The sequence below is a fragment of the Medicago sativa genome, chromosome 3 (assembly GCF_051527215.1).
Source record: "Medicago sativa cultivar Bolivia chromosome 3, Bolivia_mono, whole genome shotgun sequence".
Classification (NCBI taxonomy): Eukaryota; Viridiplantae; Streptophyta; class Magnoliopsida; order Fabales; family Fabaceae; genus Medicago; species Medicago sativa.
Window position 1 is genome coordinate 13,407,592 of NC_140751.1, and position 72,089 is coordinate 13,479,680.

The 72,089-nt window shown below is 34.6% G+C and overlaps 3 protein-coding genes, 1 non-coding gene and 1 pseudogene across 5 annotated transcripts; 2 read left to right on the forward strand and 3 right to left on the reverse strand.

Annotated features, from left to right (window-relative positions):
• The first annotated feature begins 8,978 nt into the window (after positions 1-8,978).
• On the forward strand, positions 8,979-13,140 carry LOC146935892 (G-type lectin S-receptor-like serine/threonine-protein kinase At4g27290). 2 transcript variants are annotated; one of them, XR_015030392.1, is made up of 7 exons: positions 8,979-10,436; positions 10,537-10,653; positions 10,869-11,023; positions 11,109-11,319; positions 11,416-11,656; positions 12,071-12,314; positions 12,434-13,140. XR_015030392.1 is itself a non-coding variant. In XM_085750943.1 (7 exons), exons 1-7 carry the CDS (start codon positions 9,149-9,151, stop codon positions 12,719-12,721), a joined length of 2,451 nt encoding a protein of 816 aa, XP_085607069.1. In that variant the 5' UTR covers positions 8,979-9,148; the 3' UTR covers positions 12,722-13,140. The 2 variants fall into 2 exon arrangements, 1 of the variants encoding a protein (XP_085607069.1); XM_085750943.1 differs by having other exon boundaries at positions 12,071-12,221.
• A 6,587-nt stretch (positions 13,141-19,727) lies between these two features.
• LOC146935893 (small nucleolar RNA R71) lies at positions 19,728-19,833 on the reverse strand. Its single transcript, XR_015033830.1, has one exon. It is a non-coding gene; the product is annotated as a small nucleolar RNA R71 (small nucleolar RNA).
• A 13,711-nt stretch (positions 19,834-33,544) lies between these two features.
• LOC146935894 (uncharacterized) lies at positions 33,545-37,144 on the reverse strand. The gene is made up of 8 exons (XM_085749113.1): positions 36,222-37,144; positions 36,095-36,132; positions 35,809-35,978; positions 35,522-35,725; positions 35,353-35,445; positions 35,167-35,274; positions 34,124-34,465; positions 33,545-33,803 (listed from the first exon to the last, which is right to left on the reverse strand). The coding sequence occupies exons 1-8, from the start codon at positions 37,142-37,144 to the stop codon at positions 33,729-33,731; spliced, it is 1,953 nt and encodes a 650-aa protein (XP_085605239.1). The 3' UTR covers positions 33,545-33,728.
• Positions 37,145-37,201: 57 nt separating this feature from the next.
• On the reverse strand, positions 37,202-40,474 carry LOC146935895 (uncharacterized; annotated as a pseudogene).
• A 3,795-nt stretch (positions 40,475-44,269) lies between these two features.
• LOC146935896 (G-type lectin S-receptor-like serine/threonine-protein kinase At4g27290) lies at positions 44,270-48,433 on the forward strand. The gene is made up of 7 exons (XM_085750944.1): positions 44,270-45,633; positions 45,978-46,094; positions 46,268-46,422; positions 46,505-46,715; positions 46,811-47,048; positions 47,286-47,436; positions 47,697-48,433. Exons 1-7 carry the CDS (start codon positions 44,346-44,348, stop codon positions 47,979-47,981), a joined length of 2,445 nt encoding a protein of 814 aa, XP_085607070.1. The 5' UTR covers positions 44,270-44,345; the 3' UTR covers positions 47,982-48,433.
• Positions 48,434-72,089: the final 23,656 nt, after the last annotated feature.

Consider the following 72,089-nt stretch of genomic DNA (forward strand, 5'->3'; position numbering starts at 1 on the left):
TTCATAATTATTCACCATAAACAACTTCATAATCATTCATCATAAACAACTTCATAATCATTCAGCTAAAGTCACTTCGTAAAACATCACAACTTAACATCTTGACTCGACAACGCATCTAAACTCGACTATGCAACTCTTAACGTCTTAAACCATCTCGAATCATCATGAAATGCAAATGCATGCTGTACCATTCTAGGGCATAAGCCCTCATAGTCATTGAGCATAATTATACTCCTAGGGCATAAGCCCTCATCGCCGTGGGTTGAGCAAAAGCTCCTAGGGCATAAGCCCTCATCGTCGTGGGTTGAGCAAAAGCTCTAGGGCATGAGCCCTCATCTATAAATGAGTATGCATGGACTCAACATCTTACGTCTTAGAAACTTCATGAACATCTATGACATCTTAACAACTTGACGACTTCATAACGAGTCGACGACTTAAAAACTTCATATCATTTTAACGTCTTAACATCTTAACATCTTACCATCTTAAAACATCATATATAATTCACATTAATACTCATATAACAATATCACATTGATAATATTAATAGCAACATGACAGCACACAATTAATTAATCATATATCATCGTATTCAAGTATCAACAATTCATCATGCATCTTTGTAAGAACATAAATAATCATGCACAACATATCTTCATGTCAAACCAAGGCTACTGGAAAGATATCACAATTATCAACAACTTTATTGTTTACAACAAAGATCAATTCAAAACAGAAACATATGAACAAAACGCAAAAACATGAAACAGAGAATACTGTCACCGTACAATTTCGATAAGACCTCCTTGGAGTATTTTCATCATAAATCAAAAACTAAAAATCATATTCACGTCAAGCCAAAGCCACTGGAAAGCTAACAAAATTATCTTAAACTTTTGTGTTCACTCCTAAGACCAATTCTGTACTGATCAATACCAGTTTTCATTTTAAATTCGGAAAAGTTATGCTGAAAGTCCATAAAAATTCACTATGACCTACGTGCAGTAATTTGATAATAACTCAAGTTCTATAAATCATTTTGAAGTCAAACCAATGGCATTAGAAAGCTAACATCCATACCTACAACTTTCGTGTTTACACCTAAAGCCAATTCAAAACTGAAATGTGTGAAAAAGATGCAAAAACATGAAACAGAGAATGCGGTCAGAGATAGCTCTCGGGAAAACATCATTTTTCATCCCAAAATCCCAATTTTGAATCCCCTAAGCCCAAATTTGGTCCCAAAGTTTGTTTAAACGTTTCTAAACATGAAAAGACACCCAAATCCATATAAAACTTGAACTAAAACACCCTTTCAACAAAAATCACCATTTGACCCATTTTTCATGAAAACCTTCAAGAACAACATAAATTCACTTCAAGTTCTATGATTATGATTACCCATTGCATCAATCATTAACAAAAACATATCATAACAATAACAGCAACAAGCAGCCATGAATTCATCAACAACAACATTATATTTCATCAATTTTGAGTGGAACCTAATATCTCTAATCATCAAAATCAAACAACAACAACCATTAATTCTCAATTCTTCACTTAAACCCTAATTCTCGATCTCTCAAAAACTCTTCCTACAACTCGTTAAATCTAATCGTTAGAATCATACACATAATAAGATTGAATGCTAGTCTCACCCTTACCTTAGAATTATCGATGCAGCCTCTTCTCTCTTCTCTTTGTCTTCTCTTCTCTTCTCTTCTCTCTAAACATTGTTTTCTCCAAAAACTGATCGTACATTCTATGTCTTTCTAAACCTAACTTCTCTTATTTATAACAACTCATCTAATTTCTCTTAGACCTCAAAATTACTCTTTTTCTCATAATCTTATTTATTTCTAAATGAAATATATATCTCTCCCACTTAATAATATTAAATACACCTTAAATATATATCTCTCCCAATTAATAATATTAAATACACCAAATAACACATAATAACATATTTCATCAAACTATATATGTATATAATATTTTAACAGTAAATAACAAATATACCTCTTCACTGAATAACAAATATATTTTATATATGTATATAATATTTTAACAGTAAATAACAAATATACCTCTTCACTGAATAACAAATATATTTCTACACCAGATAACATATATATTTCCACACAAAATAACAAATATATCTCTACACTAAATAATATATATATTTCTACACAAAATAACAAATATATTTCTACACCAAATAACATATATATTTCTACACAAAATAACAAATATATCTCTACATCAAATAACAAATATATTTCTACACAAAATAACCCCACAATTTAATATTTATTTTATTTTTGAATCTTATTTTAACAATAAAATAAGTCACAACGTCTCATAAATTTTTCTAAAATCATATAAAACACATAAATCTTATAAATCAAATTAATCATATAAATATATTCTAAAACTCATTAAAATAATTAAATAATCGAAACGGACGTTACAAACAAGCCAAAAGCATGTTGGCTGGGACAGAGGATTTCGCTATTAGCGACCTGCAGTCCTAGGGAATTTCGTTATTAGTGAAATATTTCGCTAATAGCGAGTTTCTTCGGGTTTGTGGTGCAAATTTTGAAATTTTGACCCAAAACTCTTCCAATTCGATCTTGTAATGCACCATAAACATCCAACAACTTATAGAGACATCAATAAATATATTTCATGGCAATTTTAACATATAATCAACAAGATTTGGAAGAAGGGGCATTAGGGTTCTTTATCCCTACATAACATAATTCATAAATTCTCACAAGAATTTACACAACCCAAGGGTGGGAAACTATCTAAAGAACTCACCTAAACATGTTTCTTGCAATTCCTTCAAGCTCCAAGCTCAAACCCTAGCTTTTGCTTCATCCATGATTCTTAACTTTTCAACCAATCCATGCTTTAATCCCTTCCTCCATTTGTTTCTTGCTTGCTAAGCCACCAATTGTATAAAACTTGGAAAGATTAGTGGATTAGAGGGAGAGATTGGGGGCGGTTCTAGAGAGAAGGAGGATAATTCTTTCTCTCAAACCTAGAGAGAGAAAGAACAAGAAATTATGAAGATTTTGGCCCAAAAATCACTTATATATCCCATTGCGTGAAAGTACCAGAATGCCCTTCGTCTTAAACGTGTTTAACCTGACACTGATACTTAAACCCTTGCTTGACTGATATTACATAATAATATCTTCCGTCGTACTTAACTTTCTTCATCACTTAAACTCTAATACATCCGATGGGTAAAATTCTTATTATTGAAGCACGGGATGTTACACATGCTTTGGGTGTGTGGTTAATTATCTTGTTGTGATTCAAGTTGCTGTTGTTTGATGAATTTTTGGTGAAATGGGTTAAGAATGAAGAAGTTGATTTTGATGAAATTGTATGAGTTGATAAAGTTGTTAGAAAAAACTAGGATGATAGAATTTCAGTTTTTGATCACTTTGTTTTAGAGAGAAATTGTTTGGGAGAAAAATCAGGTTTTTGAGTAAAAGTTGTTTTTAAGCACTTTTGCATAATAAGTCATTTTGAGACTTTTGAAATAATTTGTTTTGGGTTAGAAAATCATATTTTGGTCCTCGTGAGCTTAGCTCAGCTGGTTGGGACAATGCATAAAATATGCAAGGTCTGGGGTTCAAACCCTGTGGCCACTACCAAAAAAAGAAAACCATATTTTAGGGGTGAGGATTTACTGTTTAAGTGTTTGGAATGAACTCGGTGAAATCGAAATCAAAAACGGATCAAAAATCAGAATTTTCCTTCGCGAGAACGACACGAAAACGTGTTGTTTTCCTGTCAGAGCAAAACACACGGTCTGCTTCAGGAAGCACACGGACCGTGTGTTCTTCAGGTGATCCGGAACGACGTTTTTCGCACTTTTAAGGTTCCAAAAGTATCCCTTTGAGTTTCTAACACCAAAACCTACTTGAATAGATTTTATTAGACTTATTTGAGTGGATTTACATGGCTTGTTCTTGAGGAAAAGAAGTGATTTCAAAACATGTTAAAATGAGACGAACTTTGAGTTTTTGTGAAATTAAATGAATTTTGTGAAAACCGGATTGCTTTGATGGATGAACTAAGTAATTAGATAGTATGTAGGAATGTTTTTAATGAAAAGAAAGATCATGGAACTCTATTTTGCGAATAAAACTTGAAAATCGGTGTCTTGTAGAAAATAGATGAATTTTTATCGAAATTGGGTTTTATGGTTTCCAAAACATGTAAATGGATTGTATTCATGTTTATATGATGGAATGATGATGAATCAATGATAATTAGGTGTTTAATATGATGGATATCATGATGATGTTGTTTGTCTGTCTTTTGTGCAAATGTGAAATTCAAACGGTATTGTTTCTTTAAGTTGATAATGGTTGATGTTGATGTATGATGATGTTTATGATGATAACTCCTTGAATGTTCATTACTTATTGATTGTGTGGATGTAAATTCTTGATAATTAAATGGCGGGTTTTGGTGGGAATATTATATGACGGAGGGATGATATAATATGATGATGTTATTGTCGCATTGTCGGGTCTTTACTTGTATGTCCATGCATTCATTGTCGTGTCGAGTCTTCGATGGGAAACATAATCGGAGGGAGTTATGTAATACATAGTTAAAGGGGATTAAGTATGGAGTTTTGGTAATATTACCTCCGAATCCAAATCTTGCTACCACATGCATCTAAAAGTGTCTAGAACATTCCATGCACTTCATAATCGGTGAGTTGTGTCATACATTATTACGTGAATCGGTGATTGAAGGAAAATTGAATTACAAAATAAAGCGGAATAAACTTTTTGATTTTCTTTGCTTGGATCATTACGAATTTGACATGAATCGGTGATTCGATTGTTACCTCGAAGTGTAGAATCTAGAATCACGATCACAGCTATGAAAGCAGCAGAATTCAAGGAATCAGAAGTTTAAGAGAACGAGGGTTTTCTCAAAAATGTGTAACATAGACTTCAGCACAAGGGTTCTATTTATATAATTCCTAGTGTGCTCTGCAAGTTAGAAGTCACTATTGGGCTTCCGTAAGCCCAATAACGAGTTTAGTATTTTGCTAACTAATTAGCGCTATTTACTAAATGCACCCATCATATAAGTCTTACTTATATTTCTATTTTGACTGTTCTTTTGTGTGTGACCCCATAGGTTCTAGTCACGTTGGCAATAATATTAAATCTAATATTTAATACTATAAACAATGAGCAGTATTTAGCAACACATCATTGCTACCCAAGTGATAAAAATGTCAAGTGATTTGACGAAACCTTTTTCCATGATAATATTCATGTGAACAATTACTTCTGTCCTAATATCTATATTGATCACAAGGCATATATTTTGTCATCCTTTTATAGATCAATATTTTTATTTCTTGATTCCGAAATATACTGAATAACGAATAAGTCCAATATCTCATATTGACTTAGTTCGGCATGGCCATGCAACTTTACAGTTATATTTTATCAAGAAGCCTAAAGATATATCTCCTGTTATGAGGAGGGACAAATCCCATCTAGGACACTCATGTCCCTCAGCATGATTCACCAAGTACCCATTAGCCAACGTTATATTTATCCTTTTACAGACAACGTTAGAATGACAACAAAGCAGTTGAGTCCACATCTAGGGATCATAGTGGTTTCAGGTCTATGAGTGATATACACTATTATCATTGTGAGAATACCTTATGACATTTTCATAACATACTATGTAGTATTCTCACGGTGGGTCAATCCAGTATAAATATTAATCCTAATATTTATACCTATGTATAGACTTAATATCTCATATCTATGACCCATGAGATATGTTCATCAGTCTACATACATTATAGTCTCGACGCTTTATTATTATCTCAATTCATATTAAATCTTGACTACGGATACATTTAAGAATAGCGTTCTTTATGTTAATGTAATCTCATGATTAAGTCACACTTAATATATCATTACATGAACTATCTATTCTAGGGACTTTATTAACATTACTACAAATATAATAAAGAGTGCCATATATTATGTAATAATAAAAGTCATGATACATAACATAAGTTTAATATAAACTATTGGCCTCTAGGGCTTACACCAACAGTGATTATGTGCATTGGTGAAACTTGGTGATTTATGTACTTGGTGAAATTTGGTGAATATGTGAAGATGTGCAAGCGTACTTGTTGTGATGTTATACTTGTATACTTGAGGGTTGAATATGTTGTGGGGTTGATGTGTTGTTAATCATGTGAAATTAATTATGCTATTTTACTTTCATTTGGTTATACCTTATTGTGGAATGTTATCTAACCCCCTAGTGGTCGTTTGTTTGACCGCCTACCTTATTCGTATGAATGGGTAGAAGACGTGCATGATTAGTTGTTTGATTGCTATGAGTATGCTTGGGGCTAGCTTTGGAGCTACCTTGTCTTTTGCTTTGGAGTCGTAGCTTAGGGCTCTGATTAGGGTGTCTGTTTTATTTCATATTTTGGATATTTTGATTACTCTGTATATGGGGACTTGAGAGTTACATTTGTTGATGTATTATGATGATATGACATGGCTACTTTGGAGACTTTCATTATCTGTTGATGGATACTATGTTATTATTCCGCTGCGATGTTTTGAAAAATTAAGTATGCATGTTTTGAATTTATTGAAGAAGTAACATCTAAATTCTTTATATGATTGTATCATTTGCGTGTTTTATCACTTTTAGAGTTTAAGGTGTTACACTTACCACCTCCATGTAAGCGGAACATGCTTAGAGAAGATACACTTACTTTCAACCACATACAATTCTAAGATACACATATGTATCACCTAAAGCTAATGGGGCTGGTCAATGTATTTGTCATACTACAATCGTCTTGTGATTGTACCTTACAATGAGATTGAAGCAATTCTAAACATACATCATTAACTTAATTGTACGTCGAGGTTTTACTCAATGATGAAAAAGTAAACAAACTGTTGTTTGATAGGTTGTCTAAGTCTAAGCTATCCATGTGTGTACGACTTTTAGCTGGCAATGTACCTGAAAAAGGTGTGGAGTACTTCATGAAAAGGATGATGAATTCGACTCCTGTAAAACAAATTACCATTAAGTTATTATGAATCTAAGAAGTTGGTGTCAAAGTTGGGATTGGAAGTTAAAAAGATTGATTGATTGATTGTTATGTTAAAAGGTTCGTGATTACTTAGGACAATGAATTTGGTACAAATGATGGTGCATCGAAGGAATGTAAATTTTGCAATGCACTAAGGTATGAAGTCAGCAGCGATGATGTTGATCGTAAGAAGAAACGAGTTGCAATCAAGTTAATGTTTTATCTGCAAATAATACCAAGACCAAAGAGATTGTTTGCATCAACGCACACGGCCGATCATATGACATGGCATTATCATTTTAAGCGCTTTAATGATGTTTAATAGAACTATTTTATCATTTTAAGTGTTTAACTCATGTTTAATGTAACTATTTTATCATTTTAAGTGTTTAATATTTAATGAAACTATTTTACTTATGTTTAATTTTTATTTCATTGTATTCTTATGTTTAATTTTTATATCATTGTATTATGACAGTCATGTCTAGGCGAGAAGATAAGGGCAAGGAGGCTGCTGAAAAAAGTAAAAGTAAATTAAGGTGTTTGACTACAGTCGAAGTGGATCCATAATCGGGAAGACAGTTTGTTCATCGGTATCGTGTCAACACTGGACAGAGACCTTCAATCTCGGTCCTACAGTGTTGTTTTATACACCACAAACAAACCAATTCAATCATCGGTCTATTACTTAATACTAATCGTTGATGTTTCAATTGGAATGAATGTCTTCACTGGTCCCCCTACCACCCTTAAAGTTGAATAAGCTTTAATCTGTATATAATTGGTTTCTTGTTGTTCTTTGGACCTTAGTACATCATTTTCAAGTGGACTAGTGGTAGCAAATTGGAAAGACTTTGTCTTAATTCAATTTGAAACAGTCGACTGTATATTTTGATTTAATTGGAATTGAAGTACGTGTAAAAAAAATTACACTACATAGAAAGAAATGCTAACTAGTGCTCCTAGACACTAATTAAAAAAAATCAAATATAATAGTATTACGCTAGAACTTGTGCAATCAATTCTTTAAAAGTGTAAAAAATATTATTTTCAATTTAAAATTTGTTTTATTTTACTTCCTTAACCAGTATATCGGAACATCGGTTAGCATGACTCATATATATATATATATATATATATATATATATATATATATATATATATATATATATATATATATATATATATATATATATATATATATATATATATATATATATATATATATATATATATATATATATATAAGATTTGCTAGAATACACCCACTAGTTTTTATGTAGGAGTGTTTTAGCAAGCTACACCTTAAGGTGTATTTAACTACTTTTTAGTTATAACTTGCTAAAACACACATTCTAAAAAATAAGTGGGTGTATCCTAGCAAATGTCTATAGGAGTTGCTAACATACACCCACTTATTTTTTAGAAGGTGTGTTTTAGCAACATTCACCTTAAGGTGTATTTAACAACTTTTTAGTTATATTTTTGCTAAAACACACCTTAATAAAATCTAGTGGGTGTATCCTAGCAAACTCATATATATATATATATATATATATATATATATATATATATATATATATATATATATATATATATATATATATATATATATATATATATATATATATGAGGATGTATGCTATGAGAATGAATATCTTATATGAGAATGGTGAGAATGATCATTAACCATTAGATTTAGAATAGATGGCTAAGATTAAAAATGTACCAAATGTACATGCATAATATGTATTAATGGTTCCAAGTCATTGACCAAGGGAGGGGCCCAAACCCTTGCACCCTATGTGAATCAGTCACTGTTTACACTCATGCTAGGTGTAATCCAAGACATTAATGTTTCTACTTGTAACCAAGAAAACATTAATGGTTGTACTTTGCATCAATTAGCACGCACATGGGAAGACTTGGACTAAATCATCTCAGTTGAATTTGGAATTTGATAAAATGAAAATGATGATATGAAAATAAACACTAACAAACAGAATGAAGAAGCATAATAAGGTGCTAATGCTAGTGGTGTGTACTTTCTTACTTTGCTCTGTGCCCACTTTATCTGAACAGAACACTCTTACTTCAAATCAGTTTATCCAATATAATGAAACCCTTGTTTCTTCAGCTGGAATGTATGAAGCAGGTTTTTTCAATTTTGGTGATCCGCAACGTCAATACTTCGGTATATGGTACAAGAACATATCACCAAGGACTATTGTGTGGGTTGCCAATAGAAATACTCCTGTAAATAACTCAACAGCAATGCTGAAACTCAATGATCAAGGAAGTCTTGTTATTCTTGATGGCTCCAAAGGTGTCATCTGGAACTCCAATTCATCAAGAACTGCGACGGTGAAATCAGTTATTGTGCAGCTTTTGGATTCGGGAAACCTTGTTGTGAAAGATGCAAGCAGAAGTTTTAAGAATGAGGATTTGTTATGGGAAAGTTTTAATTATCCTGGTGACACTTTCCTAGCTGGAATGAAGCTGAGAAGTAACTTAGTTACTGGTCCATATAGTTATCTGACTTCTTGGAGATCCTCTGAAGATCCTGCTGACGGTGAGTTTTCGTATAGGATAGATACTCATGGTTTTCCTCAACAGGTTATTGCAAAGGGAAAAACAATTCTCTATAGAGGTGGGTCATGGAATGGATATCATTTCAATGGAGTTTCTTGGCAAATAATTCATAGAGTCTTGAATTACTCATTTGTGTTAACTGATAAAGAAGTTACTTATCAATATGCAACGTTTAAAAGTTCAATGATTACTAGATTTGTGCTAGATCCATATGGAATTCCAAACCGTTTTATATGGTCAGATCAGAAACAAAATTGGGTGGCTATATCTAGTCGTGCTGTAGACCAGTGTGAAGATTATGCCTTTTGTAGTATTAACTCAAATTGCAATATTAATGATTTTCCGGTATGTGAATGCTTGGAAGGTTTCATACCAAAATTTGAAACCAAATGGAAGTCGTCGAATTGGTCTGGTGGGTGTCGGAGGAGAACAAAATTGAATTGCCTCAATGGTGATGGCTTTTTGAAGTACACAAGCATGAAGTTACCAGATACTTCATCATCGTGGTTTAACAAGAGCTTGAGCCTCGAGGAATGTAAGACAATGTGTTTGAAAAACTGTACTTGCACGGCATATGCAAATTCAGATATCAGAGATGGTGGGAGTGGCTGCTTACTTTGGTTCAACAACATTGTGGACATGAGAAAACATCCTGACGTAGGACAAGACATTTACATACGACTCGCATCTTCAGAACTTGGTATTTTCATTTCCAAAGACATATTTTATGTTAGACAGATAGCAAAAATTTATATATCCATCTTTTTAATAAGCTTATATACATTTACTTCAACCATCAGATCATAAAAAGAATAAGAGGAACTCGAAGCTTGCCGGGATTCTTGTAGGAGTTATTGCATTCATTATTGGACTAATCGTTCTTGTATTGATCACATCAGCATATAGAAAGAAGCTTGGTAAGCCAAGTTAAAGAGTTATGATAAGTAAATATCAAATATTTTTGATTTATAGTCCTCAAATAGTGTTCCAAACATAACTAGTTACAATGAATTGAAAATAAGTTTTCTTCAATTATGAAGTTTGATAGCTGTGTCTCTGTTGCTGTACTTCGTTACATTAAACCACTTCAATTAGTACTTATAAGCAATCTATATCTCTTGCAATATATCAGGGTATATAAAAATGTTATTTCACTGGAAGCACAAAAAGGAGAAAGAAGATGTTGACTTGGCAACAATATTTGATTTTTCAACCATCACTAGCGCAACAAATCACTTTTCTAACAAAAACAAAATAGGAGAAGGCGGATTTGGACCGGTATACAAGGTAAAGCCAGCGTTATTACCAATTTAATTTATCACCTTAATTCACAAAGAATTTTATGTACTAATGTTCCAAAAACTATTAACAGGGCATATTGGCAGATGGACAAGAGATTGCTGTTAAGAGGCTATCTAAAACATCAGGACAAGGAACTGAGGAGTTCAAAAATGAAGTGAAGTTGATGGCAACACTTCAGCACCGTAATCTTGTAAAACTTCTTGGTTGCTCTATTCAACAAGATGAAAAGTTGTTGATCTACGAATTCATGCCAAATAGAAGCTTGGATTACTTTATTTTTGGTTTGAACTTTCGCACCACTCAAATTTATTGCTCTCGATTTTTCTGTTGACAAAATGTAGTACTCATGCTAACTTAAGAATGCGAAAATCTGTTAGGTACTACTATGCAAAGCAAATTACTAGATTGGACTAAGCGCTTGGAAATTATTGATGGTATTGCTCGTGGGCTGCTGTATCTCCATCAAGATTCAACACTGAGGATCATACATAGAGATCTCAAGACAAGCAATATACTTCTTGATATTGATATGATCCCAAAGATATCCGATTTTGGTTTAGCCAGATCATTTATGGGAGACCAAGCTGAGGCTAATACAAATAGAGTGATGGGAACATAGTAATCTTCACTTATTCATTTCAACTAAAGGCTTACATAGCTCTTCAGTATCTAATATACATCGTTTTTGGTTTTAGTTTCAGTCAAACATTTTTGTCAGCTTGAATTCCTAAAATATCGGAAAGATTGTTTTTTAGTCTTTGTTAATATTTGTCCATGTTGGAATATTTAGACCATATTTATTTTAGTCCTTAGAATAGGGACTATAAATTGACTAAGTTCAATATGGACAAATATTACAAGGATTGTTTTCTATGTTTTACGCATTATTGCTAATAAGAATTTTTATGCACTAAATACTAGAAACTAGTGTTACTAGTATTGTGTGTTACAGGTACTGAAAACCTTCATTTCTGCTATGTCACAACCCCTTTTAATATTATATTTTTCCAACTTCAATGTTCTTTCTTGCAGTGGATATATGCCTCCAGAATATGCAGTGCATGGATCTTTCTCAATAAAATCTGATGTTTTTAGCTTTGGAGTCGTTGTACTTGAGATCATTAGCGGCACAAAGAATCGTGGATTTTGTGATCCTCAACATAATCTAAACCTTCTTGGCCATGTATGTTTTGAAGTTTATATATGTTTGTGACACACTATATTCATAGTTGCATTCCTTATGTATCCTTTTTTGTCTCAATATATCTCATGGAAGGTAAAAAATTCAAAATGAACGCTAATTCATATCATGACGATTTATCAATTATCATAACATTCAATGAAAATTGAGTAAAGATTGAGGTTTACTCTTTTGTAACCTTGATGTTTTTTTAGGCATGGCGACTATGGATTGAAGAAAGGCCACTGGAGTTCATAGCTGACATATCGTATGATGATGGCATATCTTCAAAAATAATAAGATTTATTCATGTTGGTCTATTGTGTGTACAACAGAAACCAGAAAATAGGCCTAACATGTCATCTGTGGTTTTTATGTTAAAGGGTGAAAATTTACTCCCCAAACCAAGTAAACCTGGGTTCTACGCAGGAAGAGATACTACAAATAGCATAGGATCTTCATCAATAAATGATGCTTCAATCTCAATGTTAGAGGCGCGGTAGAAAGCCACTGTGCTTGACACTGAACCGCTAACTATTTTACCGACATGAATAACTTGTATTATTTCTGAAGATGTGGATGCATCATATAGTGTTCTGTGACCACAACAAGCTGTCAAGTGAAGATTAAATCAAGTGATGTTTTGTTTCGATACCGCAATATTTGTGTGAATGTGTATCGGAATTTACCACTTGCAAATTGATTGACCTACAATGTAGCGCATTTTGTCATTTGTAGAGGGTCTAATCTTTGGTGTCGTGGGTTGTTTTTATAGATTCTGATGTAATTGTGCAGTTAGATTTACATGTAACATGGCGAGGCCAAGGGTTTTTCAGTGCTATGAATTCAGTATAGATTTACATTGTAGCTTATATGAATCTTAGTGCTTTTGCAAGGAAATCAACATATTAATACTTCATTATATCAATTGTTAAGCATAAGCATAATCATATAAAATTTACACAATCAAGTACTAAACTATTATTTGACATTGTAGTAAAAAATGAAGAAATTGTTCCAAAGAAAAAATATTAATTGCGAGAAAATAACAAATAAAGCGTCTTATACTACTTACCCATTGTTCAGAAGAAATGCAGTGACACACTTTTTAACCTTTGGCATTGCAACTTCAAATGATGTTAGCCATCAGTTTCCATGTATATGTTCTTGGATGCATGCCATTAATTATATTTGAAAACATGTTCTTCAAAATTTTGCTACTAAACAGACATTTAGTGTTGAAGACATTGTTGCACCAACATGTCTATAGGCATCCTTCCTTGTAGGGGTTATCTTCAAATTGTGTCAGAAACTTTTGAAATAGGTACCACTATCTACTATTTTGCTACCAAAATAATTGTTTTTGGTCCATGCAAAATTTTTTGTTTTTTAAAATAGTCTTTGGAGGGACTATTTTTAAAAACAAAATATTTTGCAGGGACCTTTTTAAAAAACAAAATATTTTGCAGGGACCAAAAACTACAAAATAGGTTCAGTCATCATGTGTCACGTATGCAAATCATCACAAAAATGGGGTCAGGGACTATTTTAAAAAACAAAAAATTTTGCAAGGACCAAAAACAATTTTTTTTTTACAGGGACTAAAACCAAAACGAGGCATATTTGTAGAGACTAAAACCATATTTTAGCCTAGCAGATATAAGAGTACCACGCCATTCTAAGTATCACAAATTAGTTGCAAGCAAATAGAGTAATCACTCCCGTTTTTCCTTAACACATTTCCGTAGAATTGCAACCGCACATTCATTCACCGTTGGATCGGAATAACTTTTGGACAACATATTCCTAAACATGTCGGTATTCATTTTCAACAGTTGGATTGTGAAACAAAGTTTAGAGTGAGAGAAATCGTGCATGCACTGAATTTGCGAATTTAGAGGGCTTATAATCGTTTGCTAAGGAATACAAAGGTCTAAGTAAGGACTCTTGCCTTGACCATTATGATGTTGAATTTGATATCCCTCTCGATTTCAATGTATGAGTGTGAAAATGTTTATTAGGTCTTTTTAGTTGTCATGATTGAAAAATATAAGAATCAATGACTGCAATTTTGGACTAGTATGTGATTTGATGAATGTGTAAATTTTGATGATTGCTTATTTGTGATATGGAAAATGTTGTTGAGTTAAAATGATTCTTTGTTGTGTATGTGATTTAGAGGTTGTGTCCAAGTTTATTAATTTTATGTGGTTAAAGTGTCAAAAAATAAATAAAGAAAGAGTGCATAGCATGCATATCATTGCATACGATGGATTATTAAGTGTTAAATGGGGTGATTCAAAGAATTTTTAACTGCCGATGGGGTGATTATTATTATATGTCAAATGTGGCGATTCAATAGAATTTTAAGTGCTAAAACGGGTGTTCTGGACCACTCACACGACTATAGGTGTGCAATATTACGTCGCCTCAAGGCTTCGCACTCAAAGGAGCACACATCCCTGCCGAGATCACGCCTCCCTGCCGAGATCTTGCTACACGTGTCCACTCATGTTCCTGATCATACGTCGCATAACCCGGACACGGTTATGCCAAGAGCGCACCTATATAAGGGGTGAACTTGCTTCACCCTCAAGGTACACAACACTTTTCATAACTTTCCTAACACTTTTCTCTCAGTTCCATTACTGACTTGATCGTCGAAGTGCTAACGTGCATGTAGGCACCTTTCGTTCCACCGCATAAGACGCTTCATTGCCCCACCGGAAGCCGTTACCAATCATCAGAGCATTCTCCACAACTGTTGTGACTCAACCGTTCTCACCGACAGATCATTTGGCGCTAGAAGGAGGGGATCGTTTGCTAAACCGCCTCGGTCCAATTATCCTCCACCATATCCGTTTTCTGTTACACGCATCTCCGTCGTAACCGTTTTCGGATTACACGTTCCTCCACCGCAACGGTAGACAGTTACTGCTCTTATTCTCAAAGTAGTGGCTGGAACTCGGAGGAGAACCGCCGTGGGTCGTTCCGCCACCTCTCAAGCACCGCGTTCGACGATCCAGATTCTATAGAGTCGAACAATTCCGATACTTGAACCGGTGAATCCTAAAGGAAGCGATGCTATCCTAGACACCCAACCGGAGTTCGCGCTGCAACCACCTTGAAAGCAACGACGTTGCCTCCACTACTCTCACAATCGGATGATGCTCCTCTTCCGTCTCCTCAAGCTCCACCGCCTCCAAAAATAGACGAAGTCCTCACGGACATAGTAAACCTACTCCGCCAGCAGAATGATAGACTGCAACGCGTCGAGAAGAATCAGGAAAAGATTCCGACGGTGATCCCTACCCATATCGAGGAATCTCAACAAAACAAAAACTAAACCACGCCTGTGGTGGTGGTGGTGGACTTTGCCACCTCCATACCGTGGACAGCCACAGGAAAAGCAAGAAGACTTCTGAAGATTCAGACGAAGGAAGTGGCGGAACGCTCCAGCACCGTTCAGAACGCTACAAACCTTTGAAATTTCGCGAAGGAAGAGATTCTCCCTCGCATCACGGATGCCACAAAGGAGCTTTTACCAGAAGAGTGGTAGAATACCCAATTCTCCACGCTTTCGCTAAACGACTAAAGCTGGAGACTTACGATGGCACGACAGATCCGGATCAGCACATAGATCACCTGGATACCGTACTCGACTATCACCATGCGAAAGGCGCGGTGAAATGCAAGTTATTCACCCTCACACTGAAGGGCGCCGCCATGGGTTGGTTCAAGGGTTTACGAGACAGCTCCATTGATAATGGGAAGAACTGTGCTGTGAATTCGCATCCCACTTCACTACAAGGCGGAGGCGCCCGAAAACCATGGCAGCCTTGAACGCAAATTGTCTAGGATAAGAAGGAATCTCAAAGGGATTATGTAGAACGATTCACCCGGGCGGGCATAGAAATTTCGGGCGCCCATGATGGACTGAAATGTTTTATATTCGAAAGCAACCTCCGTGATGACTGTATGTTCAAAAAATAGCTAGGGCTTCGTGTGGCAAAGAATATGAATGACCTCCTAACGCGCCCCCGGCCATATATTAATTACGTGGGGAAAAAGTTGGCGGTGGAAGCACTCAAGAGCAGACAATCATACAAAATAGGCAATGACGACCGCCATAACGATAGCGAGAAAACTAAAGGCTCTCACCCTCACCACAGAGACTACACTCTCCTCAACACTACGCGCGAAGATATCCTATTGGAATGATACACCACAAACTTCAGATCAGTAGGCATCAAGGCACCACAGTCCCTGAAGGAATCAGCAAGAACAGACAAAGCGAAGTACTGCCGCTACCATCGAAGTCGGGGCCACGACACGGAAGAGTGCTTCCAACTGCGATAGGCAATTTAACATTTGATAAAGAAAGGAAAACTAGACCGTTTCGTCGAAAAGGAACGCCGGAAAAGTTCACCAAGGAAGTTTCCGAAAAAGAAACGATCATCAGAAGGAGGCAAATCACCACCAAGAAAGACACGGAGTACTACAGAAAAAGAACAAGCAGACATCGACAACGATAGCGGAGCTGAAAAAGAGACAAACAGAATATTCCTCATGGCAATAATGGGCGGACTCTCAGCAACAAATAACACACCAAGAGGGACAACAAAAAAAATAGTCGAGGTAATGGAAACGCATTGAACACCCCCGAAAACAGCCAAGAAAAGACTATTGTTGGGATTCACCGACAACGAAAAGGTGAATGGAGTATCCAACGAAGATCTACCACTTGTTATCGTCGTGGCCATTCGAGATCACAACATCGCGAGATGTTTGGTGGACGAAGGTAGTTCCATTGACATCATGTATCAAGATGCCTTTGAGAAATTACGCCTGAAGAGAAGAGATTTAAAACCTTATGTTCGCACCAACCTTCATGGTTTCAATGAGGTGAGCACGCGTTCATGGGGATACATCACATTCAACGTGACTTTTGGAGAGGAAATGGACGAACGAACGGTCGAAACACCATTTTTGGTTATTACGGTCATATCCATCTACAACTGCATTCATGTACGCCCCACCTTAGCGGCGCTCGATGCAGTCACGTCGATGGTTCACCTAAAGATGAAATATCACAACAATGACGGAGACATAACTACAATTTATGCAGACTTGAAGGCGGCATAAATATGCCACCAGACATGGGGAAAACTGCATGCACCACAATCAACATCAATCGTGGAAGGAGCAAGGGAAAACGTTCGGCGCCCCATACCAAGTTGCAGAACACCGACCTTGATGCCCGCCGAGAACATAAGTACCCCAAAGGAGAAAAAAGGCAAGAGATGCCTTTCCCTTTTGAAGAAAAGTTACCCTTCCAGCTCCCCACACCCCGACGGGGAGTCCAAATCTGTCCAGTTACGACAACCCGACCAGGAAGGTCAAGATCGGGGACAACCTGTCGCCAACAGTAGAGGACAACATCATTGAATGTTTGCGAGCCAACGCCGACCTATTCGCGTGCTCCCCAAAGGAAATATTGGGAATAGACCAAGTGTCGCTTGCCACATGTTAAATGTCAACCCAGAAGCCAAACCCGTGAGTCAAAAGAGGCGCCACCAATCTCCTGAAAATGCACAGGCCGCCAAGGAAATTGATGACATCTTGTCATTACGTAATTTCATATGTATTTTAGCACAAAAATGGAGTTCACAAGGAGACTTATGCAGCAAAAGAGCAGAAAAACTGAAGGAAAAACAAAGAAAGAAAACGTGTCACGATTTATCAGAAACGTGACACGATTTAAGAAGCTTCAGAAAGGTTTGGTTCGACATTATGAAAACGTGTCACGATTGGTAAAACGTGACACGATTTGGTGAAACCCTAATTCAGTTTCTTGCTCCAGAAGGTAAAAACGTGTCACGATTCACTTAAAACGTGACACGATTTGGGCGATTTTCTGTGCCTATTTATGCTGAAATCTATTCCAAAAACAAGGGTTACGAATTTTAGAGAGCCAAGTGCGATTTTGCAACTGCAAGGAAGACCAGGAGGACGATTTCTTCATCTTCCAACCACTTTGTGTATGTTTTATTACCTCTAATGATTATGTTATTTGTAAACACTATTATGAGTAGCTAAATCCATTAGAGGTTAGGTCTGAGATGATTCGTTGTAACCCTAATTGAGATATTATGTTGTGAAACTCTATTTATTGTGAATGATATTCTAGTCTTTATTCAATTCAATTGTTCTTAATGCTTTTTATATCCTGATCAAATATAAATATGATTTTGTGAGAATGAATGACTACTGACCATAGCTTTCTACTTAGACCTATTGAATTGTTCTAATAAACATGGTTAGTCTAGGAATGGATAATCGCTTATTAGTGATATTAGGTTAACGTGCTTTAAACCTTCAAAGATTATTAGACCACCTAAGGGATTAGGGGCTGTAGTTTAAGAAGAGGGTCCTAACTCAAGGGATTGATTAGGACTATTTTGTTAACTATCGTGGGATTAGAAGATCATTCATACGAATAGGTGCAACATAACAATTAGGGGAACATAGATGATTCGAAAGACCTAAACTCATCTCTCTCTTATTCTTGAAAACCAATTTATTTTTAGCAATTACTTTTATGCAATCAAACCAATCTACTGCCTAGTGGCAAATCAAAATAACCTTTATACATCCTAAAATACAACGTAGTTGCATTATTGAGATTAAAAACAGTCCTCGTGGGATCGATATTTTTACTACTTCGATAGTATTTGGTGCACTTGCCAGAGATCTATCAAGTTTTTGGCGCCGCTGCCGGGGACTGTTGAATTATTTCAACAAGGCAATTACGTTATAATTTTAGGGTTTTTGCAATTTACTTTTCTGTTTTTAATTTTTATTTTTCTGTTTTCATATTCACTTGATTACTTTGCGTTGTGCAGTGCTACTAAGGTATTTTGCTGTTTATGCGAGGTAAACAGAGCTCAGACGACTTAGAGTACGATCCGGAAATTGAAAGGACTGCTAGAGCACTTCGGAAAGTTGTCCGATCGCAAAGGTTAGCTCAGTCCGTTCCACCGGGTGTTCGAGAACAAATACCGGAGCCACTCTCAACTGAATCTGAAACGATCTCTTCTCCTAAATCTGCAACTATGGAAGGAGAAGGTGTTGTACCACCAAGACCTAAGCTAGGAGACTACGGGTTAGCCACTCATCGCGGTCAACTGACCCACACTTTTCAACCAGCTAACCCAGTAGCTTTCGACATCAAGACAACTGTCCTCAACGGTTTGAGGGACAAGCAATTCGATGGGACTGAAGCTATGAGTCCTCATGAACACTTGAGCCGCTTTGCTGAAACCTGCGAGTTTTGTGTGCAACCAGCCACCGTGACTGAAGCACAGAAGAAACTAAGGCTGTTCCCTTTCACTTTGACGGGAAGAGCAAAAGATTGGTTGCTAGCAATTCCAAACGGGACTGTCCAAACATGGGAAGAGTTAGAGCTGAAGTTCTTGGAGAAGTATTTCCCTATGTCTAAATATTGGGAAAAGAAGATGGAGATCTCTAACTTCAAGCAAGGAGAAGGTGAATCATTGTATGATGCTTGGGAGCGATTCAATTTGCTTCTGAAGAGATGCCCTAATCATGAGTTCACCGAGAAACAATACCTCCAAATCTTCACTGAGGGGGTGACACCAAATACTAGAATGTTCTTAGATGCTTCCGCGGGAGGTAGTCTCAAAAGTAAAACTGATCATGAAGTTCAAGCTCTAATTGAAAACATGGCTGGCAATGAGTATCGTGATCAAGCTAAGAAGAAAGAAAGAGGAGTGTTTGGGGTAAGTGAGCAAACTGCTATCCTTGCTAACCAAGCAGCTATGAACAAACAAATAGAGGCTCTTACTAAGGAGTTTCAAGGTTTCACTTTGGCTCATAAGCAACAACAAGTAGCTGCAATCAAGTGTGATTTATGTGGTGAAGAACATCCCAACGGTGAATGCGTTCCGGAAGGATCAAGTGAAGAAGCTAACTTCATGGGAGGTTATCAAAGGCAGAATCAATACTACAATTCAGGCATTAATAAGCATCCAAATCTAAGCTACTCAAATAACAATGCTTTGAATTCTCAGATGCTTACTCCTCCTCAACAACAACAAAGGAAGCCATCAGCTCTTGAAGAAACTATGATGAACTTCATGAAGATGACTCAAGGCAACTTTGAAGAGATGAAGAAGAGTCAAGAAGCTGAAAGAAAGAACAATGAAGCTTCTAGGAAGATGCTTGAAACTCAACTGGGGCAATTAGCTAAGCAATTGGCTGAACAAAGTAAAGGCGGATTCTCAGGTAACACTAAAGATAACCCTAAGAATGAGTCTTGTAATGCTATTGAGTTGAGGAGCAAAAAGGTTTTGACACCTTTAGTTCCAAAAGCTCCAAAGAAGGTTGATGAAGTAGTTGAGGTGGAGGAGAACGATGTAGTTGAAAATGAAAATGACGAGGGAGTAGTTGAAAATGAAAAGAAGAAAAAAATAGAGGGAGATAAAAGTGAGAAATTGATAGATGAAGACTCAATCTTGAGGAAGTCAAAGAGTCAAATCTTGAAAGATGGAGACAAGCCACAAATTATTCCATCATATGTGAAGCTTCCTTACCCTCATCTAGAGAAGAAGAAAAAGAAGGAGGAAGGACAATTCAAGAAGTTCATGCAACTTGTCTCACAACTTCAAGTGAATATTCCTTTCAGTGAGGCTCTTGATCAAATGCCTTTGTATGCCAAGTTCATGAAAGATTTGCTAACGGGAAGAAGAAAGCCTAAAGATGATGAAAATATTTCTCTTTCCGAGAATTGTAGCGCCATTCTTCAAAAGAAGCTACCACCTAAGCTGAAAGATCCTGGTGCTTTTACTATCCCTTGTTCCATTGGACCGGTTGACATTGGAAGAGCTTTATGTGATCTAGGAGCAAGTATCAACTTGATGCCTCTTTCAATGATGAAGAAGCTCAAGTGTGGGGAGCCAAAACCAACGAGAATGACCATTACTTTAGCTGATCGGTCAATCTCTTATCCTGTTGGCATACTTGAAGATGTGCTAGTCAAAGTTAATGATCTTGTGTTTCCAGCAGACTTTGTGATCTTAGACATGGCTGAAGATGAAGATATGCCACTCATTTTAGGAAGACCTTTCCTTGCAACTGGTCGTGCTTTGATTGATGTTGAGATGGGAGAGCTAATGTTGAGGTTCCATAATGAGCAAGTGGTGTTCAATATCTTCGAAGCAATGAAACACCGAGAGGAAAATCCCAAGTGTTACCGGATTGATGTTGTTGAAGAAATAGTAGAAGACAACTCTCGTGAACCTCAACCACCACAACCTCTTGAAAGAGCAATTGTAAATTCTATAGAGAGTTGTGAGCATGATGAAGATCTTGAAGTAAGTGATTGTGTGAAGCAACTAGCAGCAAGCAAGCAAGAGTTGGGTCCGGTAAAAATAGAAGAATTAATGGGTAAGCACTCTATGGATGCTCCTATTTTGAGTGGAGAAGGAGAGAAAAATCCAGAATTAAAAGAACTCCCTTCTCACTTGAAATATGTTTTTCTCACTAAGGATGCCTCTAAACCAGTAATCATCAGCAATACCTTGACACCTTTGGAAGAAGAAAAATTAATGAGGGTGTTAAGAGACAATCAAGGAGCTTTGGGGTGGAACATTTCTGATTTGAAGGGTATTAGTCCAGCTTATTGCATGCATAAAATACACATGGAGGCTGAATACAAACCGGTGGTTCAACCTCAAAGGAGACTTAACCCAACAATGAAGGAAGTGGTAAAGAAAGAGGTGCTGAAGTTACTAGATGCAGGTATGATCTACCCTATCTCTGATAGCTCATGGGTAAGTCCGGTCCACGTGGTACCAAAGAAAGGTGGAATGACGGTGGTGGCTAATGAAAAAAATGAATTAATACCCACCCGTACTGTTACTGGTTGGAGGATGTGTATAGACTACCGGAGGTTGAACACCGCAACAAGGAAGGATCATTTCCCTTTACCATTCATGGACCAAATGATTGAGAGGTTGGCTGGCCAAGCCTTTTATTGCTTTTTGGATGGGTATTCGGGGTACAATCAGATTGCGGTAGCTCCAGAAGATCAAGAGAAGACAGCCTTCACTTGTCCATTTGGTATATTTGCTTATAGGAGGATGCCCTTTGGGCTGTGTAATGCGCCGGCGACCTTTCAAAGGTGTATGCTCTCCATCTTCTCTGACATGATAGAGAAGAATATTGAGGTATTTATGGACGACTTTTCTGTGTTTGGTAAGTCTTTTGATCAATGCTTATTTCACCTAGATGCTGTCCTTAAACGATGCACCGAAACTAACCTTGTTTTAAACTGGGAAAAATGTCACTTTATGGTGACCGAAGGTATAGTTTTGGGGCATAAAATAAGTGCGAAGGGCATAGAGGTGGACCAAGCTAAAATAGAGGTTATAGACAAGCTCCCTCCACCTGTTAATGTTAAGGGAATAAGAAGTTTCTTGGGGCACGCTGGTTTCTATCGGCGTTTTATAAAAGATTTTTCAAAAATTTCCAAGCCCTTCTGTAACCTCTTGGTCAAAGAAACTGAATTTAATTTTGATGATGAATGTTTGAATGCTTTTTCTTTGATTAAAAACAAGTTGGTAACTGCACCAATAATCATTGCACCCGATTGGGATGTACCATTTGAACTTATGTGTGATGCAAGTGATTATGCTGTTGGTGCAGTTCTAGGCCAACGCAAGAACAAGTTTTTCCATGCAATTTACTATGCAAGCAAGGTTTTAAATGAGAATCAAATTAACTATTCCACAACTGAAAAAGAGTTGCTTGCGGTAATTTTTGCATTGGAAAAGTTTCGTTCTTATCTAATAGGCTCCAAAGTCATTGTTTTTACAGATCATGCAGCTCTTAAATATCTCTTGACCAAAGGGGATTCAAAGCCTCGGCTGTTGAGGTGGATCCTTTTGCTACAAGAATTCGATCTTGAGATTCGTGACAAGAAAGGAGTAGAGAACGTAGTAGCTGATCATCTATCAAGGCTGGAAAATGATGAGGTGACAAACAAAGAGAAGGCCATCAAGGCCGAATTTCCTGATGAACAACTGTTTGCTATTGGAGAAAGGCCTTGGTTTGCTGACATTGCAAACTTTAAGGCCGGTAACATAGTTCCTGATGATATGACCTATCCTCAGAGAAAAAAATTCTTCAAGGATGCAAACCACTACTTGTGGGATGACCCGTATCTGTTTAAGATAGGAACTGACGGTTTGATAAGACGTTGTGTTGCAGGTAAGGAAGCTCATAGTATCATGTGGCACTGCCATAGCTCAGCTTATGGGGGCCACCATAGTGGAGAAAGAACCGCGGCAAAAATTTTGCAAAGTGGATTCTGGTGGCCCACCCTTTTCAAAGATTGCCACGATTTTGTTGCACATTGTGACAAATGCCAAAGAACAGGTAACATCTCTAAGAGGAATGAGATGCCCCTATCAGGAATCATCGAAGTTGAACCATTTGATTGTTGGGGCATCGACTTTATGGGACCTTTCCCTTCCTCTTACTCTTTTCTTCATATTCTAGTCTGTGTTGATTATGTCACTAAATGGGTTGAAGCGATACCTTGTGTTGCTAATGATGCTAAGACAGTTGTTAACTTCCTGCATAAAAACATTTTCACTAGGTTTGGAACACCTAGAGTCTTGATCAGTGATGGGGGGAAGCACTTTTGCAATAATTTTCTTGAAAATTTGCTCAAAAAGTATAACATAAGGCACAAAGTTGCAACTCCCTACCACCCACAAACAAGTGGTCAAGCAGAGGTTTCAAACCGTCAGCTGAAACAAATCTTAGAGAAAACAGTTGCGTCAAATAGGAAGGACTGGTCTAAAAAATTAGATGACGCACTATGGGCATATAGGACTGCCTTTAAGACTCACCTCGGGCTCTCACCCTATCAGTTAGTCTATGGAAAGGCATGTCATCTACCAGTTGAGCTAGAACATAAGGCATACTGGGCCATTAAGACCTTAAACTTTGATCAAGAAGCCGCTGGTAAGAAAAGACTCTTGAAACTTAATGAACTGGAGGAGATGAGGCTTAGAGCATATGAAAATGCGCTCATTTATAAAGCCAGGACTAAAAGGTATCATGACAAAAACTTAGTGTCTAGGGATATTAACTGTGGGCAATTAGTTTTGTTGTATAATTCCAGGTTGAAACTGTTTCCTGGAAAGCTCAAGTCAAAGTGGTCCGGACCGTTCTTGGTGAAAAGTGTGTCACCTCATGGAGCTGTCGAGTTGATGACACCTGAAGGTGACCGAAGTTTCAAAGTAAATGGGCAAAGAGTTAAGCCATATCTGGGTGGCGACCTACCGAAGGCAAGGGTAGGACTTATTTTGAATGATCCTTAGGGGTCGTCATGAGTCAAGCTAGTGACGGTAAAGAAGCGCTTGGTGGGAGGCAACCCACATGTAGATTTCAGGTAGTATTTCTTATTTCTTTTTATTGCTTTCAAATATTCAAAAACACAAAAAGATTTTAGCTGAAACAGACAGAGGAAAGAAAATTTTTTGTTTTCCAATACTGTGCAAATCGTGACACGTTTTGGGCAAAACGTGACACGATTTGCCCTCCCTCTGAAGCTCCTCTCAGAAATTTTTCTAAGTTAAAAAAGGTGCCATTCGACATTTCCAAAAACGTGTCACGATGCTGAAATCGTGACACGATTTTTGGCACCTAAAATTTTTTCTAAGTCTCAAACTGGTGCATTTCGACATTGAGAAATCGTGACACGTTGGCCAAAACGTGACACGATTTCTGGGCAAGAAAAATTTTCAAAAAGAGAAATCGTGACACGTTTAGCCCAAACGTGACACGATTTTAGCAGTTTCAAAAATTTAACCGTTACAAAACCAAATCGTGACACGTTTTTGGCCAAACGTGACACGATTTTCCCAGTCTATAAATATACCCAACGCGATTTTCATTCCATTCACTTCCAAAAGTAGCTAAACTCTGCCAAAATTTTCCCAGAACCCTAACCTACGATTTTCTAACCCTTTTCTACCACAAATCTTCATCTTTTCATCTTCCAATCATCAAACCATCACCATTAACCTTCATCTTCACCCACAAACAAACCAAATCCAACATCTCAATCCTCTCCACTCCAGCCCTAACCCTAATATCCATTTTCCTCCAAACCCTAACCCTAACCATGGTTGAGACCCGCAACAAAGGCAAGTCCCAAGCCACAGCCCAACCAGCAAAAAAGGCCAAAATCGCCCCCAAACGCAAACAACCTGTCAAACCTAGCCCTAACACCGCACCCCCACCGTCCATCAACCACCGGTTTTATATTACTGCTGCCCGTGACCGTTTCAAGGACATCCGAGGCTATAGGGTGATCCCGGAGAGAGGTTTTGATTTCACCAAACTCATCTCCAACCCCGAATTCCATCAAGTGATCACTGAGAGAGGGTGGGAGTCTCTTGTGAGTATGATATTTGAGCAGGCCAACAAAACGATTGGGATAGAATTATATTCCAATGCTAGGTATATGGGGAGGAAGTATGTGTCCTATGTGAGGGGGAAGGAGATAGACTATAGCCCGGAGAGGATTAATCAGTTGCTGGAGATTGTGCCACCGGAGATTTGTGATGTGAAGAGGAGGATGGAGGAGTGCAAGAATTGGGATGATGAAAGGTGGGAGGAGTTGCTATTGCAGATTTGTGTTGAAGGTGCTAAGTGGCATGGAGGGTCACATATGCTGTTGAGGGCTGACTTCAAGCCCCATGCAAAGGCGTGGGCATCTTTTGTGGTGCAAACTATTGAGGGCACCTCTTGTACTTCAGAGATTCCGCTGCCCCCGCTTGTTGACGCTGTCTGCTATTCTTGATGGTGCACCCATCAATGTTGGTGAGTTAATTGCCGACAATATCTATATGTTTGCTTCAGGTACCAAGAAAGCACTCCCTCATTTGAGCCTTATCAATTGGCTTTGTGAGGAGGAGGAGTGCGATTTGTTTGCTAATGATTTGAGTGCAGCAATGATGAAGCCCATCACCGACACTTACATGGATGGCTTTGTCAAGGATTATCATGACCGCATGCAGACTATCATGGGTGCCGAGGCAGCAGCAGCAGGACAGCCACAGCCGCCACCACCACGACAGCCACAGCCACCACCTCAGAGTCAGACTTTTGCTGGAGAGGGGAGCAGTCAGCAGGGTACCTATGCACCCATTCATCCGATGATGCTGGACTACATGTTCGGCCATGCCAACTGGATGAATGAGGTGTCAGATCAGGAGTATTGGAACCGTCCGAGATTTGGTCAGGAGTTCACTGAGGCGGTCTGCCTCAACAGGAGGAAGATGACTGGGTCTTTCGAGCGCTTTGATGGGTCCGAGGAGGCTATGGACCACTACTTTGATGTCACCAGAGGTCGAGCTCAGGATAGAGAGCAGGAGATCCGAGCTGACTTTGCTGCTGGTGGAGCTCAGTCTAGGCAGCACTTTGGGGAGGATACCTATGCAGAGGAGGACCCCAATACTTGGATTCCGGAGGACCAGATGCATGATTGAGTGGGCTACTGATGGCCCATTATTTTGTATTTTTCTGTTTTTGTTTCAGCACTTTGGTTATGTAACTTTAATTTTATGTTCGAACAATTTTAATTGCTTTTAATTAAGTTTAACTCGGTTTTACTCACCGTTTATGTAATTATTCCTGCACTTGTTTATTATTGATGAATTTGTTTGTTTAGTTGACTTTTTACAGTTTGATAACAAATAGTTGTTCAAGTGGTATTCCAAAAGTTCAAAAGGAGGAGTGACTTGGTTTTCAAAGGCGAAGTGTACGGCGTTGCTAGGTAGTCACATACTCCCAGAAATCTCAGCCATAAGGTTCATTGCCATATTTTGTTTTTCAATTTACTTATATTTAGCTTAGTTTTCCATGCAACTACATTTCTAGAACTTGCATTGTTTCTCTATTATTGATTGGTCTTTGTTAATTACACACTGAGGCAAAAGTGCTTGGTCCTGTGAGCCTTTTGAAGCCTACCCTGATTATAATTGTTAAACTTTATCCTTTTCTTAGCCACTTTGAGCCGGTAGGATTAGAACTTTTTTGTTCGGTGACAAACTACATTACAAACTTAGAGACTTTTAGGACTTGTCCCTTATTGTTTTTCTGAGTTAGGCATTGTAGAATGTTGCTAAAGATTAAGTTTGGGGTTGCTATTGGAATTTGCAACCAATTAAGTTTGGGGTGGGGGTACTAGAGAATAAGAGAACAAAAAGAAAAAGAATTGTCATGCAAAATGCAAAAATACATTCAAAAATTGGTGTATGAAAAAAAAAATGAAAGGAATGATGAAAAAGGGACCAAACTTTGAAACATACGAGTAACTTCAAACTCGATTGTCCCTAAAAGTTATAAATATTCTCTAGTACCTTTGCAACTGTGGTTCTATTAGCTGAATGAATGTGTTGGATTGAATTTTGTGCTTTAACTTTCGTAGGAATGCCTAACTCAAATTTTGTGTAGCCTACTTATCCAAACGTATCCCACCTTTCACCTAAGCCCCGTTATAACCCTAAAGACCTCAAAAGTGTGTAATGATATTGACTTTGATTGATGTTGAGAAACTTTTCAAGCGTATGGTAATATGTAGACCTGCATGTCGACTGGTAGAACCCTATTTCAAATATTTGCGTGGAGTTGTGAATTGGTGGATGCATACAAGTCAGACTAGCTCATCTTTAGCTAGTAAGGTGTTGAACTTTTGGGTACAACTGCTTGAATAGGTAATTGTTATTTCACTGTCAATTGTCAGCTTTGCAAGTAAATTCCTTGAGGACAAGGAATGGTTTAAGTTTGGGGTTGTGATGACATCTTGTCATTACGTAATTTTATATGTATTTTAGCACAAAAATGGAGTTCACAAGGAGACTTATGCAGCAAAAGAGCAGAAAAACTGAAGGAAAAACAAAGAAAGAAAACGTGTCACGATTTATCAGAAACGTGACACGATTTAAGAAGCTTCAGAAAGGTTTGGTTCGACATTATGAAAACGTGTCACGATTGGTAAAACGTGACACGATTTGGTGAAACCCTAATTCAGTTTCTTGCTCTAAAAGGTAAAAACGTGTCACGATTCACTTAAAACGTGACACGATTTGGGCGATTTTCTGTGCCTATTTATGCTGAAGTCTATTCCAAAAACAAGGGTTACGAATTTTAGAGAGCCAAGTGCGATTTTGCAACTACAAGGAAGACCAGGAGGACGATTTCTTCATCTTCCAACCACTTTGTGTATGTTTTATTACCTCTAATGATTATGTTATTTGTAAACACTATTATGAGTAGCTAAATCCATTAGAGGTTAGGTCTGAGATGATTCGTTGTAACCCTAATTGAGATATTATGTTGTGAAACTCTATTTATTGTGAATGATATTCTAGTCTTTATTCAATTCAATTGTTCTTAATGCTTTTTATATCCTGATCAAATATAAATATGATTTTGTGAGAATGAATGACTACTGACCATAGCTTTCTACTTAGACCTATTGAATTGTTCTAATAAACATGGTTAGTCTAGGAATGGATAATCGCTTATTAGTGATATTAGGTTAACGTGCTTTAAACCTTCAAAGATTATTAGACCACCTAAGGGATTAGGGGCTGTAGTTTAAGAAGAGGGTGCTAACTCAAGGGATTGATTAGGACTATTTTGTTAACTATCGTGGGATTAGAAGATCATTCATACGAATAGGTGCAACATAACAATTAGGGGAACATAGATGATTCGAAAGACCTAAACTCATCTCTCTCTTATTCTTGAAAACCAATTTATTTTTAGCAATTACTTTTATGCAATCAAACCAATCTACTGCCTAGTGGCAAATCAAAATAACCTTTATACATCCTAAAATACAACGTTGTTGAATTATTGAGATTAAAAACAGTCCTCGTGGGATCGATATTTTTACTACTTCGATAGTATTTGGTGCACTTGCCAGAGATCTATCAGAGAACAAGAAGATGAATATGATGTGAGCAATGAAATAGAACAAGCATGGACTAGCCATTGGACTTGAACAATAATAAGCCTAGTCACCTAGGATTTGGTTGGATATACTCTAAGAGAAAGAAAGCCATAGCCAGAGATAATTAGTTACATTTTGAGTTGACAAGTTTTGGAACCTTGTGATTTGTCAGTTGATTTAGACTGGTATGTCCATTGAATATATCGCACTGCTTGTTCTCTGTTATTTTGGTTTTTTTAATATTTTTAATACGAGGGCTAATAATTTGACAACTTATTGCATGACAACGTATCCATCTCTCTAACTGTTAATTGTTTTTGGTCTTATTTTAAGGTGCATTGATGGAGAAGAGGAAGATTATCTGGTTTTGGTGGAACATGATGTGAAGAAAAGTATATGATTGTTCTTGATAGGGTAGAACCATATAAAAAATTGTGTCTGTCAGTTTCTGAATCTTATAAGTACTATAACTCATTTTGTGTATTTTGGTGTTGTCTTTAGTTATATGATTTATCCACATTCGTGAATTATTCCTTGAGAATATATTCTGGTCTTGACTTTAGTTTATATGATGATTGGTGAATAATACCTTGAGAATATTAATCCACCAATTTTTTTATGAAATATAAATGTTTTTATAGTTATTAACCAATTTTTTTGATGAAATATAAATGTTTTTATACAGTGTCACAACAATAAATAATACCTCAAAAAAAATATTTGGGGGTTTCACGTTTTAAAAAAAAGGGGACATTTTATAAAAAAAAAATTGTGGGATTGGTTTTTACCCACGGCCAGAGGCGCCGTAGGTAAAAGTTCTAATCTGTAGAATAATCCTGTACAGACACACAACCCGTCCGTAGGTAAAGGTACTGTCCGTAGGTAAAACATGCACAGACAGACAAAAATCCGTTGCAACTCGCTAAGTATAGTGCACGGCCAATGTGGCCGTGGGTAAAAGTTTTGGCAACATATACCTACGGAAATTATCTTTTACTGACGGTTTTTTCCTGTCACTAGAGGTCAAGTTTCTTGTAGTGTGTCTGTGTGACTGCAGCATGCCAACAAGTGAAGATTCCAACAAGTGATTTTTTTTCTTTCTTTTATTTGTTTCATTACCACCATCGGACAAAAGATGACCTGAATCCTCACTCACAAGCCGGTTTTGTGGGCTTGAGTTAGGTCTCCAACCCCGATTTCTAAGAACCTGCAAATTGATTGAAGTACAATGTAGCTTATTTTGTGATTCGTAGAGGATATAATGTTTGGTTGTGTGGATTGCTTTCAAGATTCTCATGTAATTATGTGGTTGGATTTAAATGTAACTTGGTGGCCAAGGGTTTTCAAAGCTATGAATTTAGTATGACTCTAAAATTGTTGTAATGTATGCATCAAAGTAACCATTTTCAGCATTTATATTACCAACTTGCATGATTAGTATTTGTGAGGCTCTTGCTAGCTACTTTAACAAAACTGATCCAACATATGCTGATTCTGATTTTCTATTCTCTCACGTTATCTTTAAACTACAATTAATGATTCCATCTTGCCTCCCTTTCCATTTTTGAATTACTCTTCAACAAACATTATCAAGTTGAAGCAATACTTGAACCTTGATTTAAGCAGTGACTTGTTGAACACATCTGTCAGATTGTCTTCTAAGGCAACTTTCTCAACCACAGTCTCCTTTGGATTCAATCATATCTCTAGCAAAGTGCAAACTAATTTCAATGTGCTTTGTCCTTTAATAATACACTTTGGTTATCACAATGTACCTTCACACATCCTTAAGTAATTCCTAGATCTCTAATCATACTTTTTAACCATATGGCTTTTTTTAACCCTTCAAAAATGGTAATATACTCCTCTTGAGTTGTATATAAAGCCACATTGAATTTTGATTTCGTTTCCAAGTAATAGTCAAGCCAAACAAAGTAAACACAAAACCTACAAGGATTTTCTAGTGTCCACATTTCTCACATTGCCCTCATCTACATATCCCACCAACGTGTCTTCATCCCATGTTATTAAACAATACCAACATTTGTGTACTTGCAGAAAGTACAATAATCGTATTAGGATTTGTATTGTATTTGTCATGCCTTGAGAAAGCTCTCAAGGATTGTATTTATAGACCTCTATGGGCCTTTAGGAATATTTTGACGGTCCACAACCCCAAAGCACGAGTCTTGGGACAGGGCGAAGTGATTGACTTGGTTTCGTTTTGTGAATGGTTAAGGTTTCTAAATCGTAAAAGGGTTTTAAGATTTAGAGGATTTTGGTTTAGGTTTTAGAGCTTCCAAATCACGATTTGTGATTCAAAAACGTGGTCAAGATTAGTTTTACCTCTTCCCACAGACGGCGCCAACTGTACTTGCAGAAAGTACAATAATCGTATTAAAATTTGTATTGTATTGGTCATTCCTTGAGAAAGCTCTCAAGGATTGTATTTATAACCCTCTATGGGCCGTATTTTCAATTACTTGGGTAGCAAGTAATAAGGTTATGATGGGTATTTAGGCGGCTTCTGGTACCTTCCAGAACCTCTTTAAGCCAGCGTCCTGCTTAAAGCGCATTTTGGGCCTCAGGACTCTTTAGGAATATTATGACGGTCCAATTTTTTTTACCACCAAATAGAATCAAACATCAGCAGTTACAAAAGAGATAAAAAAAAAAAGAATATAAAAATGAGAAGAATTTTGGTGGATGACCATTGTGGTTGATCAGTGAAAAGGAAATAATCTTCGATATATCCGTTTTATTACATTAGAGTTTAAAAATTGAACCACCTTGACTGAGGAACAATAAGTTGGGAAAAATCACCTAAGAGAAAAATGAAAAGAAAAAATGGTCGAAAATTAAGTGAGTTCATACTCGTATGAAGAAGTTAACTGCTAAAAAAATGGAATTAACAAAGTTTAAATTGTTTTATATTATAAGGGAAGTGCTTGTCAATTTGATAAATAGGGGAGACTAGTGTTTAGTTAAAAAATAGAGTGGTATTTTTGTTATTTAAGAAGACCTTAAGGGTGGCTAGTGTAATTTACCCATGAAATTTTTTAAAGAGTAATTTGTCCACGATAAAGTCATTGAAATAATTGTTATTAAATAATATGATGTGGTAAACTAAAAATATGTAAAGATATTAAAAATAAGAGTAAATTACACTCCCCTCCGCTCAAAGATGTTTGAATTACACTCTCCTCCCTTCTTATGTTAAAATATACACTTCCATCCCTTGAAAAGTAAAATTTATACTACCCTCCCTTATAAAATGCTTGAATTACAACCCCCTCCCTTAATAATTAAGCTTCTCTCCCTTATAAGAGGGGGAGAGAATGTAATTCAAGCTTCTCTTAGGGGAGGGGAGCGAAAAGTTTTTTGATATGTTTTGAATAAGAGGGGAGGGGAGTGTATATTTTAACATAAGAGGGGAGGGGAGCGCAATTCAAGTATCTTTGAGGGGAGGGGAATGTAATTTACTCTAAAAATAATAAAGATTTTATTATTGATAAAGATGTAGTTATAAGTTTCGTGTATAAATTATATAACTATATTATTTAATGACTCGTTTATCATTTTTTCTAAAAAGACACTACAACATTTTTGATCTTAGGCAACACTCAAAATGCGTTGTTGTAAACAAGAAAACCGTCCCTAAATCCATAGGCGACGGTTATGCAACGCTTATGAAAGCGTCCCATATACTCCCGTGGCCTATTCTAAAAGCGACGGTTTTTGTGTTTTAGGCCACAGTCGCGTAAAACCGTTGTCTAAAGGACAGAAGAGCAGCGGTTTCTTCAGAGTCATGAGCGACGGTTTCACAGTCTTCAAGGGACGGTTATTCAAACTTTCTAGGGACGGTTATTCAAATTTTCTAAGGACAGTTTTTTTCACTGTTGTTGATTTGATCAAACTTTCTAGGGACGGTTATTCGATTTTTTCTAGGGACGGTTTTTTTCACTGTTGTTGATTTAATCAAACTTTCTAGGGACGGTTATTCGATTTTTTCTAGGGACGGTTTTTTTCATTGTTGTTGATTTGATCAAACTTTTCTAGGGACGGCTATTCAAGCTTTCTAGGGACGGTTATTCAAACTTTTCTAGTTATAAATACATAGTAGATTATTGACTGTTTTTGCAATGCTTTTTTGTTAAATTGAAGTTATAGGAACGATAGTTTTAGATATGTTGATATATATATATATATATATATATATATATATATATATATATAATAACTACTCAAGATTTTGAATGATAAGAACTTCAATAAAATAGGTAATAGTCTTGCATCATAATATTACATGCGTGATAATATCCAAAACATATACGAATTGAAAGTAACATATGTGTTTGCTTCAAAAAAAACCAAAAAGTATTGGTTTATACACACATTGTTCATAGTTTAGTAGTAGCTGGAGATTATAAAATCTAAACATGCAAATAACATCATCCCTCTTGATCTTCATTTCCAGGATGATCTTCGTCATCAGGTTGGCCTTCCTCGCCAGTTGGATGAATTTCCTGTATTTATAAGAAAGTTTCTTAGTCCTAGTGATATTATTGATTATAACCAAGCACAAGGTGTATTGATTACAACCAAGCACAAGGTGTGCAAGCAGCAAGAAATATCTCTTAAATTGACTTTACAACACCATTTCCCTTAGCATGCTAGACCGCAAATGACAATACAAAGTCCATGTACCAGACCATGAAAATTTACACAAAGAACATTTCTATAAATCTGAAACTATACAAGCCTTATATCTAACTAAACTCCAATCAAATACTACAAATACTTACAGAATAAGATCATAAACTTTTAAATAAGTCACAAGTATTACCTTTTCAACATTCCTCGTATGCATTGATGTGGAAGCACCGCATTCAACATCCATAGCATTCTCCATGATATTGTCCAAAGCTTCATCATCCAAATCAGGATTCACTTGCTTTAACAAGCATTTAACTAGCCCTTGTAAGCCGTTAACTTGCTTAGCCATACGAGCCGTCTCTTTAGAACATTGTCTTTTAATATCAGCAATTTCTTCATTTCTCTTTAACACAGTTGGTGTTACCATTCTTCCAAAACAACGAACTCTACCAGCCTTTTCTTTTCCAAACAGTGATTCAAAAGTCTTCCCAGCACATTCTTTTGACTCTTGAATGGAATCATGAAGTTTAGTCTAGTAAAAAAAGGTTAAACATAAGTTCAAATAACTTCACTAACAACAATGTTACTTGGTAAACATCTCTGTCAAGTACAACTAGCACAAGATCAGTTAAATTTCATCGTTATAGTATGTCACGTCAAAAGTAAATTAAGGTATTATACCACTTAAGCCTCGAAAATACAATAATAGACATGCAATGATCAAACACGTTCCTGGATCTCATTATGAAAGGAGCTCTACAGTACTAGTTGTCCTTACACTACTCTAAAAAAACCATCCATGTTGCTATCTTAGTTAATAGCAATCTCACAAATAAACAATTGTTGGAAATGTTTGAAACAAACTGTGTTCACTTCTAAAACACAGTAATATGAAAGACAACCCCTAATTACCAAATGTCTTTTAGGCATGCTAAATTCAAAACAACCCCACCCCTAGTTACAAGATTAATTGTTAGACCAATAAATAAAATCAAAGATTTAAAATATGACAAAGGAGAATACAAAACACTAGAGAATACAAAACTGCACACAGAGGCATTACACCCACTGCCACATGAATGACTAAAGTCTGTTTTGGTTTTCTCTTTCACTTCTCCGTCAACTTAATTATATGTCTAACAATTTGCAACTTATGTTATACTTGCAACTATGTATATTTGAACTTATCAATTTTTAAATACTTAATATACTCGTATTTACTCTTATACTTACAACAACATTTTGCGTATCTTGATCCACTTCTTTTCCTTTTCGACTTGTGCGGGTTTCAATGAACATTTCTGCTTGAGTGACATCTGATCCATCCTCCTTCTTTGCCCGCTGTAACAAAATAAATAATAAATCAAAAAATTATATTTATTAGAAAAGTTACTTCTTTGAAAGACAAACATATAATACCATCTCTGCCTTAATCCTTGCAAAGTTTCTTGTTCCCATACGGTGCATATATCTCTGTTTGGCCCTATTCACAGCATTCTTCTTACATATATCCTGCATTATGTAGAAGAAATTAAAGATTGGTAGTAAAGTACAATATTATAATCAAATAGATATAGTAAAATCTTACTTGAACAATATTGTTCCCCCAAAAAATCATTAATCTCTTGAAATCTGGTCCAGGTACCCTCTTGGGACGATGTTTTAACCTTTCTCTCAAGTTGGGGTATTTCAAGAAATAATTCTTCCTGATGTAATTCTTGTAGCGTCTCCAAGCATCATTGATGCGAGAAAACACTGTTTTCTTTCCTTTTGGAGGAATAATGAATCTATCCTGTGAAAAGAAAAACATCATCACCAACAATATTTGAAAGGTATTTGAAATATGAAGGAAATATAAAAATTACTTTCACATACAGTAACATATTCCCATATGTCTTCTTTTTCTTTATCTGTAAATGCTTTGAAGTTGGTGTAAATTAGAGGGCAGAAGCTAGCATTCCTTGCAATAGTGCCTAAGAAATAACACAAATCATTCACCACTTTATCATTTGGTCCAACAAATTCGCCAAATTCATCTAATGTAACTTATTTGGTCCTCTAGAGAATTCTCTTAGCTGAGGTGGTACATCATCTCTCTTGGCTCGAGTTTTGAACCAGTCACTAAAATTCAGGCATTGAGCCTTGGCTTTATCCCACTTACGTTTTTTAGTGTGGCTATTAACAATACCTTCATGCTCTCTATACAGAAAACAGTGGCATTCATTAGTCAATTTCTAAATAGGTTTTAGGTTGAGACAAATAAAGTAAAAAATGACATGTGAACACACCTGATATATACTTCAATTTCTCCACAATTGAATAGGAGGTATCGATGGGCCTGGGCTAATGAATCAAAATCCAAATAAAATGGCTTCCCATTTTGCTTTCCCCCTAAAGGACGACCAATACTTGAAAAGTAATCAATTTCATCTACCTCTAATAAATCACTATCATCATAGTTCCGATTCTTTCTGTTTGACCTTGTATCCACACCTTTATGCATATATCTTGAACAAATAGTTATGCCCTCTTCAGCCACATAACCCTCAGCAATAGAACCTTCGGGACGACTTCTATTACGAACATATCCTTTAAGCTTACATAAATATCTTTCTACGGGATACATCCATCGAAGTTGAACTGGGCCACCCAATCTAACCTCATTCGAAAGATGAATAGCTAAGTGAACCATAACATCAAAAAAACTAGGAGGAAAAACCATCTCTAGTTGACAAAGTACTTCAACAATTTCTTCCTGTAAGTTGTCCAGATCTTGGATGTGGATAACTTTTTGGCATAGAGTACGGAAAAAACGACTAAGACGAATGAGAGGTTGAGCCACTGCTTTAGGCATTGTGCTTCGTATTGGTATCTGCAACAAGTAATGCAGCATGAAATGTGCATCATGACTCTTATAACCACATATTTTCTTTTCAGAAACTTTCACACATCTTGAAATATTTGAAGCACTACCATCTGGTAGTTTTGCACCCTTCAGAACACCACAAAACATAGACTTCTCTTCAGAAGTCATGGAGAAACATGAATTTGCAATCGCGACACGACCCCCACCAACATCCCTTGGATGAAGATTTTTTCTAATGCCCATTTCTTGCAAATCATAACGACCTCTAACATGATCTTTTGTCTTTCCTGGTATATCCAATAGAGTCCCAATGATGTTATCAAAAATATTCTTTTCGATATGCATTACATCAAGATTATGACGTAGTGTATTGCTAGCCCAATATGGCAACTCAAAAAAAATTGACCTCTTCTTCCATGGACCATCAATTTTTTGCTTGTTTGTCTTCCCAAACACATTGTTAAAATCTTTTAAGATTTCTAATATTTCTGTCCCTTCTAACATAGTCGGTGCAGATCTAAGTTCCTTTTTTCCATTAAAAGATTTTCTATTTTCTCTCCAAGCATGGTCCATTGGCAAAAATGTACGGTGATCCATATAGCACATCTTTCGACTGTGTTTCAAATAGGTTGAAGAAGTGTTGTTGTTACAGCATGGACATGCCAACTTCCCTTTTGTGCTCCAACCAGACAACATGGCATACGCGGGAAAATCACTAATTGTCCATAACAAAGCAGCACGCATTTGAAACATTTGATTTTTTGAGGCATCATATGTTTCTACTCCAGATTCCCATAACACTTTCAACTCCTCAATTAATGGTTGAAGGTACACATCAATATTTTTTCCTGGTGATTGTGGCCCGGGAATTAGTAATGACAACATCATAAATTCAGGCTTCATGCACAACCAGGGAGGAAGATTGTATGCTACTGTCACAACAGGCCATGTACTATGTGATATACTCATAGTTCTAAAGGGGTTGAATCCATCACTAGTCAAGCCAAGTCTTACATTACGTGATTCAGAAGCAAAGTCTGTATGAAGCCTGTCAAAGTCCTTCCACGCCTGGCCATCAGCAGGGTGCCTTAAGCACCCATCTTTAGTGCGATCATCTTTATGCCACCTCATTGAATCAGCTGTCTTTGAACACATAAACAACCTTTGAAGCCTAGGAATCAAGGGAAAGTGTCTCAGAATTTTTTCAGCAACTTTATGATCATTTTTGGGTTGCTCGGACTCACAATCCACTAGAGGGGATTCTTTCCACCGAGAAGCTTTGCAAAATCTACAAAAATTGTCATCCTTGTGTTCTCTCCAAAATAGCATGCAATCATTGGGGCAAGCATCAATCTTTTCATAATCAAGACCAATGTCCTTAATCATGGCCTTTGTTTTGTTAAAAGAATTGGGAATGTTAAGATCAGGCATTGCTTCTTTCAATAACTCTAAGAGAGAAGTGAACGATGCATTGCTCCACCCATGAAGACACTTCAATAAGTACATCCGAATAATGAAGGATAAGGTAGAGAAATTTTCGCATCCTGTGTACAATGGTTGTTTTGACTCGTCCATTAACTTGTAGAATTTCTTAGCATCCCCATTAGGTCCCTTGTTAACTCCATCGGTTTCTACAAAATTTCTAAATGTGTCAAACAATAAGCCATCAATGTCATCATGTGAGTCTTCTTGAACTTCCATGGGATCATCAATTTTTGTCAACCTTGATCTTCGCTCCCCATGGTATACCCAAATTTTGTAGCCTTCAACAAATCCATAGGCTACTAAATGATCAAAAACCACTCTTCTTTTTTCATACCAAGTGTTTTTACACTTGGCACAAGGGCATAGAATTTCCCTCCCTTCTGGCTTTCCTTTAGTAAAGGCAAAATCTAAGAAAGATACAACACCTTTCTTATATTCACGACTAAGCCTTGGTAGCTTAGTCCACTCTTTGTCCATCACTACCAATATAATACAGTGTAATACAAAGTAAGAATTTGCATACAATAAAATGTTATCCACACACTTAACATCACAAGTTAAACACTCAATCATGTGCTAAATACGGCAACATATATATACACAAGATAAGTTACATTTGCAAGCTGGATGAACTTAACATATTTTTTGGATATAAAAACACAAGTATTTATAGGGAAGTAAGTGAAGTGACAGTCTCACAAATCAGAATTCACCAACATATAATTTTTTTAGATGCAGTGGCCTTGTTAACCCTCCCTCCCATATTTTAGTTCTACATGAATCATATTTTCAATGGTTGATGATATAATTGTTAACCATAAGACCATTCTATATCTATGAAACACGGATACGAACACGGACACTAACACACCGACACCGTTAATACTTTAAGAAAATCATGTGTAACATGTCCAACACCGGGACACGGCTTATTCGAAGAGTGTTTGTGTTTCATAGTTATATATCCATTTATTTTATATAGTCCATTTGTACAAGAAAATTTATCTCTAGCTATCTATGGCACACAGAACCTATGCACCCAACACTATATGTTTAACTTCAAACATATATCCATTTATTGTATTAGTCTAGTAGCAACGTAAGTCTACTTACTTATTTACCATTCAGGGGTTAACTTGGGATTTTATCGTTAAAGATAAAGTTTGATAAACTATGACTCACAATAATCTTATATGACCCACTTGTTTTACAGCTAACAGCCATACACAGTTCAGCATTCATATAAAGCAGCCACATGCACTATCTAATGCTAGTTTTTACTTAAGTATAGATACTACTAGACACTAGTATGTAGATAAAACTTGATAGCTTCCAGATCTTAAAAAAATGAAAAGCATAAAAACTTGAAAGCTTCTGGATCTTAAAAAACTAATAAGTCAACCTTATCTCTTAAAGGATTACACGTTTTTTTGATGGAGCTTTGGTGGGTAGTTAACTTTAAACAACACTATATGTTTTTAATTCTTCCTTCTAGAAAAAAGAAAATCTAAATTAAATATTTGTATAAAGTAGAAACATATTACAGAATATGACTTTATACAAAGCAATTAATAAAAAATAAAGTTGTTCCTAGCACTAAATTTACTCAGTTCATAGACTTGACATATATTTTCATTGGATTAATGTTGGTCTAATAAACACACAATGAATATACTTCCTACCATATACACGGAATGGAAACTAAAAACAATATCAATTCATCAAGAACAAATTTCTTGCTACTGTGTTAACAGTACCCAATCAGGGATAAACTAAAATCTAAGTGTGATTATCAATTACCTTGTACATAAAAATCATATAGCCAAAACCCTCATCTGCTATTTATTCAAAAATAATTTCTCTCTAGCTATATTTGACACACACAACCTATGTACCCAGATGACTTTAACCCCAAATTTTAATAAGCTAAATAAGAAGGGTACAGTAGTTTCACGTTTTCAACCAAACAAAACCCAAATTACTAGCTTGAAATAACCCCCAAATCTGGTCATTCATGTTCTCAAAAAAGTGTACAACGGGATTCATAGACTTAATAAGAAAAAAGAATACAAAAAAAAAAATCCCCAAATCTTAATAAGCTGAAAAATCAATCCATTACCACAAATGACTTTAACCCTAAATAGTTAGTATATCAAACAATTAGTAAAACAAAGGATAGGGTAAGATTGAACTCACTTGAGATGAATGATTGACTCAGAAAATGAGATGAATGAGCAAAGCTATCGAACTGAACAAGATGAGTACGAAATGAACGAAATAAGTACACGCTTGAACAGGAAAACGATTAAGTAGGAATGGCTAAAAAAATGAGATTGAGATGAGAACGGTGGGTGATTCTAGTTTCTTCATCTTTCTTCTTCTTCTGGTATGTGTTGTTCAACAAACACAAATGGGTCTTTCTAGCTTCTTTTTCTTCTTTTATCTTTATTCTTTTAATAATTTTTTATTATAAATATATTAATAAAATAAATAAAATTATTTGGTTCTTTTCAATTGAGCGGGATAGTTCCCGCGGGCTGAATATTTTGTCCTTTAGGGACAACATTTAACCGTTGGTAAGAAGAATAAATTCACCATTGCCTATACATGGTTCTAGGCGCGGTTTTATGACGGTAGGTATAAACAATAAGTACGGTGTTGAAATGCGTCGCCTAAACATGGTTTTAGGGGCGGTTTTATGACTATTGGTAATTATGTATGCAACACGACAAATACTGCTGCCTATTCTATGTTATTGGGACGGTTTTTGAGAGTTGCAAAAAAAAGGGTTGCTTAAAGTCAAAAATGTTGTAGTGAGATATTGTAATATTCCGCTTAAAACTCTTTCAATATCTTTATCGGTTTAAATGAGTTTGAGAAAGTTTAGTTGAAAGGGGCATTTTGGTAGTTATGTATGAGGGTTATCTATATGTTTTTTTTTTTGAAAGAAGGGTTATCTATATGTTGTTGATCACCCTTTTCCACTTCATTTTTCTCCTACTCTTTCTCTCACTTTCCGAAACTCTCTCCTTTATTCTCTTCTTCCTCCCACGCCCCCCCACCATATCTCACCCAAATTCATCAATTTTTCATTCAAACTCCATAAAAATCAACATGAAAAACTTCCATTATCATCTTCATCATTGTTAAGCCCTAAAGCAAGCTTCAATTCCCCCTCTTATGTCCAAATCGAAACACACCATTTCTGAAACTGTGTTCAAATTAAGCTCAGAAGTGAATGCATATTTGGTGTGATGTTGATGATGACTTAAATTGATGTTTATAAGAAATTATTGGAGAAAGGAGAAGGAGTTGAAGCTTGGGCATTAAGAGTCGGAGCTTGGAAACTTTGAGAGATTTCAGAATAATTTTTGTGAGTTCTTAGTAGTTTAGATCCTTCCTTAAGGCAGATTTTGTGTATTATTGTGAGGCAAACAAAGATATTGATTATTTATATGTTAAGATAAATCCCTAAGATATGTATTGTGCTAATTAAATGTATTCATGTTTGGTTTCCCTGCTTGAAAATTATGGTTTTTGGTTCCAGGGTGTTGAATCAAGTGTTTTTGTGAGTTAAGTTGGAGAAAAAGTGATTGTATTGTACCTGCTGAAAACTCACCTTCAACATTAAATGGATCCTTTCAAGTGTGAATAAAGTATAGGAATATGATAAGCACGTAATAGGGTAATACCCTTCTATAATGCAATAACATGCTTTGAATTGATATCACCGGGTAGATTATTAACCCTTAGGAAGCTGGAATTTATACCATGAAGTTTTTTGACTTTGGCCGTTGAAACTAATTGTAATTAGAAACGAATCAGAAACACATTGAATATGTATTATGTTTTAAAACAGATAAATTGTGGCTCAGAAAAGCTCCAGTATATACTGGATAGGTCCAACCCGGCCGTTAGGGAACCTTCACAGCGACAATACGGATTCCAGCTCTAGCCCTCATAGCGAATGTATTCGGGGTTACTCCACTTGTTCCGTAAAATCAACTCAAATAATAATGTTTATTACAAGTAACTTAATTATAATTATGATATGAATATATTATGACAGTATAACATGTAAAATGTTAGAGATACAGACTGTGATCTTGGGCTTCCCTTGATCACTATAACCTAAGATAGGTGGAGCTCACAGAGACATTATGTCTCATCCCAATTTTTTTATTTCTTTTTTAGATACTCAGGTGGCACGTAACAAGGGTATGGAGAAGGCTACTGTCTGATCGTGCATTTCCTATGTTTATGTCTTAGCATATGTGTTATGTATTATGTTATTTACTCTGTTCATGTATCTCATGTTGTACTTGTGTACCCACAATATGTATTTGGTATTATATGTACTCACCAGTTGGTTCATGTACCTCTCAGACAGATATGCACTTTTGTACATGTATTTGAGATATATGTATGCTATCAGTTTATTTTGGACTTCAATTCTGTATAATGAATCTATTCTATAATGGAGCAAATAGAGAGAATCTATGACAATATTATCAATATTATTTTGTCTAAAAAAATATTATCAATATTATATATGAAGGGATATAGATTTTATGCTGAATATTTTATAATTCCAATTATACTTTTAAACAAATTTTCTTATATTAATGTTATATTGTTAGTGGTATTAAAAAAGATAATGATTTATAATTGTTAAATTATTGTTGTTATTGAAAAAGATAAATATGATTTTTTGGGTTTGTTACAATTTGTAAATCACAAATATTTGTACTTACAATTTTAATCAAAATCAAAATTTCATATAAAATTAACGTTCATAATTTACACGCGTTAGCGCAGTAAAAAGAGGGATTCTTATCCAACTAAATGGTTGTTTGAAACCAAGATAAAAGACCAGTGTAATTTAGCCTTCATTTTATTAAAATGCTTAGAAATTAGCAGGCTTTCTAGTCAGAATTTATTATGTCAAGTTGCTCGATGGTCAGCAGATCCATTTTGAAAACCCTGTTCCTAATCCTTTTTATGAAACCATCCTAACCATAGGTACCATCGTTGCTTCATCAGTAAGTTCTATGATAGGAATGTATGACATGGTTTCAATAATATGAAAAAGACTGTGGAGTAAGTTATAAATTTTATTTCAAAAATTATAACTATATTTGTATTTTTTTTTTTGAAGGATAACTATATTTGTATTGTTTGTTTATTTTATACATCACATACCAATTCAATCATCATTGAATGTTATATTTGAGGTGTCTAAAATTCACACGTTAATTGAAAGTTGTTTCTAGTAAGAATAGTCATCGTTGATTTTTCAATTTGAACAACCACATTTCACCAACAACTCTATAAACAAAGTCTTCATTCAAAGCTGAATAAGACTTTAGTTTTTAGATCACAAGGTTCTTGTTAAGACTTTAGATTGGAGACCTTACGGTATTTCCATCTAATTAAGACTTCGTAATTTTATTGGGAAAAACTCAAATTTCACACCGGATAGACAAGACTCTTGATAAGAGTTTATAAAGAGGAGACACTCCTCACCTTATAGGCTGGTTTTGTAAAGATGGGTTATGCCCAATTTTAACATGGTACTAGAGCCTATCCAAGATATACCGTTTGGATTCCGGGATTCTCCATTGACATATCCACGCTTTAGACAAACAATGTTGTCAGCTACGGATGGAAGGATGGCGGGCAAGTGAAAATTTTTAGGAGGAAGCTTTTGAAGCTAAATAAAAATTAACATAATGATATAATAATGTACCTTAGTAACAAAATATAGGCAAAAAAGGATCAATCATAGTTGATATATTTGGTTAGTACATCAATTTTTGTTTATGTCCCGTTCCGGAGGGAGTAGTAAGCATGGAACCCACACAAACACAATGGAGAACCATAAGGTGTAAATTGTCAATTTATCCATGCTACACTTGAAAATAAATGAGTTGACTTTAATCAACACACCATGTTTTAAGTTGGGTTGACTAGATTAGCACACACATGGGAAGACTAAGCCATGTCATTTGAATTTTGAACTTTATAAAATGAAAATGATGAGGACAAATAAACAAATACAATGGAAAACCATAATAAGATGCTAATGCTAATGGTGTCTACTTTCTTCTTTTGCTTAATGCCCACTTTCTCTAAACAGAACACTTTTACTACTATTGCTCCAAAACAGTTTATGCAATTCGGTGATACTCTTGTTTCTGGAGCTGGAAGGTTTGAAGCAGGATTTTTCAACTTTGGCGATCCACAACGCCAATACTTTGGCATATGGTACAAGAACATATCACCAAAGACTATTGTGTGGGTTGCCAATAGAAATACTCCTGTACATAACTCAACAGCAATGCTGAAACTCAACGACCAAGGAAGTCTTGTTATTCTTGATGGCTCCAAAGGTGTCATCTGGAACTCCAATTCATCAAGATTTGCGGCGGTGAAATCAGTTATTGTGCAGTTGTTGGATTCAGGAAACCTTGTTGTGATAGATGCAATCAGCTCTCAGAACTTTTTGTGGGAAAGTTTCGATTATCCTGGTAACACTTTCCTTGCTGGAATGAAGCTGCAAAGTAACTTAGTTACTGGTCCATATAGATATCTCACTTCCTGGAGATCCTCTGAAGATCCTGCTGACGGCGAGTTTTCGTATAGGATAGATACTCATGGTTTTCCTCAACACCTAATTGCAAAGGGAAATACAACTATGTTTAGAGGAGGGTCGTGGAACGGATATCATTTCACTGGAGCTTCTTGGCAAAGAATTCATAGTATATTGAATTACTCATTTGTGTTAACTGACAAAGAAGTCACTTATCAATATGAAACTTTGAACAGTTTAATTATTTCTATAGTTGTGCTAAATCCATCTGGAACTTCACAACGTTTTCTATGGTCGGATCAGACACAAAATTGGGAGACTATATCTAATGGTCCTGCAGACCAGTGTGATGATTATGCCTTGTGCGGTATCAACTCTAACTGCAATATTAATGACTTTCCAATATGTGAATGCTTGGAAGGTTTCATGCCAAAATTTCAAACAAAATGGAAGTCGTCGAATTGGTCTGGTGGGTGCCTCAGGAGAACAAAATTGAATTGTCACACTGGAGATGGCTTTCTGAAGTACACAAGCATGAAGTTGCCAGACACGTCAACATCTTGGTATGACAAGAGCTTGAGCCTTGAGGAATGTAAGACAGTGTGTTTGAAAAACTGTACTTGCACTGCATATGCAAATTCAGATATCAGAGATGGTGGGAGTGGCTGCTTACTTTGGTTTGACAACATTGTTGACATAAGAAAACATCCTGATGTAGGTCAAGACATTTACATACGACTTGCTTCTTCAGAACTTGGTATTTTTCCTATCCTATTACATCTTTTGCCTTGTCAGTTATATATATATATATATATATATATATATATATATATATATATATATATATATATATATATATATCACAAGTTCATATATTTCAGCATTTTTCTTCATATCATTAAGCACTGTTGTAAACTTGACAATAGGTGACACTTAAATTCCCTTGTCACTTTTAAGCATATAACTGTGCTCTTTCTAAGAACATTTGATTATGAATTAACTTCCAAAATTAAGTTGTGTCGTTCTCTATGGATGCATTTTTCCTTCGTTATAGTAAGCTTCTATACCTTCTTGTTCACTGGCCTTTATTTCAACCCTCAGATCATAAAAAGAATAAGCAGAAATTGAAGCTTGCTGGGACTCTTGCAGGAGTTATTGCATTCATAATAGGACTGACCGTTCTTGTATTGGTCACATCAGCATATGGAGAGAAAATTGGTAAGCCATGTGAAAAAGTTATGATAAGTAAATGTCAAATATTTTTTATTTAATTAAATAGTACTCAAGTAGAGTTGCAAACAGAATTCGTTACAACTTACAATGAATTTTAAAGTTTGATTGATTTGTCTCTTTACTTTGTTAACATTGAACCACTTAAATTGTTACTTCAGGTTATATAAAAAAGTTATTTCATCGGAAGCACAAAAAAGAAAAGGCAGATGGTGACTTGGCTACAATATTTGATTTTTCCACCATCACTAATGCAACAAATCACTTCTCTGATAAAAATAAGTTAGGAGAAGGTGGTTTCGGACCAGTGTACAAGGTAATGTTTTAGTCACCAAGTTAATTTATCTTCTTATTTCACCGAGTAAGGTAAGTACTAAAATTTTCAGAAACATTACTAGGGTGTAATGGCAGATGGCCAAGAGATTGCTGTTAAGAGGCTTTGTAATACATCGGGACAAGGAGTTGAGGAGTTCAAAAATGAAGTAAAGTTGATGGCAACACTTCAACACCGTAATCTTGTAAAACTTCTTGGTTGTTCTATTCACCAAGATGAAAAGTTGTTGATCTATGAATTCATGCCCAACAGAAGCTTGGATTACTTTATTTTTGGTTTGAACTTTCATTCCAACCAAATTTATTGCTTTCATTCTTACTCTTGCCATAATGCAGTTCTCGTGCTAACTTCAGAAAGTGTCATTTGTTAGATATTACACGAAGTAAATTACTAGATTGGACAAAGCGCTTGGAAATTATTGACGGGATTGCTCGGGGACTACTATATCTGCATCAGGATTCTACACTAAGAATCATACATAGAGATCTCAAAACAAGCAATATTCTTCTTGATATTGATATGATCCCAAAGATAGCAGATTTTGGCTTAGCCAGATCATTTATGGGAGACCAAGCTGAGGCTAAAACAAATAGAGTGATGGGAACATAGTAATACAAACAACTCTTTAGTCTTTGTAACATCATCAATTTCGGTTTTAGTTTCTATGAAACATTTTTATCAGTTTGAATTCCTGAAATATAGGATAGATTTTTTTTTGTCCTCATATGATCAAATTGGAATATGTAGACCATATTGATTAAAATTAATTAATTAAGGGACTAAATACTAGAAAATTATGTTACTAGTATTGTATCTTACAGGTACTGATATGTTTTTTCTTGCAGTGGATATATGCCTCCAGAATATGCAGTGCATGGATCTTTCTCTATAAAATCTGATGTTTTTAGCTTTGGAGTCGTTGTACTTGAGATAATTAGTGGTAGAAAGAATCGCGGATTTTGTGACCCTTTACATCACCTAAACCTTCTTGGTCATGTAAGTTTTGAAGTGCATATGTTCGTCTATCTTGTCACACCTTATTTGTAGTTGCTTTCCTTCTATCTCTATTTTGTTGCAATAAATCTTCTGGAAGGTAAAAATATTCAAAAATAATACTAACTGATATCACGGCGATTAGTTGAAAGTAAACACCACACAGACCTTCACAATAAAGATTTATCAATTATATCATTACATCGAATGAAAATTGAGTATGGATTAAGCTTATTATTCCTGTAAATTTTATGTCATTTTAGGCATGGCGACTATGGATTGAAGAAAGGCCACTGGAGTTCATAGTTGACATATACGACGATTCCATATCTTCAAAAATAATAAGATTTATTCATGTTGGTCTATTGTGTGTACAACAGAAACCAGAAAATAGGCCTAACATGTCGACTGTGGTTTTTATGTTAAAGGGTGAAAATTTACTCCCCAAACCAAGTAAACCTGGCTTCTACGCAGGAGGAGATGATACAAATAGCATAGGATCTCCATCAATATATGAAGCTTCAATCTCATTGTTAGAAGCCCGATAAAATTACTAACATGGATTAACTACTGGTCAAATGTGCTGATCAATATATGAAAATTCTTTCCTGAACAGCTGAGTATTTTACCCACCTGAATAAATTATATGATTTCTGAAGATATGGCCACATGATATGATGTCTATGTGACTGTAACAAGCCAATAAGCGAAGATTCCAACAAGTGATTTTTTTTCTTCTTTTATTTATTTCATTACCGCCATAAGAGTTCCACATCAGACAAAAGATGACATGAATCCTCACTTCACAAGCCAGTTCTGTGGGGTTGAGTTAGGTCCAACCACGATTTCTAAGAACCTGCAAATTGATTGAACCACCATAAGTAGCTTACTTTGTGATTTGTAGAGGATCTAATGTTTGGTTGTGTGGGCTGCTTTCCAGATTCTCATGTAATTATGTGGTTGGATTTATATGTAACTTGGTGGCCAAGGGTTTTTCAAAGCTATGAATTTAGTATGACTCTAAAAATGTTGTAATGTATGCATCAAAGTGCTGAATTCGTCATACTTATTGCTGCAAATTCTCAGTCTACTGGTGTATTCGTCATACTTTGCTTGGATTGTTTTGATCATTCACAGTCTACTGGTGTTTATGTTTTATAGGAACCTACTCTTCCCCTTATGAACCAAAAAAAGATTCACCAATAATAAATGTATTCAAAACTATTCATCTAAGCTTAGACTAAGGGTCTGTTTGGTAACACCCAAAAAAGAGCTTATAGCTTATAGCTGATAGCTTATAAGCTCGTCTGCCAAAAAAAACTTTGTTTGGTAACGCTTTTTTACAACGAGCTTATAGCTTATTGCAGGAGCTTATAAGCGATTTTTCAGAAGCTACTTTAAGTAGCATTTGAGCTTATAGCTTATAGCTTATTGGTTTTCCTTCCAATTTTGCCCTAACTATTTTATCTAAAATCCCTTTTTACCTTTTATAATTTATTACAACCTGAAACATGTTAGATTTTCAATGCTGAAATAATCATCAATCCCATATTTTTGTCACGTGATTATTTTTTTTATTCAGCACTACAAGTTGTTTTTTTTTTCTTACGGGACTTTCTAATGTTTGAGTTTTATGTAATATGAATTAAATTTCTTAAACTAAAATATTACGAATAAAATAAGTATCCATTTGGTTTATTTTTTTTACGAAATTGTTTATGTAGTTGTTGTAGCTTTTGCTATTAGATAACTTATTTTTTATTTTTTGCTGCTGTTTTTTTTGACAATCATAAACTCATATTATTTCACTTCTCAAAAGAGTATCAATACAAGATGGAATCAAATCAAACTGTTGGTGACGAGCATGTAATCTTGACGCCCCTGCTAAAGTTTGGATGTTGTTGTAAGAGAGCTTGACAATCGGATATAATACTACCAAACTCTGCTTGGTTGGTATTCCAATCAACTATGCTATCGACCACTAGCTTACAATCTAGTTCTATAAGCACCTTCGATAGGCCTAATCTACCAAGCCAAGAAATAGCATCACGTAATCCTATTGCATAACGTAATCCTATTTTTTGCTGTTGTTGTTCTTCTTTTAATATTTCTGTATTTGAACTTATGCTTTCGTTATTTTTTTGTTTTGTTTTTAAAATAAAAAGTAATTAAGTACTTTGACCAAAAAAATAAAATATTAATTTATTAATATGTAAATGAACGCCCCTCCCATGAAGCGCCATGGAACCGTGCATTCCTCCCGGGCTGGGCTAGGGGACTGCAATCAGCCGCTTCCCCTGTAGTCGTCAGCTCGTTCTTGACATATCCGATCGGGTGTTCATAATCTGGAGTAAAATGATTCGAACCTTTGTATGCCGGTACCAAAAACCGGTGCCTTACCACTTGGCTATACTCCATACGGCTTTTGGACGGTAGAACGAACGGGGAGAGGGGGAAGGGAGAAGCAGGGCTCGAAGAACGAGCCGTGCAAGAACGCGGGGATATAGCAAGTAAGCAGCAAGTTATCCCTTCACGGACCGACTACAACAAGCTCGCGACTCTAATAGAAACAGACGGTAAGCTCTCTGCTCTATTTGCTTGTATTAAATTGATTAATTTAAATTATTAAATATCTTATATATTAATTAATACACATTTCACTTCTTCAAAAATTAATACACATTTTATTATGAATTAAAATTGTCCTTTTATGTCATTTTACATTTATCAACTAGTTTAGCCGCTGATTTTACCAAACACTTAATTAGTTTGTAAGGTATCAGTCATCAATCATCATCTAGAAGCTATCAGCTATCCGCTATTTTTACCAAACAGAGCCTAAGTAGTGACTTTTAACCATCAACCATCGTGTTTTCCTCTCCATTTTTGAATTACTCTTCAACAAACATTATCAAGTCGAAGTAATGCTTAAACCTTGATCTAAGTAGTGATTTGTTGAACACATCTGACGGATTGTCTTCCAAAGCAACTTTCTCAACCACTGTCTCCTTTGGATTTAATCATATCTCTAGCAAAGTGCAAACAAATATCAATGTGTTTTGTCCTTTAATAATACACTTGATGATTTTTCAAATGGATGACACTTTGGTTATCACAATGTACCTTCACACATCCTTAAGAAATTCCTAGATCTCTAATCATATACCTTTCAACCATATGGCTCTTTTTAACCCTTCAAAAATGGTAATATACTCCTCTTGAGTCGTAGATAAAGCCACATTGAATTTTGATTTCTTTTCCAAGTAATAGTCAAGCCAAACAAAGTAAACACAAAACCGACAAGGATTTTCTAGTGTCCACATTTCTCACATAGCCCTCATCTACATATCCCACCAACGCGTCTTCATCCCATGTTATTCTGTTGTATTTCAGACTACCTTTCAAAGACCCTTTCAAGTATCTCAACAGTCAACACCCACTTTAAAGCTTGACAATGAACTTGACCCATATTTGGCATAATATTTGCCATAAGTTGACTCATTATGCTAATTGTGTATGATAAGTCCAGTATACTACAAATCATATCATACATGATGCTTTCTACCCAACTAGCATGCGAAGTGCCTTCCATCTTCTTATTTTCATCCTCAGATTAAGGATATTATACGACTCACAACTTTATGTGATTTTCTAATGGAGTGCGAACAGTTTTTTCATCACTCACTCTAAATCATTGAAAGTATCATATTTAATTTCTTCTGAGCTTATTGATATCATCCTTCTTAGAGCTAGCCACCAAGATGTTACCCTCATACAAAAGTAGGTAAAGAATGTATATATTCTCATTCCTACTCAACGTGTAAACACAATTACCGTATCATCTTCTCAAAGAACAAGTCTTCAAAAAAAAAAACTTATCAAATTGACGATACCATAACCTAGACTTTTGCTAGAACACATCCACTTATTTTTTTAGAAGGAGTATTTTAGCAAGTGATAACTTCCACTTATTTTTTTAGAAGGAGTATTTTAGCAAGTGATAACTAAAAAGTGGTTAGATGCATCTTATGGTGTAGTTGCTAAAACACTCCCACATAAAATCTAATGGGTATGTTCTAGCAAATCCATATATATATATATAGGTTTTGCTAGAATAGACCCACTCATTTTCATGAAGGTCTATTTTAGCAAGATGCACCTTTTCTTTTGGACTAAAAACCCCATTTTTTGTTTTTTGGAAAAGACAAAATCAAAGGACATAATTGTAATTGACGTTTTAAATATTTTTTTATTATTTTATTTTCTACTTTTGAGCTTATGTTTGGGTCCCACTCGTTCTCTTTCTTCTGTCATCCTCTCTCAATTCACGTTTTCTTCTTTGATGTGTTTTTGTTCATCTTCCCAAAAAAATTCAAAAGCACAAAACCAAACTAATTTTATTGGAAGGAAGAAAAAAAAAATCCAATCCAATATAATTACAAATCATAGATGAGAATTGAACTTTACATGTTGGGAATGCATCTTTTTCGCTTTTTCATTTCCTGCAACAAAATTTATTTTGCCAAAGTTGTTCATAGATGTGTTTTTCATTTCGGAATGTGTTATGTTGTTGTGGTTTCTAGATGTTCAATCTTCAATTCTTTTTTTCTTTTTGTCTGCGACTAATTTATGTTTTCCAATCTCTTCAAGAACTCGTCCTTTCACCCAAATTAAAAAAAAAAGAAAGAGAAGAATGGAAGAAATAGAAACTCAGAGAGAGAATCAATGAGAGAAAAGAACTCGTCCTTGCTGAAATTGCAGTGCGAGAGAAATGAAAGCTTACACTTTTAATCTTGGAGTAGTGATGACATGATTGAAGAAGGAAGAGAAAAATTGAACAATAGAAACTCAGAGAGAGAATCGATGAGAGAGAGGGAGGAGAGGAAAAAAATACTGGAAATAAAAAATGAGTAAAATATTTGAATTACATGTTTACCCTTCAGATTTATATGCTTTAAAAGAATACTAAGTGAGTGTTTTTGTCCAAAACAAAAGGTGCATCATAGACCTTCATAAAAATGAGTGGGTCTAAAAATGAGTGAGAATTTCAAAATTGATGATAATTCGAATGAATTTATGAATACTTTGCAAGAAAAACTTAAGAAATTAAATCTTAATGTTATTTCTAAAGATGAAGATTCAGATAATGAATCAAAAAATTCTAATAAGAATTTTGAAAGTGTTGATGAGCTGGCCACCATGTTCAATGATTTTAGTCTTAATGATAAGGCTGACATTAATACCGTTTATACTAAACGTGGTGTTGATAAAATTTATTACGATAGACCTTCTCCTCAAGATCTGCTTTTTGAAGAAAATGAGGACATTGTTCAAAACTCGTACTCGGGTAGATCCATTTATGAATGGAATATTGACGGTCTAAATGATAGACAAATTGTCACTGTTATTCAAAAAATGCTTATGTATTCTACCATTTGTAAACAGCAAGGAAATTCTGATAGAAATATTGCTAGTTTCATAACCGTTGGTTTTGTCGGTCAACTTAGAGGTTGGTGGGATTGGTATCTCACAGCTGCTCAAAGAGAAGAAATTCTTTCTCATAAAAAGACTATTAAGAATGAAGCCACAGGATCTGTGACTAATACTAACGAAGAAGAAGCCGTTTATACTTTAAGTCTTTCCATAATAAATAATTTTGTTGGTACTAGAATACCTGTTGGAGAGCGTATTTGCACTCTTTTACAAAATTTACGATGTCCTTCTTTGACACATTTTAGATGGTACAAAGATACCTTTCTATCAAGACTTTTTATGATTGAAAATCCTAATGACAGTCACTGGAAAGCTAAATTTGTTGATGGCTTACCTCATCTTTTTGCCGAGAAAATTAGGCAATCTTTAAGAAATAGAAATGATGGGATAAATATTAATTACCCGGAATTAACTTATGGTCAAATTACGAATACTTGTATTCAAGAAGGCCTTTCTTTATGTAATGACATAAAGTTAAAAAATCAGCTTAAAAAGCAGAAATTAACTGAGAAACACCAATTAGGTGAGTTTTGTGAGCAGTTCGCCTTTGATTTAGGTAAACCTGCTGTTGAAAGAAAGAATAAGAAGAAAATTAGTTCTTCTAATGATACTTCTCAAACTAAGAGAAAGAAACATCATAAGTCTTCTAATAAGAAGAAACATAGAGAAAATTTCTCTAAAAAGTCTAGGGAAAATTTTCCTAGTTCTAAAAACAAAAGGAAAGCTGATAAGTTTTCAAAAAATATTACTTGCCATAAATGCGGCAAAACTGGTCATTATGCCACTCAATGCTGGACTAAAAAACAGCTTAATGATATAGAAGATGATAATCTTCGATCTCAACTTGAGAAAGTTTTATTTAAATATTCTGATAATGAATCAGAAGATAATAATGATGTTATAGATCAAATAGATGATTCCTCAAGTGATAACGAGTCTAATAAAAGTTCAGACTCTGATTGCCTTTGTAATGAAGAAATAGACTATTGGAAACAAATAGTCGAAATGAATGGTTTAAATGTTCTAACTGCAGAACATGATGAAGCTTTAAAAGCTATTGATAGTATTTCAGACAATAATCTGAAAAGGAAAATGTTAGAATTTCTTATTAAAGATGGTTCTAATAAGGATAAAGGTCCTCAAATTATTGAGACACCTTACAGAATTAGTGAAGTCTTATCTAGATTTCGTGAAACCAATATTAAAGAAACACCTGTTTCTACTGATGATTTAAGAAGAGAAATTAATCTCTTAAAAGGTGAAATATCTCAAATAAAAAGAGATAATAATATATTATCTCAGCGGGTTTCTAAATTAGAAACTGAAGAAATTATTCAGGATATTCCTAAAATTGAGGATTCTAAACCTTCTACTTCCGAAGAAAAATCGGAAAATACTTTTTTAACTACTCTTCAAAGGGTTACTTCTCAAAAATGGTTTGTAAAAATTACTTTAGTTATTAATAAAGAATATATTCTTAAAAATGAAATAGCTTTGGTTGATAGTGGTGCAAATTTAAACTGCATTCAGGAAGGAATTATTCCTACAAAATATTTTTCTAAAACTACTCAATCTCTAACCCAAGCCGGAGGAGATAAGCTTCAAGTTAATTATAAACTTTCTAATGCTTATATTTGCAACCAAAATATTTGTCTACCGACTAATTTTATTTTGGTAAAAAATTTAACTCATAGAGTTATTTTAGGAACTCCTTTTTTGCATAATATTATGCCCATCAAAAATATTGATCAAAAGGGAATTATTACGATGATTGACAATCAAGATATTACTTTTGAATTTATCACTAATCCTCATACTAGGATGCTTAATGAAGTTAAGGATATTCTTAACAAAAAAGAAAAACAAATATGTTTTCTTAAAGAAGAAATTAGTCTTCGTAATATTGATAGTCAACTTAAGAAAGTTGAGATACAAAGACAGATTAAGTCTTTAGAGCTTCAATTCAATAATGAAGTCTGTAACGATTTTCCCAATGCTTTTTGGGATAGAAAGAAACATATTGTTTCTCTACCCTATATTAATGACTTTAATGAAAGTCAAATTCCTACTAAGGCTAGACCTGCTCAAATGAATGAAGCGTATCATGATTTATGTAAAAAAGAGATTCAATCTCTTCTTGACAAAGGATTAATTAGAAAATCTAAATCTCCTTGGAGTTGTACTGCGTTTTATGTTGATAACGCAGCCGAAAAGGAACGAGGGGTTCCTAGACTTGTTATTAATTATAAACCCCTTAATAAGGTTTTAAAATGGATTAGGTATCCTATTCCTAACAAGAAAGATTTGCTGGATAGATTAGCAACTGCTACTATATTTTCAAAATTTGATATGAAATCTGGTTATTGGCAGATTCAAATTAAAGAATCGGACAGATATAAAACTGCCTTTACAGTTCCTTTTGGCCAATTTGAATGGCTGGTGATGGCTTTTGGTTTAAAAAACGCGCCATCAGAATTTCAAAAAATTATGAATGATATCTTCGAGTCTTACTCAGAGTTTGTTATTGTCTACATTGATGATGTTTTAGTCTTCTCTAAAACTATAGATCAACATGTTAAACATTTGAAAATTTTCAAAGAAGTTGTTAAGCGTAGTGGGCTTATTGTCTCTGCGCCCAAGATGAAATTATTCCAGACTAAAATTAGATTTCTAGGTCATACCATTGATAAGGGAACTATTATTCCTATTGATAGAAGTATTGAATTTGCTTCTAAATTTCCAGATATTATTCTAGATAAAACTCAATTACAAAGATTTTTAGGTAGTCTTAATTATGTGTCTGACTACTATGAGTATTTATCCAAAGATACAGCTATTTTGTACAATAGTTTAAAATCCAAACCTAAGCCTTGGACGGATGAACATACTCATGCTGTTCGTAGAATTAAGAGTAAAGTCAAAAATTTGCCTTGCCTTTCTCTAGCCAATCCTAATTATTTCAAAATTGTTGAAACTGATGCTTCCAATTTGGGTTATGGGGGAATCCTTAAGCAAGTTAACCCTACTTCTAATAAAGAAGTATTAGTTAGATTTACTTCAGGAAAATGGAATCCTACCCAATCCAAGTATTCTACGGTTAAGAAAGAAATGCTTTCCATCATAAAATGTATCTCTAAATTTCAGAGTGATTTACTTAATCAAAAGTTTTTGCTTAGAATTGATAGTAGTTCGGCAAAACCTATTATTGAAAAAGATGTTAAAAATCTTGTAGCAAAGCAAATCTTTGCTAATTGGCAAGCTCAATTATCTGCCTTTGAATTTGATATTCAATATATTAAAGGAGAAAATAACTCTCTTGCTGACTTCTTAACTCGTGAATTTTTGCAGGGATATGACAACCCCTTATAGGGGAAGAGGAGGTCGTGGCCAACATGGTCGTGGCTATCAAGGGAGCAATAATATGTTGCCCCAAGCCCAAACTGACCCTAATTCCAGTCATTGGTAACTGGTCTATGGTGCAGTACAACAGAGGAAGACCTAATGCTTCCAACATAAAGAAGGAAAAAGAAGAAGCATCTTCTTCGACCTCAGCCAAAAGTAAGAATATTTCTTACAAGCAAATAACTCTGGAAGAATCTTCCCAAGAATATTTAGAAAACCCTATTAATGAAACCATCATGTATATTGATGATGAAGATCTTTCACTAAATAATAGTGATGGTTGGACTATTAAAGACAGATATTTGGATACTAGATGTTATCCAGGTATGGCTGGTAAATCTAGACCTCATCTTGAAATGCTTTTGATCGGATCAGGATCAGTTACCATTACTCATAATCACCATAATGGTAATACTAAAGACTTTATAAGTTTTTCTAAATGTCACATTAACAAGATTTTACTTCCTAAAGACTGGGGAATAAACCCCAATAATGAAAAGGCTATTATAGATAGTCAAAACAATCCTATTAATTTCAACTATTGGGATTATGTTAACGCCTTTACCCAAATGTTTTATTACCAGAATCCCAAGAACAAGCATTCTTGGTTCTTTTCTATTAACCCAGAAATTGTGGAAAAATCTATCCCAAACTGGTTCTTTTCTTGGTGGCAAAAATTTGGCCCATCTTTAGAAATTCTTCCTGAAGAAATACAAAATTTGTATACCTCTTGGTGTAATACTAGCCCTTTAATTGAAAAGGTTGCATCTAGTAAACTTATTACTGGACAATGTCCTTGTCTGTTTTTCTCTAAATTTCAAATTCCATGGATATGGAGATGGAATATCACTATCTCTAAAGACAGGTTTAACGTTCCTATTCTCCAAAGAAATTTCTTTTATAAATTTTGGACTAATATGAGTCCAGACGACCTCAAAATTTTGGTTGATAAAATAAAGGCTTCTATCTCATCAGATAAAGTCAAGAGTGTTAAAAATTCTAACACTCAAAACTTCTCTATGAATGAAGTGAAAACTTATTTCCAGAGGAAATATCCTCAAGAAACTAATGATCAAATTAAGGTCAGAGTTCTTGATTTCATGAAAGATCAGTTTTTCTGCTCTTTCCCAGAAGATAATATGTCAGTCTCATCAAAAGGATCCAAAGAAATTGATGAAGACGAAGAGGTTCTACCTGGTGAATCTCAACCAGATCCAACGATGGAAGATATTTGGGACTCTATGATTGAAATAGTCACCAGCAAGGCCAAATAAGTTCCCTCCTCAATTATCTCAAAAGAATCTTTTGGTGGACAATATGTCTTTTTCAGCTTTTGCTTTAGTCGTAATCAGCTTTAGCTTTAGCTTTTTCTTTTGCTTTTTCTTTTTGACAACTTTGTAAAAGTTGTTTGTAATGTTGTGTTTATTGTCAAAGTGACGATGGGGCCCATTGTGCACCCGGCTTTAACAATAATGTTGTTTTGTCGTTTGTAACCGGCCACCGAATGTTTAGGTCGCCTTTTACCGGTTCAAATAGTGAACCTTTTTTCCTTTATAAGGAACTCTTGTTGTTTTGGTGAAGGCACGCTTTGCTTCCGCCTCTTGTAACATTTTCCAGTTTAATACATAAACATTGTGAAATTTCCTAGTAATCTTTATATTCAAGCATTATTCGAGCAGCAATAACAACTTTTGGTATCATCGCCTTTCCGTTTTGGATCCAGGTACCTCTTCTACCTAACTCTAATTGAATGACAATTAGAGGCTAAACTGTTGTTATGACTTAGTTTTTAACCTAGTATTTATAAGTATTAAAACATTGTCATGATCATAATAACTTTTATTTTAAACATAAAAGAATTTTGGGACGGATCTGGTGATTCTTGTTTCAGACAAAAATCTCGTTTTTTTCCCGGGGAGGGAGTTAGAGATGTGAGGTCTGTTTCAATAAGAATTTTTGTCAGATTACTGCGTTCGATGTCTCGTTGAGAGCTTTGCTCTTCTATCCCCGCGGGTTGATAGGTTTAGAGACTTTTATAAAAGTTTTTTAAGTTCAAACTATCTGGTATTATGATCATGAGAAAGTTAGAATACTTTACTGTACTTTGTTATTTAACTATGTCATAACACTGTTCGCCCTTTGTTTTCTTCATGGAAGAACCAGATCAAAATGATCTTACCACCAATCAAGAATTGGTCGAATTCCCAAACAATTTGGAAAACTTAAACAAATGGGTAATACCCTCCGTTCCTAAAAAAGAAATTTATAATTTTGGGATGTTTGACTTTAAGTCTAGAATGGCTGTCAAGACCATTGAACAAAATGTTAGAATCTCAAAAGATTCTCAAGATATATTTATGTTATGTAAAAAGGATTTAGAATCCTTTAAAGAGTATAAATATATACATGTTGGGTTGATACAAATTGCTATTAGACCTTTAACCCTGCTTGGCTTAAATACCAGTATAATGGCATACGTTAGAGATGGCAGATGCAATAATTTTAAAGAATCTTTAGCCGCTGTTATTGAGTCCAGTTTATGTCATGGACCAGTCTATTTTGATATAGCACCTAATTTAAGTTTATCTTTGTCTGATAAACATTTATTCGAAGCTTTACAAATGAATATTCATACTAATGGTTATGATTTTAAAGCTGGAAGTCAAATTATGACTGTTTGTTATAGGATATATTTTAAGGTGTTAAATACCCTTAATCCTAAGGCTAGACAAATAAGTCATCCTGGAACCACTACTTTGGTTAATACTAATTTATTAACCTCTAAGGTAGCTACCAATAGACTTATAAGATGGGACGAATTAGATTTCCCCGATAATTGGAATCTTCCTTGTATCGTTAACCCGGAACCTATCATGAATAGAAATGTTGAACAAATTGTTCAAACTACTGATGGAGATGTTGAAATTCGTTTTAATCCTCAGAGAATTTGCAAAATACCGAGAAGTATATCTTCTAGATATTCTTCCAACAATTTTTATTCTGTTCCTAGTAATATTTCTAGGAAATCTTTTTCAGAAGCTTCGACATCTAAAACTAAAGATGAATCTGAAACTGTTGAACATATAATTATGAGTGACAACAAAATTCCTTATGGAGTTTATGAGACTAATAACAGTCAAAAGGAAGGTAAAACCTCCCCAACCCAATCAGATTTTTAATGGATCTTACGCCTAATAGTTTGTGGAGAAAATTCATAAATGATGAATTTATGATGGAAAAATATTCCAATTTTAGAAATTGGTTTTTTAAAAAATTTCCTGAATGGGAACGTAAAAAAATCAAGGATGATTATTATGAACATCTTAGGATAACTCAAGAGTTCATTAGATTTGTTGAATGGTTTATAACCTATTTTCTTGATCAAAATGAAAAAGAAATTTTGACTCTAAAATCTAGGTCTTGGTATATTATTGGGCAAAACGAGCCTATTCAATCTCCTTTTCCTCCTGAAAAAAGTTTAACTTTGGGAACTAACGTCGAAGCTGTTGCGTATTCGCACACTAGCATAGGACCTAAAGTAGGTAATACCTTAAATAGCCTTAGTGAGTTAAACTCTATAATCAAAGCACAAAATTTTTCTAATGCTTATTTGACTCGTATAGGAGATCAACTTTTGTCTTTAGATAAAGATATCGCGTTTTTAAAATTTCTGGTTGAAAAAAACATCGACAATCAAAAGATTATTATTGACCATTTTGAAAAAAAGGATATTCCTTCAACCTCTACTTCAAAAGGTTTTTATGACCAAATTAGTGAAACTCCTATAATTCAGCCTCCCACTAAAATTGAGAATTTCAAAATTGATGATAATTCGAATGAATTTATGAATACTTTGCAAGAAAAACTTAAGAAATTAAATCTTAATGTTATTTCTAAAGATGAAGATTCAGATAATGAATCAAAAAATTCTAATAAGAATTTTGAAAGTGTTGATGAGCTGGCCACCATGTTCAATGATTTTAGTCTTAATGATAAGGCTGACATTAATACCGTTTATACTAAACGTGGTGTTGATAAAATTTATTACGATAGACCTTCTCCTCAAGATCTGCTTTTTGAAGAAAATGAGGACATTGTTCAAAACTCGTACTCGGGTAGATCCATTTATGAATGGAATATTGACGGTCTAAATGATAGACAAATTGTCACTGTTATTCAAAAAATGCTTATGTATTCTACCATTTGTAAACAGCAAGGAAATTCTGATAGAAATATTGCTAGTTTCATAACCGTTGGTTTTGTCGGTCAACTTAGAGGTTGGTGGGATTGGTATCTCACAGCTGCTCAAAGAGAAGAAATTCTTTCTCATAAAAAGACTATTAAGAATGAAGCCACAGGATCTGTGACTAATACTAACGAAGAAGACGCCGTTTATACTTTAAGTCTTTCCATAATAAATAATTTTGTTGGTACTAGAATACCTGTTGGAGAGCGTATTTGCACTCTTTTACAAAATTTACGATGTCCTTCTTTGACACATTTTAGATGGTACAAAGATACCTTTCTATCAAGACTTTTTATGATTGAAAATCCTAATGACAGTCACTGGAAAGCTAAATTTGTTGATGGCTTACCTCATCTTTTTGCCGAGAAAATTAGGCAATCTTTAAGAAATAGAAATGATGGGATAAATATTAATTACCCGGAATTAACTTATGGTCAAATTACGAATACTTGTATTCAAGAAGGCCTTTCTTTATGTAATGACATAAAGTTAAAAAATCAGCTTAAAAAGCAGAAATTAACTGAGAAACACCAATTAGGTGAGTTTTGTGAGCAGTTCGCCTTTGATTTAGGTAAACCTGCTGTTGAAAGAAAGAATAAGAAGAAAATTAGTTCTTCTAATGATACTTCTCAAACTAAGAGAAAGAAACATCATAAGTCTTCTAATAAGAAGAAACATAGAGAAAATTTCTCTAAAAAGTCTAGGGAAAATTTTCCTAGTTCTAAAAACAAAAGGAAAGCTGATAAGTTTTCAAAAAATATTACTTGCCATAAATGCGGCAAAACTGGTCATTATGCCACTCAATGCTGGACTAAAAAACAGCTTAATGATATAGAAGATGATAATCTTCGATCTCAACTTGAGAAAGTTTTATTTAAATATTCTGATAATGAATCAGAAGATAATAATGATGTTATAGATCAAATAGATGATTCCTCAAGTGATAACGAGTCTAATAAAAGTTCAGACTCTGATTGCCTTTGTAATGAAGAAATAGACTATTGGAAACAAATAGTCGAAATGAATGGTTTAAATGTTCTAACTGCAGAACATGATGAAGCTTTAAAAGCTATTGATAGTATTTCAGACAATAATCTGAAAAGGAAAATGTTAGAATTTCTTATTAAAGATGGTTCTAATAAGGATAAAGGTCCTCAAATTATTGAGACACCTTACAGAATTAGTGAAGTCTTATCTAGATTTCGTGAAACCAATATTAAAGAAACGCCTGTTTCTACTGATGATTTAAGAAGAGAAATTAATCTCTTAAAAGGTGAAATATCTCAAATAAAAAGAGATAATAATATATTATCTCAGCGGGTTTCTAAATTAGAAACTGAAGAAATTATTCAGGATATTCCTAAAATTGAGGATTCTAAACCTTCTACTTCCGAAGAAAAATCGGAAAATACTTTTTTAACTACTCTTCAAAGGGTTACTTCTCAAAAATGGTTTGTAAAAATTACTTTAGTTATTAATAAAGAATATATTCTTAAAAATGAAATAGCTTTGGTTGATAGTGGTGCAGATTTAAACTGCATTCAGGAAGGAATTATTCCTACAAAATATTTTTCTAAAACTACTCAATCTCTAACCCAAGCCGGAGGAGATAAGCTTCAAGTTAATTATAAACTTTCTAATGCTTATATTTGCAACCAAAATATTTGTCTACCGACTAATTTTATTTTGGTAAAAAATTTAACTCATAGAGTTATTTTAGGAACTCCTTTTTTGCATAATATTATGCCCATCAAAAATATTGATCAAAAGGGAATTACTACGATGATTGACAATCAAGATATTACTTTTGAATTTATCACTAATCCTCATACTAGGATGCTTAATGAAGTTAAGGATATTCTTAACAAAAAAGAAAAACAAATATGTTTTCTTAAAGAAGAAATTAGTCTTCGTAATATTGATAGTCAACTTAAGAAAGTTGAGATACAAAGACAGATTAAGTCTTTAGAGCTTCAATTCAATAATGAAGTCTGTAACGATTTTCCCAATGCTTTTTGGGATAGAAAGAAACATATTGTTTCTCTACCCTATATTAATGACTTTAATGAAAGTCAAATTCCTACTAAGGCTAGACCTGCTCAAATGAATGAAGCGTATCATGATTTATGTAAAAAAGAGATTCAATCTCTTCTTGACAAAGGATTAATTAGAAAATCTAAATCTCCTTGGAGTTGTACTGCGTTTTATGTTGATAACGCAGCCGAAAAGGAACGAGGGGTTCCTAGACTTGTTATTAATTATAAACCCCTTAATAAGGTTTTAAAATGGATTAGGTATCCTATTCCTAACAAGAAAGATTTGCTGGATAGATTAGCAACTGCTACTATATTTTCAAAATTTGATATGAAATCTGGTTATTGGCAGATTCAAATTAAAGAATCGGACAGATATAAAACTGCCTTTACAGTTCCTTTTGGCCAATTTGAATGGCTGGTGATGGCTTTTGGTTTAAAAAACGCGCCATCAGAATTTCAAAAAATTATGAATGATATCTTCGAGTCTTACTCAGAGTTTGTTATTGTCTACATTGATGATGTTTTAGTCTTCTCTAAAACTATAGATCAACATGTTAAACATTTGAAAATTTTCAAAGAAGTTGTTAAGCGTAGTGGGCTTGTTGTCTCTGCGCCCAAGATGAAATTATTCCAGACTAAAATTAGATTTCTAGGTCATACCATTGATAAGGGAACTATTATTCCTATTGATAGAAGTATTGAATTTCCTTCTAAATTTCCAGATATTATTCTAGATAAAACTCAATTACAAAGATTTTTAGGTAGTCTTAATTATGTGTCTGACTACTATGAGTATTTATCCAAAGATACAGCTATTTTGTACAATAGGTTAAAATCCAAACCTAAGCCTTGGACGGATGAACATACTCATGCTGTTCGTAGAATTAAGAGTAAAGTCAAAAATTTGCCTTGCCTTTCTCTAGCCGATCCTAATTATTTCAAAATTGTTGAAACTGATGCTTCCAATTTGGGTTATGGGGGAATCCTTAAGCAAGTTAACCCTACTTCTAATAAAGAAGTATTAGTTAGATTTACTTCAGGAAAATGGAATCCTACCCAATCCAAGTATTCTACGGTTAAGAAAGAAATGCTTTCCATCATAAAATGTATCTCTAAATTTCAGAGTGATTTACTTAATCAAAAGTTTTTGCTTAGAATTGATTGTAGTTCGGCAAAACCTATTATTGAAAAAGATGTTAAAAATCTTGTAGCAAAGCAAATCTTTGCTAATTGGCAAGCTCAATTATCTGCCTTTGAATTTGATATTCAATATATTAAAGGAGAAAATAACTCTCTTGCTGACTTCTTAACTCGTGAATTTTTGCAGGGATATGACAACCCCTTATAGGGGAAGAGGAGGTCGTGGCCAACATGGTTGTGGCTATCAAGGGAGCAATAATATGTTGCCCCAAGCCCAAACTGACCCTAATATTCCAGTCATTGGTAACTGGTCTATGGTGCAGTACAACAGAGGAAGACCTAATGCTTCCAACATAAAGAAGGAAAAAGAAGAAGCATCTTCTTCGACCTCAGCCAAAAGTAAGAATATTTCTTACAAGCAAATAACTCTGGAAGAATCTTCCCAAGAATATTTAGAAAACCCTATTAATGAAACCATCATGTATATTGATGATGAAGATCTTTCACTAAATAATAGTGATGGTTGGACTATTAAAGACAGATATTTGGATACTAGATGTTATCCAGGTATGGCTGGTAAATCTAGACCTCATCTTGAAATGCTTTTGATCGGATCAGGATCAGTTACCATTACTCATAATCACCATAATGGTAATACTAAAGACTTTATAAGTTTTTCTAAATGTCACATTAACAAGATTTTACTTCCTAAAGACTGGGGAATAAACCCCAATAATGAAAAGGCTATTATATATAGTCAAAACAATCCTATTAATTTCAACTATTGGGATTATGTTAACGCCTTTACCCAAATGTTTTATTACCAGAATCCCAAGAACAAGCATTCTTGGTTCTTTTCTATTAACCCAGAAATTGTGGAAAAATCTATCCCAAACTGGTTCTTTTCTTGGTGGCAAAAATTTGGCCCATCTTTAGAAATTCTTCCTGAAGAAATACAAAATTTGTATACCTCTTGGTGTAATACTAGCCCTTTAATTGAAAAGGTTGCATCTAGTAAACTTATTACTGGACAATGTCCTTGTCTGTTTTTCTCTAAATTTCAAATTCCATGGATATGGAGATGGAATATCACTATCTCTAAAGACAGGTTTAACGTTCCTATTCTCCAAAGAAATTTCTTTTATAAATTTTGGACTAATATGAGTCCAGACGACCTCAAAATTTTGGTTGATAAAATAAAGGCTTCTATCTCATCAGATAAAGTCAAGAGTGTTAAAAATTCTAACACTCAAAACTTCTCTATGAATGAAGTGAAAACTTATTTCCAGAGGAAATATCCTCAAGAAACTAATGATCAAATTAAGGTCAGAGTTCTTGATTTCATGAAAGATCAGTTTTTCTGCTCTTTCCCAGAAGATAATATGTCAGTCTCATCAAAAGGATCCAAAGAAATTGATGAAGACGAAGAGGTTCTACCTGGTGAATCTCAACCAGATCCAACGATGGAAGATATTTGGGACTCTATGATTTAAATAGTCGCCAGCAAGGCCAAATAAGTTCCCTCCTCAATTATCTCAAAAGAATCTTTTGGTGGACAATATGTCTTTTTCAGCTTTTGCTTTAGTCGTAATCAGCTTTAGCTTTAGCTTTTTCTTTTGCTTTTTCTTTTTGACAACTTTGTAAAAGTTGTTTGTAATGTTGTGTTTATTGTCAAAGTGACGATGGGGCCCATTGTGCACCCGGCTTTAACAATAATGTTGTTTTGTCGTTTGTAACCGGCCACCGAATGTTTAGGTCGCCTTTTACCGGTTCAAATAGTGAACCTTTTTTCCTTTATAAGGAACTCTTGTTGTTTTGGTGAAGGCACGCTTTGCTTCCGCCTCTTGTAACATTTTCCAGTTTAATACATAAACATTGTGAAATTTCCTAGTAATCTTTATATTCAAGCATTATTCGAGCAGCAATAACAACTTTTGGTATCATCGCCTTTCCGTTTTGGATCCAGGTACCTCTTCTACCTAACTCTAATTGAATGACAATTAGAGGCTAAACTGTTGTTATGACTTAGTTTTTAACCTAGTATTTATAAGTATTAAAACATTGTCATGATCATAATAACTTTTATTTTAAACATAAAAGAATTTTGGGACGGATCTGGTGATTCTTGTTTCAGACAAAAATCTCGTTTTTTTCCCGGGGAGGGAGTTAGAGATGTGAGGTCTGTTTCAATAAGAATTTTTGTCAGATTACTGCGTTCGATGTCTCGTTGAGAGCTTTGCTCTTCTATCCCCGCGGGTTGATAGGTTTAGAGACTTTTATAAAAGTTTTTTAAGTTCAAACTATCTGGTATTATGATCATGAGAAAGTTAGAATACTTTACTGTACTTTGTTATTTAACTATGTCATAACACTGTTCGCCCTTTGTTTTCTTCATGGAAGAACCAGATCAAAATGATCTTACCACCAATCAAGAATTGGTCGAATTCCCAAACAATTTGGAAAACTTAAACAAATGGGTAATACCCTCCGTTCCTAAAAAAGAAATTTATAATTTTGGGATGTTTGACTTTAAGTCTAGAATGGCTGTCAAGACCATTGAACAAAATGTTAGAATCTCAAAAGATTCTCAAGATATATTTATGTTATGTAAAAAGGATTTAGAATCCTTTAAAGAGTATAAATATATACATGTTGGGTTGATACAAATTGCTATTAGACCTTTAACCCTGCTTGGCTTAAATACCAGTATAATGGCATACGTTAGAGATGGCAGATGCAATAATTTTAAAGAATCTTTAGCCGCTGTTATTGAGTCCAGTTTATGTCATGGACCAGTCTATTTTGATATAGCACCTAATTTAAGTTTATCTTTGTCTGATAAACATTTATTCGAAGCTTTACAAATGAATATTCATACTAATGGTTATGATTTTAAAGCTGGAAGTCAAATTATGACTGTTTGTTATAGGATATATTTTAAGGTGTTAAATACCCTTAATCCTAAGGCTAGACAAATAAGTCATCCTGGAACCACTACTTTGGGTAATACTAATTTATTAACCTCTAAGGTAGCTACCAATAGACTTATAAGATGGGACGAATTAGATTTCCCCGATAATTGGAATCTTCCTTGTATCGTTAACCCGGAACCTATCATGAATAGAAATGTTGAACAAATTGTTCAAACTACTGATGGAGATGTTGAAATTCGTTTTAATCCTCAGAGAATTTGCAAAATACCGAGAAGTATATCTTCTAGATATTCTTCCAACAATTTTTATTCTGTTCCTAGTAATATTTCTAGGAAATCTTTTTCAGAAGCTTCGACATCTAAAACTAAAGATGAATCTGAAACTGTTGAACATATAATTATGAGTGACAACAAAATTCCTTATGGAGTTTATGAGACTAATAACAGTCAAAAGGAAGGTAAAACCTCCCCAACCCAATCAGATTTTTAATGGATCTTACGCCTCATAGTTTGTGGAGAAAATTCATAAATGATGAATTTATGATGGAAAAATATTCCGATTTTAGAAATTGGTTTTTTAAAAAATTTCCTGAATGGGAACGTAAAAAAATCAAGGATGATTATTATGAACATCTTAGGATAACTCAAGAGTTCATTAGATTTGTTGAATGGTTTATAACCTATTTTCTTGATCAAAATGAAAAAGAAATTTTGACTCTAAGATCTAGGTCTTGGTATATTATTGGGCAAAACGAGCCTATTCAATCTCCTTTTCTTCCTGAAAAAAGTTTAACTTTGGGAACTAACGTCGAAGCTGTTGCGTATTCGCACACTAGCATAGGACCTAAAGTAGGTAATACCTTAAATAGCCTTAGTGAGTTAAACTCTATAATCAAAGCACAAAATTTTTCTAATGCTTATTTGACTCGTATAGGAGATCAACTTTTGTCTTTAGATAAAGATATCGCGTTTTTAAAATTTCTGGTTGAAAAAAACATCGACAATCAAAAGATTATTATTGACCATTTTGAAAAAAAGGATATTCCTTCAACCTCTACTTCAAAAGGTTTTTATGACCAAATTAGTGAAACTCCTATAATTCAGCCTCCCACTAAAATTGAGAATTTCAAAATTGATGATAATTCGAATGAATTTATGAATACTTTGCAAGAAAAACTTAAGAAATTAAATCTTAATGTTATTTCTAAAGATGAAGATTCAGATAATGAATCAAAAAATTCTAATAAGAATTTTGAAAGTGTTGATGAGCTGGCCACCATGTTCAATGATTTTAGTCTTAATGATAAGGCTGACATTAATACCGTTTATACTAAACGTGGTGTTGATAAAATTTATTACGATAGACCTTCTCCTCAAGATCTGCTTTTTGAAGAAAATGAGGACATTGTTCAAAACTCGTACTCGGGTAGATCCATTTATGAATGGAATATTGACGGTCTAAATGATAGACAAATTGTCACTGTTATTCAAAAAATGCTTATGTATTCTACCATTTGTAAACAGCAAGGAAATTCTGATAGAAATATTGCTAGTTTCATAACCGTTGGTTTTGTCGGTCAACTTAGAGGTTGGTGGGATTGGTATCTCACAGCTGCTCAAAGAGAAGAAATTCTTTCTCATAAAAAGACTATTAAGAATGAAGCCACAGGATCTGTGACTAATACTAACGAAGAAGACGCCGTTTATACTTTAAGTCTTTCCATAATAAATAATTTTGTTGGTACTAGAATACCTGTTGGAGAGCGTATTTGCACTCTTTTACAAAATTTACGATGTCCTTCTTTGACACATTTTAGATGGTACAAAGATACCTTTCTATCAAGACTTTTTATGATTGAAAATCCTAATGACAGTCACTGGAAAGCTAAATTTGTTGATGGCTTACCTCATCTTTTTGCCGAGAAAATTAGGCAATCTTTAAGAAATAGAAATGATGGGATAAATATTAATTACCCGGAATTAACTTATGGTCAAATTACGAATACTTGTATTCAAGAAGGTCTTTCTTTATGTAATGACATAAAGTTAAAAAATCAGCTTAAAAAGCAGAAATTAACTGAGAAACACCAATTAGGTGAGTTTTGTGAGCAGTTCGCCTTTGATTTAGGTAAACCTGCTGTTGAAAGAAAGAATAAGAAGAAAATTAGTTCTTCTAATGATACTTCTCAAACTAAGAGAAAGAAACATCATAAGTCTTCTAATAAGAAGAAACATAGAGAAAATTTCTCTAAAAAGTCTAGGGAAAATTTTCCTAGTTCTAAAAACAAAAGGAAAGCTGATAAGTTTTCAAAAAATATTACTTGCCATAAATGCGGCAAAACTGGTCATTATGCCACTCAATGCTGGACTAAAAAACAGCTTAATGATATAGAAGATGATAATCTTCGATCTCAACTTGAGAAAGTTTTATTTAAATATTCTGATAATGAATCAGAAGATAATAATGATGTTATAGATCAAATAGATGATTCCTCAAGTGATAACGAGTCTAATAAAAGTTCAGACTCTGATTGCCTTTGTAATGAAGAAATAGACTATTGGAAACAAATAGTCGAAATGAATGGTTTAAATGTTCTAACTGCAGAACATGATGAAGCTTTAAAAGCTATTGATAGTATTTCAGACAATAATCTGAAAAGGAAAATGTTAGAATTTCTTATTAAAGATGGTTCTAATAAGGATAAAGGTCCTCAAATTATTGAGACACCTTACAGAATTAGTGAAGTCTTATCTAGATTTCGTGAAACCAATATTAAAGAAACGCCTGTTTCTACTGATGATTTAAGAAGAGAAATTAATCTCTTAAAAGGTGAAATATCTCAAATAAAAAGAGATAATAATATATTATCTCAGCGGGTTTCTAAATTAGAAACTGAAGAAATTATTCAGGATATTCCTAAAATTGAGGATTCTAAACCTTCTACTTCCGAAGAAAAATCGGAAAATACTTTTTTAACTACTCTTCAAAGGGTTACTTCTCAAAAATGGTTTGTAAAAATTACTTTAGTTATTAATAAAGAATATATTCTTAAAAATGAAATAGCTTTGGTTGATAGTGGTGCAGATTTAAACTGCATTCAGGAAGGAATTATTCCTACAAAATATTTTTCTAAAACTACTCAATCTCTAACCCAAGCCGGAGGAGATAAGCTTCAAGTTAATTATAAACTTTCTAATGCTTATATTTGCAACCAAAATATTTGTCTACCGACTAATTTTATTTTGGTAAAAAATTTAACTCATAGAGTTATTTTAGGAACTCCTTTTTTGCATAATATTATGCCCATCAAAAATATTGATCAAAAGGGAATTACTACGATGATTGACAATCAAGATATTACTTTTGAATTTATCACTAATCCTCATACTAGAATGCTTAATGAAGTTAAGGATATTCTTAACAAAAAAGAAAAACAAATATGTTTTCTTAAAGAAGAAATTAGTCTTCGTAATATTGATGGTCAACTTAAGAAAGTTGAGATACAAAGACAGATTAAGTCTTTAGAGCTTCAATTCAATAATGAAGTCTGTAATGATTTTCCCAATGCTTTTTGGGATAGAAAGAAACATATTGTTTCTCTACCCTATATTAATGACTTTAATGAAAGTCAAATTCCTACTAAGGCTAGACCTGCTCAAATGAATGAAGCGTATCATTATTTATGTAAAAAAGAGATTCAATCTCTTCTTGACAAAAGATTAATTAGAAAATCTAAATCTCCTTGGAGTTGTACTGCGTTTTATGTTGATAACGCAGCCGAAAAGGAACGAGGGGTTCCTAGACTTGTTATTAATTATAAACCCCTTAATAAGGTTTTAAAATGGATTAGGTATCCTATTCCTAACAAGAAAGATTTGCTGGATAGATTAGCAACTGCTACTATATTTTCAAAATTTGATATGAAATCTGGTTATTGGCAGATTCAAATTAAAGAATCGGACAGATATAAAACTGCCTTTACAGTTCCTTTTGGCCAATTTGAATGGCTGGTGATGGCTTTTGGTTTAAAAAACGCGCCATCAGAATTTCAAAAAATTATGAATGATATCTTCGAGTCTTACTCAGAGTTTGTTATTGTCTACATTGATGATGTTTTAGTCTTCTCTAAAACTATAGATCAACATGTTAAACATTTGAAAATTTCCAAAGAAGTTGTTAAGCGTAGTGGGCTTGTTGTCTCTGCGCCCAAGATGAAATTATTCCAGACTAAAATTAGATTTCTAGGTCATACCATTGATAAGGGAACTATTATTCCTATTGATAGAAGTATTGAATTTGCTTCTAAATTTCCAGATATTATTCTAGATAAAACTCAATTACAAAGAATTTTAGGTAGTCTTAATTATGTGTCTGACTACTATGAGTATTTATCCAAAGATACAGCTATTTTGTACAATAGGTTAAAATCCAAACCTAAGCCTTGGACGGATGAACATACTCATGCTGTTCGTAGAATTAAGAGTAAAGTCAAAAATTTGCCTTGCCTTTCTCTAGCCAATCCTAATTATTTCAAAATTGTTGAAACTGATGCTTCCAATTTGGGTTATGGGGGAATCCTTAAGCAAGTTAACCCTACTTCTAATAAAGAAGTATTAGTTAGATTTACTTCAGGAAAATGGAATCCTACCCAATCCAAGTATTCTACGGTTAAGAAAGAAATGCTTTCCATCATAAAATGTATCTCTAAATTTCAGAGTGATTTACTTAATCAAAAGTTTTTGCTTAGAATTGATTGTAGTTCGGCAAAACCTATTATTGAAAAAGATGTTAAAAATCTTGTAGCAAAGCAAATCTTTGCTAATTGGCAAGCTCAATTATCTGCCTTTGAATTTGATATTCAATATATTAAAGGAGAAAATAACTCTCTTGCTGACTTCTTAACTCGTGAATTTTTGCAGGGATATGACAACCCCTTATAGGGGAAGAGGAGGTCGTGGCCAACATGGTCGTGGCTATCAAGGGAGCAATAATATGTTGCCCCAAGCCCAAACTGACCCTAATATTCCAGTCATTGGTAACTGGTCTATGGTGCAGTACAACAGAGGAAGACCTAATGCTTCCAACATAAAGAAGGAAAAAGAAGAAGCATCTTCTTCGACCTCAGCCAAAAGTAAGAATATTTCTTACAAGCAAATAACTCTGGAAGAATCTTCCCAAGAATATTTAGAAAACCCTATTAATGAAACCATCATGTATATTGATGATGAAGATCTTTCACTAAATAATAGTGATGGTTAGACTATTAAAGACAGATATTTGGATACTAGATGTTATCCAGGTATGGCTGGTAAATCTAGACCTCATCTTGAAATGCTTTTGATCGGATCAGGATCAGTTACCATTACTCATAATCACCATAATGGTAATACTAAAGACTTTATAAGT

Coding starts and splice junctions, on each gene's coding strand:
- LOC146935892 (XM_085750943.1), top strand. CDS start 9,149: ATGAAGAAGCATAATAAGGTGCTAATGCTAGTGGTGTGTACTTTCTTA. Junction 10,654..10,868: donor AGCATATAGAAAGAAGCTTG/GTAAGCCAAGTT, acceptor GCAATATATCAG/GGTATATAAAAATGTTATTT. Junction 11,320..11,415: donor CTTGGATTACTTTATTTTTG/GTTTGAACTTTC, acceptor AAAATCTGTTAG/GTACTACTATGCAAAGCAAA.
- LOC146935894 (XM_085749113.1), bottom strand. CDS start 37,144: ATGCATATCGAAAAGAATATTTTTGATAACATCATTGGGACTCTATTG. Junction 36,133..36,221: donor GAAATTGAAGTATATATCAG/GTGTGTTCACAT, acceptor TTTTCTGTATAG/AGAGCATGAAGGTATTGTTA. Junction 35,275..35,352: donor CAAGGATTAAGGCAGAGATG/GTATTATATGTT, acceptor ATTTTGTTACAG/CGGGCAAAGAAGGAGGATGG.
- LOC146935896 (XM_085750944.1), top strand. CDS start 44,346: ATGGAAAACCATAATAAGATGCTAATGCTAATGGTGTCTACTTTCTTC. Junction 46,095..46,267: donor AGCATATGGAGAGAAAATTG/GTAAGCCATGTG, acceptor TTGTTACTTCAG/GTTATATAAAAAAGTTATTT. Junction 47,437..47,696: donor ACCTAAACCTTCTTGGTCAT/GTAAGTTTTGAA, acceptor ATGTCATTTTAG/GCATGGCGACTATGGATTGA.